This window comes from Eucalyptus grandis, chromosome 11 (assembly GCF_016545825.1).
Source record: "Eucalyptus grandis isolate ANBG69807.140 chromosome 11, ASM1654582v1, whole genome shotgun sequence".
Classification (NCBI taxonomy): Eukaryota; Viridiplantae; Streptophyta; class Magnoliopsida; order Myrtales; family Myrtaceae; genus Eucalyptus; species Eucalyptus grandis.
The window spans coordinates 16,514,865-16,577,746 of NC_052622.1; the positions used below are offsets into that span (position 1 = coordinate 16,514,865).

The 62,882-nt window shown below is 40.2% G+C and overlaps 4 protein-coding genes and 1 pseudogene across 4 annotated transcripts; 3 read left to right on the top strand and 2 right to left on the bottom strand.

The window, feature by feature from the left end:
- Positions 1-16,302: 16,302 nt before the first annotated feature.
- Positions 16,303-33,837, bottom strand: LOC120289786 (long-chain-fatty-acid--[acyl-carrier-protein] ligase AEE15, chloroplastic-like). The gene is made up of 10 exons (XM_039305135.1): positions 33,722-33,837; positions 33,533-33,611; positions 20,571-20,675; positions 19,768-19,923; positions 19,357-19,410; positions 19,215-19,302; positions 17,101-17,207; positions 16,626-16,706; positions 16,429-16,503; positions 16,303-16,320 (listed from the first exon to the last, which is right to left on the bottom strand). Exons 1-10 carry the CDS (start codon positions 33,835-33,837, stop codon positions 16,303-16,305), a joined length of 879 nt encoding a protein of 292 aa, XP_039161069.1.
- Positions 33,838-34,812: 975 nt separating this feature from the next.
- On the top strand, positions 34,813-38,969 carry LOC120289787 (annotated as a pseudogene).
- Positions 38,970-41,362: 2,393 nt separating this feature from the next.
- Positions 41,363-45,188, top strand: LOC104425098 (aspartate aminotransferase, mitochondrial). The gene is made up of 9 exons (XM_010037685.3): positions 41,363-41,701; positions 41,835-41,920; positions 42,615-42,821; positions 42,932-43,037; positions 43,221-43,325; positions 43,407-43,579; positions 43,927-44,086; positions 44,207-44,397; positions 44,867-45,188. The coding sequence occupies exons 1-9, from the start codon at positions 41,405-41,407 to the stop codon at positions 44,946-44,948; spliced, it is 1,407 nt and encodes a 468-aa protein (XP_010035987.2). The 5' UTR covers positions 41,363-41,404; the 3' UTR covers positions 44,949-45,188.
- Positions 45,189-46,368: 1,180 nt separating this feature from the next.
- Positions 46,369-49,526, top strand: LOC104425099 (prosaposin). The gene is made up of 6 exons (XM_010037686.2): positions 46,369-46,498; positions 47,152-47,245; positions 47,849-48,021; positions 48,186-48,383; positions 48,600-48,659; positions 48,974-49,526. Exons 2-6 carry the CDS (start codon positions 47,215-47,217, stop codon positions 49,136-49,138), a joined length of 627 nt encoding a protein of 208 aa, XP_010035988.2. The 5' UTR covers positions 46,369-46,498; positions 47,152-47,214; the 3' UTR covers positions 49,139-49,526.
- Positions 49,527-50,428: 902 nt separating this feature from the next.
- Positions 50,429-56,276, bottom strand: LOC104425100. Its single transcript, XM_010037687.3, has 3 exons — positions 54,607-56,276; positions 53,215-54,284; positions 50,429-51,116 (listed from the first exon to the last, which is right to left on the bottom strand). The coding sequence occupies exons 1-3, from the start codon at positions 56,098-56,100 to the stop codon at positions 50,987-50,989; spliced, it is 2,694 nt and encodes an 897-aa protein (XP_010035989.1). The 5' UTR covers positions 56,101-56,276; the 3' UTR covers positions 50,429-50,986.
- Positions 56,277-62,882: the final 6,606 nt, after the last annotated feature.

Consider the following 62,882-nt stretch of genomic DNA (forward strand, 5'->3'; position numbering starts at 1 on the left):
CCATCTACTTCCCCACAAAATCGCCAAGGAAAATCTGCGAAATTTTTATCCATTACACTCTTGGCGATTTCTCCAGCATAGCAGTATTAATGAATTGCAAATGATAGGATCAAAAGACTATCGGGTGGAAAGTTTTAGGAGGCAACTGCTTTACTGCCACCATCATCAAAATTAATGGTCGGTAGGTACATTATTATCATGAAATTCCCCAACATATCAATCTCAATACTTCTGCAATAACCAAGATTTACAAAACGACTGAATGTAGATAATGTCTTTTCTGGTGAAAACTTTTACAAAGCAACCCGCTCTAATTTACTCTCGGACATGTAATTACAAGCAGTTTCATTATTGTCGTGACAATGGCTGACTATAACTTCTCCAACCGACCTCAAAGCCAGTATATGGAAATGGCACATACAAAATCAATATCATCTTACTGTAGAACAACTCTAAATTATCCTCTCGTAGATTATGAATATCCAGAGGATCTTGAGATGTCCGAATTGTATTAGTTATGGAGAGGCTATAACCATTAAGGTGAATACTAACCGTCGGTAAATAGTTACATTTGTAATATGCTATATAAAGCTGTATTAAATTATTTGTAAAAGATTCATGATCATCAACACAAACACTTATGTGTCTTCTCAGTATTCGCATCTATTTTCCTTAGATTTAGTAGTTCTTATTGTTCCTGTTCAAAATTGCCATTGAATCCAAATTGCCAGTGGATCCGATTCAATAAAAACAAACATCATCTCGTGGTGAAAGGCATTTCGCTATTTGGGCCAATTCCCGGCGAAACAGAATCTAAGATGGAGAAGAACAAATCCTCTTTGGTGAAACTAAAGAAGGTGATTTTGAGAGGTGGTAGTGGAAGGATGGAAATGATCCATGCCGAGCGACCGAGTCTATGGGGCAGCACAACGATAGTAGTTCGTGCTTCTTCGCTTTGTATTGGCCATCTCTACTTCTTGTTCTAGTACCACGTGATATTTTTGTGAGACCAATACCAATTATTTTAAAAACTGAAGTTGTTAAATAGAGACATAGTTTAATATTTAAATATTTTTAATAAAGTTAACAATATTTTTTGTGGTGACACCGGAGAAAGAAGTCTGTACTATCCTTTTTGTGAAATAGGCAACGGTCAAAAAGGATGAAGTAGGTATCCGTTTAAGGACTTGGGATTTATGCGGCCCCTTGCGTCGACCCCCCACATGAGCAATGGCCACGGCCTAGACATTGGGTGTGGCACATTTGGGGGAATATTTATTTTATCACCGCAAATCTGAAAAGCGTTGGCAGTATCGGATATGGTGGATGCTACCCTTTTTTCCTGTTTACGAAAAATATCTTAACCTCACGATCTTCCTTATAACACATGCCAGTTCAAGTATGGCCCACATATCCCCTCATCTAAGTCCATCGTCAGTTGTGTTGCTCTCTCGTGTTCAACGCATTTGAGTAGATTGTCAAAATGCTTAGCAGGTTTTAACAGATTTCCCAGCCTCGATTATATTCTTTAAATGTGGCTTTCTCAGACAACCTCGGTCATGAGACACTTTTGTGTTTTGTTTTTCCATGTCTAATCTATGTTACATGCCGATCATCCAAGTTGTCCGTTCTATGTGTTTCCACACATAGATATTGAACATAAGCTAATGGAGGGTAGCTTTATCATGCATGTACTAGTTAAAATTTTTTGTAACACTAAAATTAGTTTAGCATAAATGCGGCACGTGTACTAGTTTGAGATTTTTATGATGATAAAATTAGTTTATGATAGATGTGACACTAGAGGATAATTACCAAAAAGTCATAAATAAGGATGAGTATCGGTCTAGGGTCAACCCCGGAACGACCTTGGATCGACCCAACCCTACTCGGTCCTAGTTCAGTTTCTAGGGAGACTTGGTTGGTCATTGGTCCTAGGATTCCTAAATCGCATTGTACGAGTTGGTCTTCGGTCCCGAGAGTTAATAATCAGTTCAATCCGCCCCAATCCCGACTCTATATATATATTATATATCTAATATATTATTTATAATTTTTATATAGAGAAAACCCTAAAATAAACGGCGTCAACACCATTAAATAGCTCATTAGTGAGGAGTTTTAAGTAATTTTACACTGTTATTTAATGACTTAGATTTTTAATTTCTTTTATAGCATCAATAGCCATCATTTATAAAGGAGAAAAATGTTTTTATTAAGGAGTCCTTACGGTGTCCAAAAGTGCATAAACAGCTCCTCACGGCATTCACATCTAGTTCTCTTCTGTCTTATTTGTCCTCTTAGTCTTCAATCTACCAAAAAAAAAAAAAATACAACTTGTCCACTCGCCACTCAACACTTGCCTTGCTCACTTTGGGTCACTCATGTCACTCACCACTCGATGCTTGCCTTGCTTGTTGCTCATTGCTTGACGCTCGACGCTCGCTGGTCGCCTTTCTTAGCTGACCTCGCTCGTCACCAAACTTATTGGGTCAGTCTAGTCCTTGATCGCCTTTTCAATGAGTAAAAAAAATGAAATAAAAAAACTTATCGGTTGATCTTCAGTTCAACCTATAATCGGATCGAACCCATTAAATTGATTAAGTTCTCGATCACCTTTAGAGAGTACAAAAATGAAATAAAAAAATTATCTGTTGGTTCTGAAACCTTAGAATTGGACCAAACCCATTGGGTTGGTCCGATTCTCGATCCTAAGCTCAATAGGGTTAATCTTCGGTCCCAAAATTGAGGACCGGACAAGTCTGGGTTGGTCCTATAGTTAGGGGTGAATTGTCCCAACTCAGACCATACTCACCCCTAGTCATAATGCCAATTAAATCATAAATTTTTCAATTTTGACAATTTAGTCTCAAAACTTTTGACGATTTATTAATGTAGTTTTCAGGCTAATTTTGATAAGAAATCATTGACGTGGACACCAAACATCCTCTATGTAGCACTAACATGGACACTCAACACACAATACGATACGACATGACATGCCGACATGTCATTTCTTAAAAAATAGAAAATACCGACATATTATGATATATTATATGTTAATATATTTTTATATATAAATGCACAGATAAATAAATAAAAATAAAAGGAGCGTAGAATTAATTTATACTAAAAACATTAATCCAACATTTGTTAATATCATTTATTATTTTAATTTGAAAATTTCAACTACATTCATTACAATAATCCATAAAACTTGGAGAAAAAACAAGTAATCCACATTTTACTATTAAATTTAGGGATATGTGCATTACAAGTCTTTAAACTTGTCGTGATAATGCAATTGATTCCTAAAACTTATCAAATTGGTGCAATTTAGTCTTTCGTTAACACTGTCAATTTCTTTAACGGAAATTGCTAAAGCAATATTTTAAAATTTATTTATTTATCCTGTGTGGCATTTTTTATTACTTTTTTCATAGAAAAAAATTAAAAGCTAAAATAATTTTTAAAAAACTAACAAAAAAATTGGCATGGTTGTGTTTGGGGACATTGCTACCGGCAGCGACAATAGCAATGACAATTGCATGCCCAACCACCATTGGAGGGGGTTCGCAAGGTCCCTAGCCTTAGGGGGACCCTCGCTGGCCTAAGCAAGGCTTAGATGAGGCTCGCCTAGATCTAGGCGACGCCTCAACTAGAGCCAGCAAGGCTCACCCAAATCTAGGCAACGCCGGCCCTCACTTATAGCCGGCAACCCTCACTAGCCTAAGCAAGGCTCAGACGAGGCTCGCCTAGATCTAGGCAACGCCTCAACTAGAGCTGGCAAGGCTTGCCCAAATCTAGGCAATGCTGGCCCTCACTTATAGCCGGTGACCCTCATTAGGCCTAAGTGAGGGCATGGCGTTGTCTAGGTGAGCCTCACCTAGGCCTTAGCCGAGGCATCACCCAAATTTGGGCAAGCCTCATTGGCCTTTTGCCTAGCCGCGATGGCCTCGCCGGCTAGCGAGGGTCACCCCCCTTTGTCACCTAGGGCCGGCAAGGTCATTAGCCCCTCCAATGGTGGCAACGGCAGCAACAGTGCCTAGCCACCATCCCTATCTCTTTTTTTTTTTTTTCATATATTTACATTTTGACTCTTTAAATATTGAAAATTTTTAAAATTAATCCGTGTGTGTTGAAATCGGGTGTCAGAGCGTGTCGGAGAGAGTTAATCATGTGTCGAATTTTTCGACACTTGTTAACCACATGTCAAAGAGAGTTGACCATGTATTGGATTTTTCAATACTCAAACACATGTCAAAGTGTCGGAAACGACAGGAAGGCTCTCGAGAGTGTGGGTGCTTCTTAAGCCATCCTACGTGGCACAATTGATTATGATGTAGACTGTTTATGTAATTTTCCAATTTTTTCTTAAATTTATATATATTTTTCTTTTTTCTTCAAAGTATTGGCAATTAGTGGCTTCAACTTCTCTAATGTCATCCCCGTATGGACTAAGACGAGTAATAGCATGGAGGTCGAGGAGAGTAATTGACATTGGTCTTGAATGGAAGAAAAAGCAATTTATTAATGGGGACCAAAATCTGATTAAAGCAAGGCTTAGATGAGGCTCGCCTAAATCTAGGCGACGCCTCGACTAGAGCTAGCAAGGCTCACCCAAATCTAGGCAACGCCGGTCCTCACTTATAGCCAGCAACCCTCACTAGCCTAAGCAAGGCTTAGACGAGGCTCGCCTAGATCTAGGCAACGCCTCAACTAGAGCTGGCAAGGCTTGCCCAAATCTAGGCAATGCTGGCCCTCACTTATAGCCGGCAACCCTCATTAGGCCTAAGTGAGGGCATGGCGTTGTCTAGGTGAGCCTCACCTAGGCCTTAGCCGAGGCATCACCCAAATTTGGGCAAGCCTCATTGGCCTTTGCCTAGCCAGCGATGGCCTCGCCTGGGCTAGCGAGGGTCACCCCCCCTTTGCCACCTAGGGCCGGCAAGGTCATTAGCCCCCTCCAATGGTGGCAACGGCAGCAACAGTGCCTAGCCACCATCCCTATCTCTCTTTTTTTTTTTTTTTTTTTCATATATTTACATTTTGACTCTTTAAGTATTGAAAATTTTTAAAATTAATCCGTGTGTGTTGAAATCGGGTGTCGGGCGTGTCGGAGAGAGTTAATCATGTGTCGAATTTTTTCGACACTTGTTAACCACGTGTCGAAGAGAGTTGACCATGTATTGGATTTTTCAATACTCAAATACATGTCAAAGTGTCGGAAACGACAGGAAGGCTCTCGAGAGTGTGGGTGCTTCTTAAGCCATCCTACGTGGCACAATTGATTATGATGTAGACTGTTTATGTAATTTTCCAATTTTTTTCTTAAATTTATATATATTTTTCTTTTTCTTCAAAGTATTGGCAATTAGTGGCTTCAACTTCTCTAATGTCATCCCCGTATGGACTAAGACGAGTAATAGCATGGAGGTCGAGGAGAGTAATTGACATTGGTCTTGAATGGAAGAAAAAGCAATTTATTAATGGGGACCAAAATCTGGTTAAAGCTACCGAAAAGACCCAGGCCACAATGAAAATTAGAACAGTAGAATTAAAGAGTTATATCAATTTCGACATCTTCCCAAATGAATTGAACCTATGATTTCAGTTTCATATACCATTGGTAATTCTGGGGTCAAAAAGGAGAAAGCCCTAAATCGATTGGATTTGATAGTCCACATACTCAATGATAAGAGGACTTATGAATGTGGGATTTTTTCTTTAATAAAACGAGGAAAACGACCATTTAAGAATGAAGGGATACTGTGATGCTATATGAAACAGGGACCCAAGATTGCTTGCTCAGAATCTTCTTTATCACTGAGGAGTTCAAGAAGATAGTTGTCATGGTGATCCTCCCCCTTGAGCTTGTCAAAACGGGACAAGTATGACGAAGATGAGAATGTAGGAGATTTGGGAGCCATGGAAATTCTGAATAAACAAAAATGAGGTTTGGCATTAGAACAAGAGAGAAGAAGAATATTTTGATTTAAGATTGAAGACGAAAGGCAGATAAGAGTAAAGAATAAAATTGGGATCTTGCCAATTATATATGTTGTGACCTTCCCAAGGTGAACCATCAAAATAAAAGCTAATAGGTTATTAAGCAAAAAATATAACGTAAACTCTATCAAGTCTATCAAAGTATATACGAAGCATATATAATTCATATAGGTGCTGCAAAATGTTATTTTTGAAGGCCCGCTTAGAGCCGACTGCCCCACATGAACTAGAGGATCGTTGAGTTGGTGGAGACACATCCAGCTCCATCAAAGCACCGAAAAGCGTGCGTGCTTCTTTACCTACTTATTAGCCCTGACTGCATTTCTGAAGGGTCCATCAGATTGGAGACACATTTTTACAGGATATATATATATATATATATATATATATATATATATATATATACACACCAATGTTGGTGCAAAATGTCAGCTATTGAAGGCCCACTTGAAATTTGACCCAAAAAAGGCCCACTTAGAAAGATTTCTGGATCTCAAACCCTTTTTATAATCCATTTTTTGCAATGCGGTTAATTCTCATCTCCTTTTTTTTTTTTTCCCGGCCCAAGTGTTTCTGGAAGGTGATTTGGCTGTGGTTGGCCCATTCAAGAGCTTCCGTTAATAAACTTCATTAACTCTTTTGGTCCGCTGAAAAGGCACGGGAGTGAAGGGAATTTTCTCATTTCCTTAGCAAATTTTTTTTAAGTGAAAAAGCAAAACTATTGGTCTGCCTTCCTTGACAGTATTTTAAAGAAAGATGAGGTATTGCAGGTTCTTTAATTGGAGGGAAGCAACATATTTTGCTAACACAGGCATGCCAACGAAAAATTAGCAGTCATCTGGCTGTCGTGAAGTTAAAAAGGGGGCCTGAACCTTGATCAAAGAAACTATAATTTAAGGTAGCCGCTCTTTTTCCACGCCCACAAAGAGCATGCAGTGGTCAAATGATTTTTTCCTTCCTTGCGTCGGCCCTGAAACTTTCCGACCTTAATCATGTTGCGTGACAAAACGTGATATTTCGCGTGACAAATGCGCTCTGTTCCTCGCAACAAACCTCGTTTTGTTTGTGCCTTCTAGTTTTTAGTCTTGTAGGTTATGAAGGGAAAGAAGGATACAAAGGGACACAAGCCCAATAACCCCTTTATTCAGCACCATCACGCAAGTCATGGAAAAATTATAAAAAAAGTCCTAAATCTCTTATAATTTTTTTCAGATTAGTCCTAAACTTTTTCGCCAATTAAATCCTAAATCTTTTGTAATTATATTAATTCAGCCAATCTAGCCAAATTTGGCCAGCCAGCATTGATGTGGACGTCCAGCAATGCCGGCAAACAATTTTTTTAATTAATTTTATTCTTCTCTTATCTTTTTCCTCTCTTTTTTTCTCTCTTTTATTTTCTTCCTCCTCCTTCTTCCTCTTGCTTTGGCGACTAGCCAAAGAGGAGGGCTTGGTCATTGGATTGACATGGCTGGCCAATGGCGAGCTTACCTCATCGTTGCTAGGTAGGCGAGCTCACCCAACCACTAGCAAGGGAGCCCTCATCGGATCTAGTGAGGGTGAGCCTCGGCAGGTGGATCAGCGAGCTTGACCTCACCGTTGCTAGGAAGAGCTCACCTTGCCATCGTCGGGTGAGATTGAGTTTGCCAATCCACTAGCGAGGGGAGGAAAAAAAATAAGGGAAAAAAGAAAAAATTAATTCCAAAATTCGAAAAAAAGTAAAATATTATTAAAAAATCTCTGCCAATGCCAATCGGCATCCACGTTAGTGCCAACTGGCCAAATTTGGTCACGTGGACTAAATTGATATAATTACAAAAGGTTTAGAATTATATTGAAAAAAAAAAAAGGTTTATGATTGATTTGAAAAATTGTAATAGGTTTAAAACTTTTTTTGGGATTTTTCCGCGAAATTATGCTTGTAAGTTGCAAGCAATGCATAATGCATGACTTCATTCAAGTGCAAAATGCATGGTGCATCGTCCCTTTTGAGCCTGCTAAGTTCTAAAACATGGCTATCTTTTTCTCAAGAGACTTGTTTGGTGCTTCAAACCACATTGCTCTCCTAATCCCTTGTAGAGTATTAGCATCACGAATTTTGATTTAAGAAAGATGAATTAGCTCCCAAGACAAAAGATACACAAAATTATCACAGTGCTCACCTCAGGCACCTCTATCTCAACACCATCTACTTCCACATGAACTCGCCAAGGAAAATCAGCAAAAGTTTTATCTATTATATTCTTTGCACCTTCTCTAGCACACAGCAGTATTCATGTACTGCAAATGATGGAGGATCAAAAGACTATCAGGTGAATAGTTTTAGGAGGCAACTACTTTACAGGGCATCATCAAAATTAATGGCCACTAGGTACCCTATTATCATGAAATTCCTCAAAATATCAATCTCAATATTTCTGCCATAACCTCCACAAAAAGACTGAACGAAGATAATATATTTTCTGATGAAAAATTTTACATAACTTAAGGCTTACTAATTACTCTCATACATGTAATCACAGACACTTCATTAATGTTGTGATTATGGCTGACGATAACTTACTCCAAACGACCTCAAAACTAGTATATGGGAATGGCAAATACAAACTCAACATAATCACCTGATAGTAGAACGACCTTTAATTCTCCTCTTGTAGATTATGAATGTCCAGAGCATCCTGATATGTCAGAATCACATTAGTTGTGTTGTGAGACCACCTACATTGGCCATAGTCCATTGTGCGTATAATGAATCTAGAGGATCATTGAGTTGTACTTATATATATATATGCCTTTGACAAAACACGGTGTGACTCATTATAATAGATGCCGGTGGGTAAGGTTTGAAAAATTAAGGAAATTTTTCGATAAAGATATGAAGTGGGATTGTTTTTTTTTCAAAAGAATATCTCAAGTGAATCTTATTTCAAATAAGAGTTTGAAGTAACCACTTAATCTTAAATAAAGGTTCGAGCAAACATGTGCATCTTACATTCCACTTTCCAAAACTATGATCTGGGGCGTTTTCGGGGTTCTTTCAATTCCTTCTTCTTCGTTCATTGTTCTTCCTTCCGCACCTGGGTCAAGCCACTTCCAGTGCGTGATCTCACTCGATACATGAAGTCACCAATGAGCCTTTATACCTGTATCATCGACGACCACTCCTCTGTCCAATGTTGGATCAACGTTGTGGATGTTCTCTCTCTTTTCACTTGGGCCCATTGACGCCGCCTCTCCGAGCTCTCAAGCATGGCCATGGCCGATCACACACACAACTGGTTAGGGGATACTCGGTCAAGGCATGACATTTTCTGTTCACTTTCTGAGAGTCGAGCATGATAAAAAAACAGTCTAATAGTACAATTTTGGATCAAGTACAAGAATGGGCTTTCCTTGAACACTCAACCCACAAAAGTACTTGATTGATTGCACAAGTTTGGAAGAATTCCTATGATTCTATTACTTAAATCCAAAGGATCCTTAGTCGCCCAAACCCTTTCCCACTTATAGTGATATTGAACAAACTTCTCACACATTTAGACACAGCCACCCTAAACAAAGGAGAACAGCTACATTTCCAGGTGCAAAGCTCACGGCAGAAAATCATCTGAAGCAAACAAAGAGTTTCACGTTACGAAATTCTGACAGTGTTGCAAAGTAAACAATAATGTCAACAAAACAAAGACAACTGGTAAAATTACCTGCAATTTCCGTCGGACTAAATTATGTTACAAATCATCGTTCATTGATATCAAACACTCTCCAATTACATATCATTCATCACCGCTGGAATCGAGCCTTAGGACACCGGCCCAGCTGCATCACACCAAGAACAGCCGCCTTTGTCGTCGTGGAAGCCACTCTGGCCTCCATCACCATTCGCTTAGTGGCTGGCAAATCTTGTCATCGTCACCGCCCCCGTCCCCTCCCCCAAATCGAGCTCGCTGGGCATAAACTCTAAGACCTGAGAGTGGATAAACTCGTCCTGTCAATCACATCTTACTTCGAGAATTATGCAATATGTGCAGACAAATATAGATCATCGTTCATTCCTAGTCGTCACATTTTAGGGCTCTAATTTGAGCGACTTAATTATGAGTTTCACTGACAATCAGGATGCTACTTTTCGCCCCTTCATCTCGGCCATTTATTTTGGGTAGGATCCTTCATGTTAATCTTAGCAATCGAATTTTTTTGAATGGCCTAGTCGATCCAATCCCTCCTTACTCAAGCTGCGTTGGGCAATCAATATAGAATTCGAGATATGATAAAATTTATCCTATTGAGTATTTGGTGTCTACTCATGATAGGATAAATAAAGATATAATGAAGATATAAACCGGATAAAATTATCGCATTGGGAGGTAGGATAAATGTGGATAGAATTTATAGCATCCATAATAAGAAAGTTATTTTTCTCAAATGACAGAATTTTAAATTAAAAAAATTAAAATGATATCTCAAAATAAATAATATTCGAATTCTAATATAAGAAATTCAAAATAAAAAATTAGCTATTTTAATTTAGTATTATTTTTATTTATATATTCGAATTTAATTGTATTTTATAAAATAATTTCAATATATATATAAATTTATACTTATTATATATTTTAGGTATTTTAGTATTTTAGGTATAGTTGTATAGTTTACTATTTAATTAAATTTTATTAGAGAACAATGGGAAGGAAAAAATTAATTAATAAGAGGGAAGAAAATAAAATAAAAAAGCAAATAAAATAAAGTAAGCAAGAGTGTCACGAGAGATAGTTATTTTCTCGATGATGGGAGGGAAAAATTTTAAAAATAAATTAATTAATAAAAAAGAGGAAAATAAAATAAAAATCAAATAAAACAAAGTAAGAGTGTTACCGGAGATTTTTACTATCTATGTTTGTAAAATTTTTGATTCATTTTTGCTAATGTGTCATTTATACCAAACAAAATAGTGATATGATGTGAATATATCCGACTTTATTATTACAATTACCAAATAATGTATATGATATATCAAAATCCCTAGATTTCATATCTGTCATATCCAATCTTATCATAATTAGAAATCCAATGATCAACCTAAAAAAAAAAAAAAAAAACCTAGTCTAGGGCTTTACTTCTCTTCCCAAAAACACTACTTGCCTTGCTATTGAGGTCTCTAGTCTCTCCCAGGCATTTATATTAGTAATTACAATATAATTACAAACGTGACAAAAATTTAAAAGTTGGGACCTCAATATACTGACAGATTTTCTTAGACGTGACCTCAAACTTCATTTTGTGATACATTTTGAAAATAATTAACCTATTCTAGGGCCATAAAAAGTTTAAAATTATCAAAAGAAGAAAGACAAACAAAACAACAAAGTTGGAACAATACTATGGAGCGATATGGGTAGAAATTCCGGAAAATTACTAAAAAATCATAAACCTACGTAATTGTGTCGATTTAGTCATAATTTTTAGCTAATTAAGTCCTAAATTTTTACAAATATGCAAATTCAGTCTTCAACCAAATTTAGCCTGCAGTACTAACTTGGATGTGAGGCGATGCCAGCGAGAACAAAATTTTAGTATTATTTTATTTTTCAATTTTTTTTATTAATTTTTTAATATTTTCTTTTTGTCCTTTTTTTCTCTTGTTTTCTTTTTCTCCCCTCCCTCCTTCTTGACGACCCAGCTCTAGCTAGTCGTCAAATTGAGGCAGCCCGACCAAGCGAGGCGGGCGAGCTCGCCTCGCCGTCGCGGGTGAGGGTTGCCTAGCCACCGGCAAGGCAAGTCCTCGACACTCGCCCTAGCCGGATCTTGGGGAGTGTGAGCTTGTCAATCCACTAGCGAGGCTCGCCCTCGCCCAGATCCGACAAGGGCTTGCATCGCCAATGATTTGGATCGCCCTCACCGAGATTCATCAAGGGCTTACCTCACCGATGGCTAGGTGACCCTTGTCTAGCGATGAGCGGAGTGAGCCCTTGTTGAATCTGAAAGTGAGGGTGAGGGTGCCAATCCACCGGCGAGGTCGCCCTCACCCGGTCGGCGAGTGCTTGCCTCACCAATGCTTGGGTGGCCCTCGCGGTGATGATGGGGCGAGCTCGCCCTCAGTCGAGCCTTGTTGACTACCTCAGTTCGGTAATCAACCCTCCCCCGGCATGTCACTTGGAAGAAAAGAGCAAAAAAAAAAAAAAAAGGAGAAAAGATTAAAAAATTAATAAATATTCAAAAAAAAATAAAATAATATTAAAATATTATCCATCTAAGTCTTTGGCCGACATCCACGTTAGCATTTGGCCGATCAAATTTGGTCGGAAGGTTTGAATTTGTACAGTGTAAAGGTTTAGAATTTAATTGGACAAAAAAAAAAAAGTTTATGACTGAATCGGTGTAATTACAATAGATTTATAACTTTTTGATAATTTTTCCATAGAAATTCCATCCCCACTCCCCCATGCTTCGTGGCAAAAATTATGCTTCAAGAAGCTATCGATGATTGGAGTTTAGGGTTTAGGATAGATTTTGGACTGATTTAGTGATGTACCGTGTTGTGGACACATTTTGAACTAGAGGTGATTTAGTCTCTTACTTAAGTAATTTTTGTCATCGGATGTAAATTGGGAGTTTTGAAAATAAAGAGGCGAGGTGAAATAGTTAAAAAAACGTCGGGTGAAGTTTTGATATTTTCCCAAATGGTATCTACAGAAACAGCGTTGAATAAATGATACATCTACCCAACAATGCGTTCTTTTGGTTAAAATGCACATGATTCTGTATTGAATCTGAAACCGCTTAGAAGATCTGATTTTCCGTTGGGAACAATATGTTCTAGAAAAATAACTCAGTTAAGATATCACTTTGATCATTTCAACTATGTTGTATTACATGATAATAAAAGTTTCACTAATAATGATGCCTCCAAATAGGAAGTTTTTATGCAATAAAGTTTTTTTTTTTTTTTTTTTGTACCTGAAGCTATCATCCATGATAATGGTAGAATATGAGTAATAGGCTTGTCCACGAGCCGGTCACAGAGTTCAGATCCGTCATATGAATTCGTTGCTTTACTGACTACAAAGAATAGCGCACTGAGCTTTACCAAAAAAAGAATAGCGTAATGAGACCACCGCCGGGTACCGTAATGGTTTTGGGCTATCTCCCTCACGAAGGGAGGGACGAATCACTCACGGTCACAGGGTCTTAAGTGGGACGTCGGGGTGGTGGGTCCTCCCGCTTACGTGTCCCCCAGATTTGCACTCGCCGATTTTGCCGGCTGAAGCAGGTTCTTGGGTCACCAAAAAAAAAAAAAAAAAAGAATAGCGCAATGACCGCAAACAAGAGCATAAAAGAAAATGCTGGGAAAAATTATCAAAACAATCCTAAATCTATTACAATTTTTCCGGTTCAGTCTTAAACTTTTTGTACTCGTGTTAATATAGTCCCATCCAACCAATTTTAGCTAATCGGCGCGGGGATGCTAGCGGGCATCATGCGTGGCCGACGCTAACGTGTTAATTTTTAATTGTTTTCCATTTTTAATTTTCTCTTTTTTCTTCTTTCTCTAGCGGATCTGGCAACCAGCCAGAGGCTAGGGTCAATGAGTTGACCTTGGCAGCAACTAGGGAGACTCGCCCTCTTCAAAATTGGTGAAGGCAAGCCTCAGGCCTCGGCCAACAGTAGCGAGGACTCATCGTCACAAGCGAGGATCATTAGGTGAGGGCGAGTGACGCTAGGCGAGTGGTGCTGGGCGAGGCTTGCCCAGCCCAGATCTAGCAAGGGTGAGGGCGAGCCTTGCTGTCCACTAGCCTTGGCCACCTCTGGCGAGGACTCGCTGTCATAGTCGAGGGTCACTGGGCAAGCAGCAAGGCAAGCCTTGGCCACCCCTGGTGAGGACTCACCATCACAGTCGAGGGTCACCATGTGAGCGGTACTGGGCCCTTGCTCGCAATAGCGATGTCGACCTCACCTAGCGACCCTTGCCAAGGGTGGCCGAGGCTCACCCTCAGTGCCGATGCTAGTAGGACGTCAATCTGAGCATCAACCGGGCGAAATTCTTTTTCCTTGGTTTATGAAAGGGAAGATAGAACCACCTCTAAAATTCAAAATCCTATCGTCTAGGGCATCGACCAGAAACAAAGCTGAATGAAGCGTAATGGGTCCCTCAGAGATTTGAGAAGTTGTCCATGATGGAGAAAAGAGGCTAAAAGCTTTGTGTCATGGTCAATGTTCTTAGAATCGGATAATAAGGTCATTCAATTGGAGAGTTCGCCCTTGACGATTTATGGTCAATGATCAGGTTCCGAGAGAGGTACTGTCCTTATTCCAGATGCTCTTCGAAAATTTGCCGCAAATTATGGCGAGCCCTATTCACAAAGACGATGCCTTGATTTGAGCAAAAATGAATGATCGAGTGTTCTCGAATCCTATATTATAGCTGATGCTATAAAGAAGTATTGCCATGACTGAATTCTCAATCGGGAAATGGCCTTTTTGTCAACAAGAAGTCTCAATTTGTTTGCCGTGGAATTTTCCATCACATGCATACATGTTCGCATTTGTTTTTGCAGCATTGAAGGGGGAAAGTGGAAAGGGTGGCCTTTGAAAGGCTAGTATGACGACTGTTTCCAGTTACCTTTGAGCATGTTTCGCACTTTTCATGAGAAGTGATTAGGGAAGACCTCTCTGATCGAGGGTCCTTTGGTTGGCACCTCTAGCGCACCCCGTCAATGGTAATTCAAATAAGAACTTTTTCCGCCTAAGTTTTCGAATACAAACATGGCAAGTACTTCAACAAAAACATCGTTTTCAAGAAAAAAATTATAATGTGGCCGAAAAGTATTTTACGGAGAAAGTTTAGTTTTCTCCACGAAATTACGCAGGCAGTTCTAGCGACCAATAAAAGCAGAAACCTTGCTAGTCAAATCCCATGTTACTCACTTCACAGTATCCACAGCCTTATATGAAACTGGACCACTTCCAGCTATTGGCCAATCTGCAAGTACTGAGGCAACACTTCTTTTATTTCAAATCTTTCAATCCAAAGAAGTTTACGTTTAGTCCATTCCAAAATGCGCGATGTCCCCGGACGTTAGGATGTTTACATGCGTCCGATGCAGAGAGTGGAAGAAAACGTACATAAAAAATCCGTGGGTCATTCTGACCAAAAGTTGCTTTAGAGTCAAGGTCGTCTGTGGTCAATTACATATCACAATCTGAATGAACTCGCTTTTACATATTATGACTTACATGAGCTCGCTTTATTCTCTTCCAGAGCGGCTTCTTTACTCACGAATTATAACTTACATGAGCTCGCGGAAAGAAGGAAGCGGATGTCCTTCATGTTCCTCTGTTAAACCTGTAAACTTTTCACATTCCATGCTGAATAGTCGATGGATGCAACACGGAATTGAGTGGATCTACTCAATTAAAACATGCATCAGCTGTATAGCTTCAAAATCTGATCTTTGTAAGCTCTACAATCCAGTCCCTCGAATTTTCATTGTTGGAGTCATTAGACCACCATCAATCTGCAATGAGAGAGGAAGTTCAGCTAAAATTCATGCCACAATGACAAAACGGCTTGAAAAGTTTTGGGAGCTCAACGAAATACCGTAAGCGGCTCATCCACAATGAGAATTGGCCCAATTTGGAATGTGCACTTGGAGGTCCTGCATAAACATATGTGCTGTCTAAATAATTCTTCTGAAAGATCCATACTGGTTAAGAAAGTAGATATGGTGCATGATTCATCCAAAGTTAGATACTGTCACTGAACCTTCCTCCACAATTGACAGACTAATGAGAACTGCGATTGCTCCCAGATGCAGGAGAAAGTAATATATTTTTAAATCATCAAAACCTACTCTATTCCAGCATAATAAAAATTAAGTGACCTATAATTCATATAGAACCATCAAACTGGCCCAACCAGCAACCAGAGCTATGTGCACTGTATGGATAGAATGCAAATCGTCGTGTGCATTGTATGGATAGAATACAAATCGTCAGGATAACTTAACATGACAATGTAAACGTGATACAAATAATAATGCCATGTTAACACCCCTTTTTCAAGAAAATAGACACATAGTAACTTTGTTGCATTGGAAAAAAATACAACGAACCTCCCTTTTCAGGGGATTTAGGAGGTTACTGCTGGAGGTTCTCTAGTGAATCAAGTCAATGCAAGAAGATAATTTCCAGCTGAAAGTCGGGTGCTATCAAAGAATATGAACCATATATATTTATAATAGGAAGAGCAGAGGACTCATTGAAAGTTGATGCACTTTAGGCAAGTCAGTAAAGTTCATGTGCTTAAAGCATGTCAGTAACCTACAACCAAATTCATAGAAATGAAGAAATCATTACCAGGTTCTCAATTCTTCATACAACAGACTTGACATTTTTTTCTTTACTAAGTTCCATGGCATTAGCATCTACAATTGACATCCTTTTAGCAACCAGCAGGGCCTCTTCTTTGTTTGGCACAATTATAGCTCCTAGACGCCGTTGATCCTGCATTTAACAGTCAATGTCATATAGCAAGTGGATAGCATAAGGAAACCAGAACTGAGTGTCACTGACATAGCAGAATTCAGAGGGAAAAAAACACTTTGGCATGAAGTTTCCTTGTTCACCTGTCCAATAACAACAATCTGTTGTATCAGGCTACTCCTCATTGCAGCCTCTTCAATCTCTGCCAGGTTCAACATTTTCACCTATATTCCAGAAATTCTTTGATTAGCACAGGACAAGTACCCAAAGCAGCATGTTTGTTGTTAGCCAATCAATTTGTAAGTCAAAACCGTGATAGGGCATTATGAAGAATTTAGACATTGTAGCAATCATCTTAAGAATCACAAGTTAAAAAGCCAATTTGTGTCAGACAGCCACAAATATAAACAATGTTTATAATCAACAGATAATTCATGTGACAGATGCAGCCTATTGTGCAAAGTACACGCTAGTACCCACGCATGTTCATGAAATTACCATCGATGTATTATGTACGAGTAAAAAGAACCCGCTGTACAATTTTAATTGCAGAACATATGATTGCACGATACCTGTTGAGGACAATGGTGTCCTTAGCACGCCTTCGAACAATCACACCTCCAGAGTGCGGCTTCGCCCCTGAAGAATGGTGAGTGCCATCCAACCAACATCACCTGTGTTGAACCAGCCGCTTGCATCAAGACCTGACTTGTAGCTGATGGATTCTGATCCAACATCAAGATAACAGACTTAGTTAAAATCATCCAATATAAAGATAGAAAAGCTGGTATAGTGGAGGCTTGTGCTTGAGTACCCTGTCACACCACCTTGAAGCTCCATTCGGCTACCACTTACAACATTGAATTAATCAAAATAAATTGACTGTATCACACTAACTCTACCAGTAATATAGAAAAAGTAATTCCATAGTTATATTGTAAAGAATAATGTACGAATTTAAGTAACTTGGATTGTTTAACATCAAAGCTGCTATAACCAAATCCTCCTCTTCAAAAGTCTACTTATTGTACAAAAATTAAGAGAATTCACTTTTCATCTCATAATCAAGTACTTATGGAATATTACGTGTACATGGTTAATTATACTAAGGATTATACATGTCATTCTAATTCATGTGCATGATTATGTCCTGCAGTAAATTTAGATTTGTTAACCACTCAGCAAAAAAGATTGGTAAACTAAGAAACAAATTTCGATTTTTCCTAAAATCCCTCACAGTAATTATCAAGGAAGCTAACAAATAAAAGTCTAGACCATGCATAAATGGCTAAACAAATTGACACTACATATGATTGTGCACGTGCACACATTATTAGTATGAAAACACTTACATAAATAAATAACTAACAGGACCGAAATGATCCCAAAGCTCACCACTCTAGCTTATGTGTTAGAAGATTATTTATGCTTGCAATTTGCTAAGTATATACACAACATGCCATGAAAATTATCTAAGTTATCAATGTTGATTGAAAAAAGATAATACAAAATTGTCTACTAGATAAACATCATGCTAAAGTGAAATTACTCAAAAGAAATTCTACAATTTTATAAACCAATATATTTGTTTAAGTAAATATGTTTGTCTTATGGTATTCTGCTAATTTCAATAAGGTATGACAATCAATACTTGGCATGAAAAATAAGGCAACGTGAATGACTCGTTTTAGAGAACTAACAAATCAGAGTTTGTAAATGGAACTATGACAGAACCTACCCTCATTGAGCAGCTGTGAATTTATCAAAACAAAGACGTCACCAGGTTCTCAATATAAAAACACTTTTATAAGGAAAATGCATATACTATGACCTATTTCTCCAAGAGATTAAAAAGGTAAATGACAAAACTCACTAAAAGCATAGCTCTTTGCTGAACTTGTATAGAGCAAGATTATACTCTCCATATAATTATGAGACTTATGGGACTTAGGCAAACATCACCAGGATTCTAGATGACCTACAGAATCATGGCAAATGGGAGTTCTTACCTTGTAATAACCCTTCATCATGGGACCCCTCAGTTTGACAATGCCCTTTGAGCCTGGGGAAGAAGCTCATCCGTTTCAGGATGCACAATTTTAAATTCTGTGTATCGAATAGGATGCCCAATTGAACCAAGAACCTTCAGAAATCAAATGGATACACAATTATATAATGTCTCTCTAGATGAACTCAAGATAAAAATAAGCAAAAAGCAGTAGCTACGGATCTTTGAGAGAGAGAGAGAGGCACTTGACCTAAGAAGGAAAACTCATCCAGCAACTAGAAAGCCAAAGTATCAGCAATGAGTATATAAGAGGGTGAAATATATAAAGCAAGATGTTCAACTCTAGGTAAAAGAATCCCTGAATAATCAGATCAAGTCATGGATGCTTTGATTGAATAATTGGATAATTTTATGGCGACGAGCGGTATGATCATACTATCAAGCCTTCTTTTATTTCCATTATATCTGTTTTTCCCAAGTTCCTTCTCTAAGTGTGGACAAAGATGAGATGCAAGCAGAAAAATGCACCATGCAAAGCAATTTCAGAAATCAAGTCACTAAAATTGACATAGGTAACTGAATTAACGGATAATGGCCATGCAACAGCAAACTTCACAGTTTTCAAATTTGTTCCCTTCTTGATAGCCCCACATTATTCTAACTAAACAGAAAGTATAGCTGTAAAATTGACTTTTAAGTAGCTTCGCTCTCACATTGCAGGTACGTCTTCGAGCAGCAGTAACGGGAGAACATTCTGTTAGACCATACCCGTTCTGTACAGTCACACCAATGGCCTGCAGCAGCCATCTCAACTGTTACAAGGAACACCAACGTTCTTACATGTCTTAAGTAAATAAGAGTCCAACCTCAAAGAATTTATCAATAAATGGAGGCAAGCTTCCACCTCCACTGATGCCAGCCTGCACTTTTTGAAGACAAAAGATTTTCTGTCACAAAATATAAATGCCTGTTGCTATTATAAGAAGAATAATATACTTTTTTATTGCTGAAGGACGAAAAGATAGCTTACTTAATAACAACGAAGAAGACAACATAAATCTAAATAATGACAATCATCTAGCAGTACAACAAATCTCGATTTAGCTAATCGCAAACAGAAAATTAAAGCTGCTTTTCCATCCTCACTTTCCAACCTTAATCAGCGTTCAGTTACCATACCTCTATGCAGTCTGCTAATAAAAATAAACTCAGTTCACAAAGGGTGTTTTCAATGACCACTGCTCTCAATGCCACATAGCAGATCAGAAGACAAGTACCTTTGATATTCCAATGGCTGAATGAATCTTACTGTAAACTATCTTCCTTGCTAACATGTGCAGTGGCCACAAAGGCGGCGAATATTCTTGCCAATAGACAATCCAACATTGAAACAAGATATGAGGTTCCTTCTGATCCCTCGTCAGATATTTTCCCTGTGGAAAAATACAGCTTATACAATAATTCAACTGTATCCTCTCAGTCCAAGTTTATAATGCGATCATTTAAATTGTGTTTCGTCAAATGGTAATCATTCAACTATATATGGACTAGAGTGGGTGCAGTTGCTTAAATATACAAACAATCAACCTTCCTTATTCAGGGAAAGGCTTCGTACAGAATGTTTACTTGTTTTGTACATATAGATCATGATACTTGCTTATGAAGTAAGCTGGTTAGCATATACTGTTAGTAGAAGAACTCTGAATTGCACCTAATGGCAGGTTGAGGCAGCACACTATTGACAAAAGGTTTCATCGGTATTGTAAAAACATAAGTCTGTAATGCTGAATGCCATGAAGATAAATAAATAACACTGACTCGCAAATAACTATGAAGAGTAAACCTACGTAGCAAAAGAGTAACAATTTCAGACACCATTCTTTGAAAAGAAAAATTTACACTAGAAGCTGTATACTTTGATGCTTAATGAGATCTTTATTTAAATAGCTTTAACAAAGACAAATAGATCCCAACCATGAAATGATCAATAACTTTTTTAAGTGTGGAACCTACAAATTACTATTATCTTGTCTTAGAATGATTTACATCGATACTCCGTAAGCTGTGATCAAGAATTAACCTCATATATCCTCTTGAAATCCATAAATGCCATACTGATCCTGATGAACGTGAGTGCTATAAACTTGCGAGCAGCAGGGCCTGTGGATAACTGTTTCTGAATCCACTTCAGCAACAAAACGAAATTAAAAATTACTCAAAGCAGCACGACTTCTTTTCACTAGTAAAAAGGAAACGTCAACTAAAGCAGATCGCATTCTGGTATAAGTTTTGCAGAATAATAAAATGCAATGAAATTGATCCTAGGGTCTGTTTGTTTAAAGAAAAACTGTTTCTAGAAAATCATTCTCCGACTTTCCAGTGTTGGGATGAAAACTAATCGATCTACGGATATCACTTTTCATTAACTGAAAGCAACAATCTTAGATTGGGGAAAATGACTTCTTTTTCTGGCAAGAAGAAATCACTTTTTTTCTAAATTGCCAAACAAATGAAAACTCAAAAATGATAAGCGTGGAAAATATTTTCCTTTATCATGAAGTTTTCAGTGAAACAAGCAATTTACAAAGGGCTGATTCAGGCAGGTCAACAATGTACACCAGCTTCTTGTGCTCTAGATGGCCAATAGGTTGAAGGAAAACACATAGAAGGAGTCCATGATTATATTGGTTGGCGAAAGCTCTCCATAGCTAGACTTTCATTGAAATATTATAAGGCTATACAGAATACTATATACTCACTCTTCTATGGAGTAACATTCCATAAAGTGTTACCAATAGCATGCCAAAAGACACCTCTATATTATGCAGCACTAGATAATTATATCAATGACTGGCAAAGGTACCTGTAGAGCGTCTCATATACTAAAGGGACGAGGAGATAAGATAATGTGGTTGGTATTGTTGCAAGTCCTCCTATAATGGCATACAATAAAAGATGAGATAAAATTCATATTCTGGAATGAAGACTGTAATTTATAAAATTAATGCCCTCAGCCACAGATTAAAAGTACATACAGTTTGGTGTCACTACCCAACACCAAATAGAATCAATTAGCAAAACAAAGAATCACAAAATATCTATTAAGCCATTCAGAAAGCTTATAAATTATGGAAGCAGAAACCTCTACAATCCGCCAGATCCTACCTTCAGGTTCCTCACAGTTTGTACACTTGCTCAACTCAGTGAGTAAAAATGAAGTATTCACAGGCACGTTCATAGGCATGCCATGGTGGAAGGATACTGAGGAAATCTATCCCCAGGTACAGCCGGTACAACATCCCACAAGTTCTTTATCTGAAAAACAATTAGCTTAAGTGGTGTACTGCTTCTCATTTTGCAGAAGCCATTGACAGGATTGAGAAAGGAGAAGTGTGTCTTTGAACCCAAAATAAAGGAGAAAATAACTTAGACATCATGATATTCTTCAGTAGGAAACATTGCTTAAAACTTTCAGCAACAGCAAACAAAACACATGCACCAGCTGGACAATCTAGTCAAGGAATCACATTTTCCATATAACAACGAGCACTCTTAGGTAATCAACAAAAACATTTGAGAGAAGAATTAGTTGCATTAGCATAGATGACCTGAATGAGAAAATTCATGACTAGGATTAAGTCTAGAAAAGAACAATCACATTCAGTTTCTGCATAAGCTAGAATTACTGAACACCAACTGTGGTCATGAGATAGGCCTTTTTCTTACAGGCTGTCGCTTTGTGTGCCACAATACAACTATTTACAGATATAGACATTCACTTACCCTGAATTTCTGATATTTTAAAGTCAAGAAAACTTTAGGAGATGGTGCATTGGAAATGCTAACAGAAATCTCATCAATCTGATCAGCCTCAGGCTAGAGGTGTACCTCATGTTCTGCGGTCATACTATTCTACACCATATTGAAAGGCAATGCAAGAAAATCTACTCAACTATGCGAAGTACCAGCAATATATCTCTAGCAATCCACTTATCGATTAGAGCAAAACCTACAGTGCACCATATGATATGTATACATATAAGATATTATTTCTTCTCACAAATGATAAGCAAGTCAAAGCACAGGTACTAATAAACATTCAAAAAGTACAAAATAATTCCAAAGAAAAAAACTGTGGCAGTTGGTAAACTTAACAATAGACTAGAATCAGGATCCAAGTAATTAAGTTACCAGTGCCGACTGCTAAAACAGAAAACCTTAAACCTCAAAGAAAAACATTCAAAACCTGATGTAAGAAATTTCGATGTGTTAGCATAACGCCTTTTGGATTCCCGGTGGTGCCACTTGTATACATAAGGTAGCAACATCATCAGAGCTGATGAGTTCATAGTCATCAGGATTCCCTGCAATTGGCTTACCTCGTCAACAGCTTCCTTAAAACATTTTCAAAGGAATCATAAACAAAGTTAAACTTAGAAGTTAGGCTATCTTGTGATGTTTAACTCTAATTAACTGATTATCCTTCATAGTTGAATAGCTTGTTGGAAGAGCCACGGAAAGCACAGCTATCTCTCTGTGCAATTAGTGTGTAGTACACAGGAAAATTTGAGATAGATAACTGACTAGTAGAGATTTTTGCCCTTGCTCACTAAGTACCACTAACCCTCGCTCAAACTCTCGCGTTGATTCTTTTATCCTAGATTTTAAAACATCATCCACCATTAATCATAACCTTCATCAACAGTCTTCTACTGAATAAATCAGTTGTTCACAGCCGACAAATCAAATGAAAAGATTTCTAGAGATGCAAGTTTGGTACTTGATAAGAAGGAATAATGTCACAAGTTCAAAGCTGAATGCTTCTAGTCTGCCTTTCAAACACAAGTCTCTAACAGATGGTACAACATCTAGTCGATTGCACTTGATTTATTTAGCGGTGATGTAACTAACTGGAATTACAGGAAGAGCCAAACAGAATGGGCACATTCTGATTCTGAAACATCTACTCCTTTTATATGTATATGTAACCATCTTCATCAAATGAATTGTCTCCCACAAGACCCAAAAAATGAATTGATGTAGCCAGAAAAAACTTGTGTGATAAACCAGAAGCACAGATTCCATATAAGACATAGCAGCAACTTACAGGTATCATTGGATGAAAGCAGAGATTTACGACTGTCTTGTCCCAAATGTATAATTTCATTGTAGCTAAAGACGGGTATCTCCTCAGTTCCTCTAATAGACAGGATGCTTTATCCCCATAGTAGAATAACAAATTTCATAGAGGCCTTATCACAGAATACTTCCACTTGGTCGATTGTATAATTCAGGGCTATCAACAGCAGGGCAACACTGTGATGGATTGAAAAAAAAAATCAATAGTGCTCCTTGATCACATCAAGTTTATAGAGAGCAGATCAAAAAGGCAAAAATCACATCTGAGTTGAAATCAGACACTTGTAACAATTCCCAAAACCTGAAAGTTGGTTTGGAAATTGTAGATATGGAATATGCCCATAATGGCTCAACTCTAAATGATGGTGTATGCTAGATATAGAATGAAATGAGGAGCAAAAAGTTTGCTACATGCTTATCCAGTTAAAAATTTGCATCATCTAAAACAAATGTTAGCTATGTCTAACTGCATCAATCACTACCCAGTAGGAACAGGACCTTGCCAGTACTTACAACATTGAAAAGTTATGGTCTTGAACTTAAAGATGAAGAAATAAGCACATATAACTAATGGAGGATCTGTTAAGTTGGCTGAGTATATATCGAGAGAAGTAACATTCATATAACAGGTTATTGGTGACTTTTATTTCAATGGAGGATATTCAATGACAAAATTATCTGGACCTTTCAGAATGCTGGTATATCTGCAATAGTTCTTCAACAGATGACCTTGATCCCTAACCCACATTAATAGCTCAGTGGCCATCATACCTATTAAAAATGTCATCACTAATGAGCTCAAATTTGAACATCAGTGAATAGAGAGAAAACATCATAATTAAATTTATCAGACAACTATACAAAAAGTCAAAATGCATCAGATGCCAATAAATCCTGTTAACATGCTGTGTGCACTCATGAAACCTTTTTTATGGGAGAAAGAAGACCATTATTTGACGGACTGACAAATGTGAGATACATGGAAGATCACTCAAGGCATCAAGCATCGACTCTGGCACAGCTCCTGCGGCTTCATAAGTGAATTCATAGTAAAACATGACAAAGTATACATGCAACACAGAAAAGAAATGGGAAAGCAAAGGACCGCTAGCTAAAAATCTATAGTTGCAAGCTTGCAACCCAAGAAAAAAGAAAACACACGCAGAGGAATAATTGTCCTTCAAATGCATATGAGTCCTAACTTAAAGAAGCTACCATACATGGCATCCACATCATCCATGTCTAGCCACAAGGCACTATGTTTGCATTACTATCAATGAAGAGACACCTTCATTTTAAATGATAGCAGAAGCATTTTCTCGGAAAGGTATTTGCTAATGAAGGGAATGCATTTAAGATTCAAATTCCTCACAAAATAAGAAGAAAAAGCTATATTCTTTGTCTCACAGTACCTAGGTTCCTACTCCCTTTAAAAACAGTAACTGGCCCTTCTTAAAAAAGCAATCTATTCTTGCTCTAGGAAGAGTTGGATTAAATTAAGTTCATATCAATTTACAAGTCTCCTTATGCAGATTAAAGTGCAAAAACTAAAAAAGCCAAACAAGAATGCTGAAAGATGGAAAGTCAGAGCTCCCAAAATATGTAAATACAAAAAATAAGTTGTCTGTGAGCAGAAACCTTTCTTTGATAGATGTCATGGAAACCAGAAAAGGTTGAGCTGTAACCAGAAAGCATGTATAACTAGAAAAGGGTGACCTGAGAATCATTTGGCAGTCCCACTAAAGAAATAAAATTTATATTGATTACTTTCAAACGTTAATGTAGCCTTCAATTCTTGTATTGACCTTATGATCAGGCCAAAGAGGCATTTATGAAGATAGTTAGTTCCATCTGATGGATGAACATCCTAAATTATGGTGATTTTCTGAAGAATTTTTGTTTTCACAATAAAATCAGAAGGCAAAAAATCAATCCCTTCCATTTTGGGTGCAGAAATAACAGCATTACACCACATCATGCCAAAATTCGGTGCTGTACACCAAGAAATATTCTACTGGACAAACCACAAGAGAAGTTTTAGGGAACAGGCTTTAGCTACTGACTAGAAACAAAGTGATTACTAAAGGATCACAGAATCAAAGACGTCCAAAAACATCAAACCATCAGTCTGAAAGAAATAGAATGATTTACAACTTAAATAAATGTTGAATATGAAGTAAGAGGAGCATTGAATGGATATATCTAAAACCTAAATATTCAGCCACCACACGAAACAATTTAAAAGAACAAGAAACAAATTTTCTCATTTACAAGTGAGGACTAAAGGAGCACTTCGCACATCAGTTATCACTTCTTCATTAGTTAAGCTCAATTCTGTATACATGAAAGAAAAAGGAACACCAAGGTCGGAGCCTCAAAATAATGTCACAGGCATACCAAAGAATTTGTAGATGAATCTAACTTGAAAAGGAAAAATTATTGCAGCTGAACTGAAGAATAAGCCCCAAAGTAATGTCACAGACATACTAAATTAATAGTCAATAAATCCTTTGAAAAAAAGAAAAAGGTATAACAGGCAATTGAAGGTCAGATTAAGTATATACTCAGAAATGAGTAGGCAGAAAAGACCTGGCTAAAGAAAGAAAAGACTAGGGAGGAAAGACTAAATGTAAGAGGCTGTTGACATAGTCCAACAATTCCTTCAACAAAGAGGTGGCGAAGGTTGCTATATCACATGCCTTGATCAGCAATACTGCCAGTGGTCTGAATTATCAGCATAGAGTGCTAGTTTTCATCTGGTTTGACTCCAATGACTCTCGGACCTTCGAGAGAAGTTCAAGATTTCTTGCTCCAGCTGCATCATGAAATAGAACCAATGACTTTTTCTCAGCCAGCAATAAGCAACACCATTGAGATGGTATTCACATCTAGGTTTTGATGTCACGAATAATAAAGGTGGAACAACTTGAATGATATAGAACATAATCAATAGCGCCACTTCACTGCACCACCACATTCATATAACACAGACAGGCTTTCCGCCTACTAATACAAATCACATTTGAGCATTCAATGCAGAATGAGATGAATGACCTTATCACAATTAGAATAAGCGAGTTTTCTGTTTATAGTCTGAAGTCTCTATTGTAAATTCTTATATCTATCGGACAAGTTCTGAAGTTAGCTTGCTTGACAAACAATTGAGCATAGAAGATGAAGATAAAAGGAACATGAGACAAATAACAGATACCAAAAATGTTGACAAAAATCACAAGGGTAAGCAAACTTTATCCCATTAAGAGGGGACGAATATAAGGATCTTTATGCCATTGAGGACTATTCAGTATCCAACTATCAAGTTTTAGGGAGATGAAGGTCAACGAAGAAAAAATCAAGACAAACCACAAAATACACGGTCTATCAACTTTGCAATTTCCCAGTATACAACCCTACAAAGTGTTGAGCAAATCCAGAAAGCGCATTTGAAAAGACTTAAAGAACTAATAAATGCAGTAGTACAATAAACCCCAAACAACTGAAGAAGAAAACAATGGCCGGAGCCAGGGGCAATGTTTCTAGAAAGGAAGATTTCAATACTCAGAAGCGTCGCTACTAGAGTTCAATTTCTCAGCAAACAACTTAATTGTTCCCCCTTTTCTTGTTACCTGATTATATGTAATGTTTGAAGGTGGGCCGTGATAAGGGATCGACCAGTGCAATTCTATCTCCATACTTCTCAGCACAGAACCTCCAAATGTCAGGAACAGCTGTCCACTCATCCAATGCCAATCCATCACCACTCGATAACAAAAGCGCCTTCCAGAATTGGTGAATACCGTCTCATCTGCTTTTCATCTGTCTAAACAGAAACCATAAACATGCAGAACATTGCATACTCTAATTCATTCACTCTCTTTCCAATGCTTGAAATATCATCTTCGAAAGCAAATACAATAACATAAAGTGACTGGATACCTTAAGCAAACAGAAAACTCTCCCGGACTCAACACTGACCATGCACTCAAACCCAATAAAGCATTTATACGTAATCCAATTAATTTATGGATCATGGGTATGGCAAATGTCGATGCGATCATCTAAGAAAATGTTACTCACGGGACCTACACCATTCCATCTGGTCCGAAGACAGAGAGCGCTAAGATGATAAAAACGGACAAATCGGCAAATCAGAAAGAGAGAGAGAGAGAGAGAGGCAAGTCAATGCAAGCAAAAGATCAAGTCAACCGGGGGGTACGGAATTACCTCGGCCCGGCACGAACACGCAGAGGACTACGATGACGAGACGGTCCCCGGTGGGCTGCGGGCAAATCCCCCTCTACCGAACGCCGGGTGGCAGCGAGATAAGGCGAATCGGAAGCCGCGACGGCGATCGAAAACGGCGGCGACGGGCTCGGCGTCGAAGCTTTCGCCATCGCCATCGCCGCCGCCGTCGTGGTCGTGGAGGAAGACGCGGTAGCCACTGAGGAGCTCAACATCGGGAGGCCAGCTTCGACGACGAAGCGATGTCAACGTACTGATGAGAGAGAGAGAGAGAGAGATTGTCGGAGCGTTGGGAGTTGGGATTGTCTAGAATGCAGTAGAGAGAGAGAGAGAGAGAGAGAGTGGCCGCACTAGTCCAAACCAACGGCCTGAAGGCCGCCGCACTATCGCGTGCTCGTTCGCCGTTCGCTCCGACCGGGTTGACGCTTGACAGTGAAACTTCTCCTCGTACGGTATACATATTGGGGACTGTTTAAGGAAGGCTCCCATTCATTTGCTCCTCCCTATGCGATGGTCTTCCTTTTGGTGTATTTTAAGTTCTTTAGTAAAGACCCAAAGCATATCTGCTAGAGAAGATTTATTTTTTCGCTTTTTAATTAGCATTATATCCGGTGGTATATCTTATCATATTTACTAGAGAAGATTGACTTTTTTCTTTTTAATTAACATTATTATATCCGATGGTACTTCTTATCATTAGTTAGGGATAACCGATGGATTTGGGAGCTTTTATATATTTAGGTATCTCTTATAATCAGTTGGGCTAACTCCTTATTTAAAAAAAAAAAAAAAACCAACTTCAAGTTAGTGTTAATTCTACTCGAACTTTTTTTGTCTTAAAAAAATATATGTGGTGTAGGTAGATTGCAATTGTGCCTCAAACTTTTTTTTTTTTTTTTGCCTAAAAAAACCACAAACTTTTAGTCTAGTCCCAAATTTGCCTCTAGATTTTTTTGTTTTGCAAAAAATCACAAATTTTATCTTTAGTCCCCAAATCTCTGCTCTCTTTAGCCTCGATCTAGAAATCATCGTTAGTCGTTTCTAAATTTCCTAATTTTCATATCTAAGGGTTTAGATTTGGAGATAATTTTCAACGTTGCATCGTTGATGTGAATTTTGTTATCACTTTGGAAAGGCCATGTCAAATAACTAATGCAGGTTTTTTGGGCAAAGGGTAAATGGGGTCAAATTTGACACTATACTTAAAAAGTTAATGTTCTTTTAATAAAGTTCGAACAAATTTGGAATTAGAATTAAAGTTGGTGATCTTTTTTTTTTTAACATAAAAAGGTTCAGGTAGATTTCAGTGGTTCGTGCGCGCCACGTCATGCGACGTGGCGCGCACGTTCCACTCAACTATCGACACTGTCGGGGACATTTGGAAAATGAAAGGACTCGCCGGCTTGGCTCGGCTCGGCTCGCGGCAGGAAAAGACGGGTCAATGGGTCAAGAAATTCGTAGCTCCCGCCCGAGGATTTCTCTCTCCTCAATTGAATTTTAAGGGGTTTTCTCTCTTGCTCTTAAGAGACGAGACGAACGAACCGACGACGAGACTTGTTCTCCATTCAGCCTCAAACTTCCCGGCTCAGCCTCCTCAAAAGCCTCGCCGGTCATGCGATGCAGCCACGTCGCGCACGCCCGAGCCTCACCGGTCATGCGTCGGCACGTCGCCTCCTCTAGAAGGCCTCCTTAGGTCATCTGCGTCGGCACGTCGCCTCCTCCGAGCCTCGCCGGTCGCCGTCGGGTCCAGGCCCCCTCCGCCTTTTGGCCCATTCCCACGGGAGGGGGCCTGGTTTTGCATCCAGTTAGACTCTGACAACTTCGGACCTCGATTCCCTCAGACCCAGAACTGGAGCTCGAGCCACCGCGGGATCACCCTCAGACTCTATGTCCTCGAGCTCGATGGTCGGGACCTGAGGGCCTCATGCTTCTTCTCCTTCTCCGCCTCCCAAAAGCATCGCCGGTCTGCTGCTGGCACATCGCCCCGAGAGCCCCGCCGATCGCGCTGGGTCCCGAGCCTCCTCTGCCTCCGCCTCCACCGTCGACTGTTTCCAACGCGGAGATGGAGCACAGAGTGACAGAAGGAGAAGAGAAGAAGGGACGAAACCACTCCCTCCCCCCCGTCCCCTAAACTCCTCTCGCCGTTTTCGACAGCTTCATCGATGCCTTCGAGGCCAACGGCGGCTTCGAGTCTCCGACGTCGGACAAGAAGCGCAGGAAGGAAAGAGGAGGAGCGGCCAAAGGCTCCGAATCCAAGCGGCCGAAGCTCCTGGAGCATCGAGGGGATGCGAAGAAGGAGAAGAAGAGGAAGGCGCAGGTTGTGCGAGGACGACGGGGAAAACAGCGGAACCCGGCTCCGAGGTTGGTCGACCACGAGGCGAAGGGGAAGAAGAAGAGAAGAAGAAAAGGCGGAGTTGAGCGACGGGATGGTGAGGTGGCTCGGAAGGCACGCGCTTTGTCGAATTCCCAGGGATCTCGGACGGCTTGAGGTTGATTGAAGGACAATGGGATCGATGCGCTTTTTCCCATTTTAGGCCATGAGTTTGACATCGTCCTCGATGGGACTGATTAGCCCATGCAAGGGTTGGCAAGGCTCACCTGCATTGGAGTTGAGAGCGCCAAAATCTAGCGATGCCGACCCCTCCCCTTGGGGTCGGCAATCATCGCCTCTTTGGTGAGGCCTTGCCAACCCTGTAAGGGGCCAGCAATCGTCACTAGGCTTGACCAAGGCCTCATTGGCCCCTCAACTAGGGCCAATGCGACTCACCCAAAATTGGGTGACACCAATCCCTATTTGCGGCCAACAAGCCCTTGCCCTTTTTCTCTTATTTTGTTTTGTAAATTTATTTTACCTTGTTTAGTTTTTAATTTTATTTAAATAAGATTTGAAGGAAAATGTAATTAAAAAATACCACTTATGAGAGAGAAATTAATTTAAAAGCATTAGAATTTGATTGCACCAATTTAATAAATTTTAGGATATAATTGCAGCTTTTAAAAGTATTAGAACTCAATTACATTTTCGAGACAATTTTAGGAATTGAAATTAGAGGTGTCAGAACTTTGAACTCATTTATATTGAGAAGTGTCATATATGGATTAGTTAAGTTTTAGTAAATGGATTATTAGTAGGTTTGCTTATATGGAAGTCTAATGATACATGAATTGTAAATGGGTTTGTCTTTAAACTTATTTACAACCCATTTAACTTATAATGGTTATTAATTGAGTTAACTCATTAATGAGATATCATCCTTTTGAGCAGTTTATATAGTTTTTATATTTTTAAAATTTCCATTTTTGATCATTTTTATTTTTAGAAAATTTCCATTTTTAATTTTTTAATTTTCTTTTCTTTTCTCTCTTTCTTTATATTTTTTCCACTATGAATTCGGGCAATCGACCCTTGTCGGCCACTAAACAAGGGCCGCAAAGCCTTAGCCGATGCGTCTTGCAAAGGCCGTGGGAAGGCCTCACCGCCAATCACGCTAGTGAGCCTTGAGTTCGCCGATCGAGCGAGGCTAATGCCTTGTCGGGCTCGGGCAGCTTGAGCTCGCCAACTCTAGTGAGGCCAAGCTCATCGGCCTCAACGTTCGCGAGACTCCGGCCCTCCCCAATTTGGCAAGCCTCAAGCTCGACCTTGTCAATTTGTGGCAAAGCTTGAGTTCACCTATCACCAACCACGAATCACGGCAATGGCCACCATGGCCAACAACCAAGAGAAAAGTGAGGAAAAAGAAATAAAAATACTTAAAAGGAAATGCACGGAAAATCAAATCAGATTTTTTATAATACGAAAAAAAAAATATTTCTAATTCAATTTCAAGTTTTAGCTATATATTGAAGAATATTATCATTTTCAAAAATACCACATTTTCATGACATAAATGAAGCCTCAATTTTAAAAAAATTATAAAATTTATCCATTAAAATTTATAATTGTATGGAAGTGTTTTTACAATATAATTTTAAAAAATCATAAGACATAAGTTTTTTTAAATTTGATTAATTATGAAAGTGCTTTACAATATGGGTCGGGTCAGGTTAGAATCAATAAATTTACATAATAAAAAGGCTAATGGGTTATTTGGTTCAAATCATTCATAATCTAAACCAAATCCAATCAGACTTACATATTTGACTAGTCTACTTGAAATGCACACGTCCCAAAAGAAAATAAGCTATAAGAGTGGGGAATTGCCCAGGCTGAAAAGAAAGCCACTGGACACATGGCAATCAATGAGCGGAAGAAACTACGGCTTATGTGGAAGTCCAGTACTATGCCATGTTTTCTCGTCCCTCGAGGAGAAAGGAACTGAACTTTGAAACGTTGACAGTTGAGATGGAAGGAAAAAGACGCCACTGCTCTCGTTTTCTAAAAAGGCTTCCTAAGAGGGATTTTTGCCGTATGAGACCCTTGCTTACTAGAAATGACATTATTTAGATAAATTACTTTGCCAACACATAAAATGATAATTGGATTCAATTGATGAGCCCCAGGTTCCTTTCAGTAAAGACTATAATCCATTGATATTATATATAGATTTCACAAAAATCTTACAATGTCATCAAACTATCACCACGCCACTGCCAATTTACTTAAACACACACCCTAATGTATGAAGGAGAATTGAAAGACACTTAGGGCGTGCATGGAAACACTCAAAAAAAAGTGTTTCGGCACACTTCAGTATCGAAAGTGTTCCCGGAACAAAGGAAGGTAAACGCGTTTGGTTGCGTTTCATTCGTTTTTTGTTTTGTTCTCGGAACGAAATAGAAACAGAAAAAGAAACAAAAAAAAAAAGTTGTTTCTCCTGAAAGAAACACACTTGAAGGAACAAAAGAACAAAAATCACTCTTCTCTCTTCTTCTTCTCTTTCTTCTTTTTTCTTTTTTTTTTCTTCTCGTTTCATTTTTTGGCCGGTCCGGCTCCGGCCATGGCCGGCGACCGGCCGGCGATCGGCCATCGAGGCTTGGCCTCGCCAGATCCGGCGAGGCCGGCGACGCCGGGCTCGCCGGGGGCCGGCGACGCCGGCCTCGCTGATCCGGGCGAGCCCGAGCTCGCCCGGCCCAAGGCGAGGCCGAGCTCGCCCAACCACGGCTGGGGCCGCCGTGGGCCAGGCGAGCTCGCTGTGGCCGGGCGAGGCTACCCCCTCGGGCCGGTCAAAGCCTCGGCGACCGGGGTCAAGAAAAGAAAAATAAAAAAATGTTTAAAAAATTAAAAGAAACAAAAAAAAATAATAAAATTTACCAAACGTGTTTCGTTCATTTTTTATTCCCGACCAAACGTTACCAAACGTGTTCTTTTTGTTCAAAAACTGTTCCCGGAATGTAAACACTTTTTTTTTGTTTCTCAGTGAAAAAAAAAAAATGTAAACAAATCCATGCGCACCCTTAATTTTTAATAAGATGTTATGAGAATAAGAAGCAAAGGAGAGAAACATAATAAGAAGAACATGAGTTGCCAAAACCTGGTAAGATGGCTAAACCTTATATGATCACTAAACCTGGTAAGATGGCTAAGGCCTCCCATCATGACCATTGCATTAGCAAAGTTGCTCCAGAACAAATCCAAATTGTTGAGGTATACGGTCACTTGATGGTCCATCAAATCCCCACTAAACAAGCGTTGGTCTAAGTGGAGTAGGCCTTTTGGCTCACCAAGTTGCGCAAGTAGCTGTTGTCGAAGGATGTAAGGCTCATGACTTCAGGATGGGAGAGGTTTTTGTCGCCTCCTGAGCTAAGGCAATCAGCCTTTAAAGATGTGATGAACAATGAGTTTATGTTGCTTTAGTTGTAGAGCCGGGATCGGAATGTAGTGTGCCTGGCCTTGCCTATGGTGTGGGATACCAAGAGTGCCACCATTTCTTTGGCAATGAATCCTTGTTGGAGAAAGAGGTGATGGGGTAGTTGAGATCAAGAATTGGAGATGGGAGGTCGATATTAGCGGCGCTTGGGCTCGCCATGGTCAATCTCTTCTTTTCTAGTCATGACCTCACCTCAAATTTGATAAAGGTTTGTAGGCCTCACGCCGGTTGGCCAAAGTCACCGCCGTCGTGCCTAGGCCCGGTGATCCCGACTAACCCTCCACCGTTGCCGGCCCTTGCCAGTGATGGTGGTGAGGCAGTGAGGGCTGTGCAAGCCCTCACCAAACGATGCACCTACTTTAAAAAAAAAAAAATGGTTATTTTAATTAATATATACATTAAAATTTGATTTTTGGGGCAAAACGACGTTGTTTTGCATCTTCATTACTAAGTCAACATTTCAGCATGCCACATGGACCACTCATATCAGATTTCAAGCCACTTTCGTCGGACTTAATACTTATATATCACAATTTTCAAAAAAAGGCAGTTAAGCATACATTTTGAAGTTTTGACACTTAGATATTCACTTATGTTAAGTTTTAACACTTATTCTGTACTTTAATTGACACAAACATGCAAATGAGCAAAAGGAAGCACATTATCAAGGCTGTATAGGAAGCAATGGCTGAATGACTATTTGGATGGGAAAGAGAGAGAGACAAGGGAAAGATCGCGCAAATGTGTATTGTGTCTTGGTTTGGATTCTTCGTGAACTTCAGCATGCGGTATTTATAGGAGAATTACACTACTTTTGGACACGCTGCATGGGAAAAAAGAAAACAAGATAATTTAATATTAAAAAGAAAATAATTAGAACGTATGTAATTTCTAGCTTGAAGCAAAGGACATCCTTGAGATCGGGGAAGCCATGCTGGTAATTAATTATATCTAAGTCAAAACAATTGGTATCGGGCTGTTATACACGAAAAAGTGCCTAGTATAGTTGACATATACGTGCAATATATGTGCCATGTATGTGCAATATACGTGCAATCTTGAAAGATAAGGATAATTAACATAAATATCATCGAGACATTGTTAATATAACCATACAATTATTTTAACCTAGTAATGGTGCAAGGGGAGCCACACATTTGCTTGATCGCATCGACCTCTACCTCGACACAATTGTCCGAGGAGAACTACTACACAGCAAAGTGCCCGAAGGCACTTGAGACCGTGAGATCCAACGTGAAGGCGGCGATGGCCAAGGAGGCTCGCATGGGAGCATCCTTGCTCCGACTTCACTTTCACAACTGCTTCGTCAATGTAAGTGTCTTTCACTTTCTAGCTCTATTCAACCCGTCTTCTTTTTTTCATCTAATATTAACGAAAGTTATTTTTAATTTGTTTTAGAGGGATGTGATGCATCCATTCTACTAGACGATACAGCGAACTTCATCGGGAGAAGACGGCCCTTCCCAATGCAAACTCCGTGAGAAGATTCGACTTGATCGACACCATCAAGTTGGAAGTAGAGAAGTTATGCCCCGGTGTTGTCTCGTGCGCCACATCTTAGCCATTGCCGCTAGGGACTCCGTGTCACGGTAAGTGCCACCCTTGAAATTTTTTGAAACATCCACAGAGGCTATTATTTTTCCTGAACTTATTTGGATTCAATTTTTGATGTGTAGTTGGGTGGGACTGAGTTGGCAAGTTTAGCTCGGAAGAAGGATTCGACCATGGCGAACGGAAGTGCTGCTAATACCAACCTTCCATCTCCAAAGCTAAATCTCAGCGACCTCATCACCGCTTTCACCAACAAAGGATTCACTGCCCAAGAAATGGTGGCACTCTCAGGATCTCACACCATAGGCGAGGCTAGGTGCACGACATTCCGAGACTAGCTCTACATCGAGAGTAACATGAACTCGTCATTTGCCGCTCCTTCGAAAGCCAATTGCCCCAGCTCGAGAGGCGACAACAACCTTTCCCCTTCCACTTCCTTTGACAATGGCTACTCGAACTTGGTGAGCAAAAGGGCTTACTCCACTCGGAACCAGCAATTGTTCAGTGGAGGTTCAAGAATGCTCAAATGACTGCCTACAGCAAGAACTTTGGCTCATTTTAGAAAGATTTTGCCAAGGCTGTGGTCAAGATGGGTGGCCTTAGCCCTCTCACCAACTATCCCAGCTTAATTTTCGAAAATTAATTAATTAATTACAAAAATTATTAGATAAATGCCATAAATCTAATTTAGGCCCATAATGCCTAATTGGACGTCAAATGCACTTAAAATTTCCAAGATTCGTTCAATAAATAGTAGAGCATGTCTACTAGCTAACTACACTAACCAATTGCCTAACATGCATTGATAAAGCACTAATTTAATTACTCTACTCTAATATATCCACCTAATTGCATTTAATTAAATATAAACAACCCCTAAGCATCATTAGCCTACTAAGTGAGGATTAGTGAGCAAAACTCACTTGATTAATGAGCGGGTCGGTATGAAATTTCGGGAATGTGATGGAGACCGACTATCCTCAAGGCAGGCCAAGCAACCAAGGCTCAGGATCACCTCAAAACGGGCTTGGAAGCTTGCTGGAAACCCACTTTTCTGTTCTCTATTTGCTGCTAGTTGAGAGTCAATCTGAGGCCGGTTGAGGTGAGCAAGGGCTGATGATGCTGCAGCAAGGTTGAGCGGCCAACGGTGGGGCTCGGCGGGGCTTGGACAACGATGGACAGTCTCCAATTGGGCTGAGGACAGCCATGGGACACATGGGCAGAGGCAGACGGGGACGGCTGGGCGCAGTGGCACGCGAGCGGACGGCGGAGTGCATGGGCGGCGAACGGCGACGGTGGCGGCGTGCAAGCAACTCCTGCTGTCTCCGGCAGTATTGTTGGCTTCCTTGGTTGCTGTGGGCGTCGAACAGTAATGGAGAGAGAGAGGAAGGCTGTCGCACAACCAAGGGAGAGAGAGAGGAAGGAGTGAGGAACATGCTTGGCTTTAGCAGGGTCTCCTTGGCCAATTCTTCTAATGCTTTGTCCCTTTGACTCTTCCTTCGCCTAGTGTTGTCCCTTGGCCCTCCTTCAGCCAACAAGGCCTCCATATAGAAACTTATGGCGGTCCAAATGTTGAGGGTGGTGGAGGCATATGAAATTCCAAGCAAAAAGGCTTCAATTGGACACCCATTCGTGCTTAATTCAATCTAATTCGGCCTCAACAAATCCCGTCATCGAGTCAATACTCAATCTAGTATTTTTCCTCACCCATTGAACCATCTTGCATCCCAATTTCATGATAAAAAACGGTCCCGCCTTTTTTCCGAACAAAAACGGCCCTAGAACGACTTTTTCCCAAAAAGTCTCGGGTTACAGAAAAACCTTCTGAGATTGAGTCGACGTTCCTAGAATTTATTGTGACATGACAGAATGTTCAATTTTCGAAATTAGACTCAATTTCGTAGTTAATTTCACTCAAGCGCGTTTTTAACGTGACTTAAGCTATCGGATAATTTTCAGAAATTTTTAGTGCAAATGACCCGTGATCGATTTTTTTCGAGCCACAATAAACCCACTCGACACATTGGCTACTCTCGGTTGTCGTGAAAATCTCGAGGATTCAAATACGAACACAGGGTACCAAAACGACAGAAGAATCAGTCTAGGGCTGCTCAACGAGAATTTTCTAATTTAATGGAGTCACCCATGATTAGCCACATATCTTAGTCGAGTTGACATATCTCTGTTCTCAAATCAACTTTTAACTGTGTCGTAATGGCCTCTAAGGATGAGCACGATCTTGAAGCCGATTCCTGGTCAAATTCTCAATCCATCGCATTAAAATTCTTTAACGGCTTCCCTGGATAGTCTAATTATCTCAAAAGTGATCAGTTCTCGAGAACACCCTATAGGCGTGTCGATGAAATGTCTGATTTATTCAATAAAAAATAGAAATGAAAATTTGGGATGTCACAATGATCCTATCATAATTTGTCCATAGTTCTCCTATAAATACCACCGGTCGAAGCTCATGAACAATCCAAACCAACGCATGACACTCATCTAAAGAGCTCTCCCTTGTCTCCCTCTCTTTCCCATCTAACTAGCCCCTTCAGTAATGTCCCCCAATACGCCCCAGAAACTATGCTATCACAATTTGGATAGGACCATATATGATTCCACTCAAATTCGATCCGATCCACTCATTTGACAAATGCAGGGGAAAATTGTTCGGGCTATAACAGGAGCCACTAGACACGTGACGATCAATGAGCGAAGAAAACTACAACTTACGTGGAAGTCCAAGACTACACCATGTTTTTCTCGCCAATGGAACCGAACTTTTGAAACATTGACCATTGAGATGCGGGAAAAAGATGCCACCGCTCTCATTTTCTGAAAAGGCTTCCTGAGAAAGCCAGGGAGACAGAGCCCACTGGAACCGAACCGAGCAAAAAAGGAGGAAGAAGAAGGCCAACAAGCTTGGTCTCGCCCGCCCATGGAAGCGCAACTCCTGATGCCTTGTCCCCTACATTTATACTCCCCAGGCATGCTCAAAGTTCCCGACTTGACCGCCACCACCACCACCACCACCACCCATCATCGAAGCAACTCCACCGTCGTTTTGCCAAATCTCTCATCAAAAGAGCTAATACGTGCAATGTATGTGCCATGTACGTGCAAGATACGTGCAATCTTGAAAGATAAGGATAATTAATGTAAATATCATCAAGACATAATTAGTATAACCATACAGTTATTTTAACCTAGTAACAGCTGTCACACATTTCACTTTAGATGGAAAGGGGACCCAATAAAACCTAGAAACTGTGCTTCCTCTTTTTCGTTCGCTTGATCGCATCGACGTCCGCCTCGACACAATTGTTCAAGGAGAATTACTATGCAGTAAAGTGCCCGATGGCGCTCGAGACTATGAGATCCGCCGTGAAATCAGCGGTAGCCAACGAGGCGTGCATGAAAGCATCCTTGCTCTGTCTTCACTTTCATGACTGCTTTGTCAATGTAAGTCTCTCCCCTCGCAACGTCACAAGTCCTACATCCTTTGACAACGGCTAATTCTGGAAGAGCCAAAAGGGCCTACTCCACCTGACCAACAATTGCTCGAGGGAGGTTCAACAGACGATCATGTGACCGACTACAGCGACAATTTGGGTTTATTCTAAAACGATTTTGCTGCTGCCATGGACAAGACAGGATTCCTTAGCCCTCTCACCGGGTCTAGCAGTCAGATAAGGATGAATTGCAGGGAGGTCAATTGATTGTAAGCCTAGCGACTCGTGTTCATTCTATGATGTTTTCTCTCCTTCGCTACTTATTGAGAGTTAAGTGTCTTCTAATTCTCCTTTGGGTGTGTGTTTTAAGTAAATTGCCAGAGACGTAATGATAGTTCGATGAAGTTGTAAGGTTGACTGACATCTATATATTGCATTAATGGATTACGTTCTAAGAACTTGGGCCTCATCAATTGAATCCGATTATCATATCCTGTGTGCAAAGTTTACCGCGATCTAATCCTAGACTTTATTGTTTTCTTTCTAATTGTGGTATTTAGGACATGTAGACGAAGGAGTCACGTCCCATGCATCTTCATTCGCAAACATAAGTCAAGCCGATTCGTACTCCATGAAAATTTAATCTAACATTCAGCAAAAAAATTGATGAAATTCAGCAACAAAAGCAACTTGATTCATTTGATATATGATCAGTTAAAAATGTCGTGTGGTGTTCTCCACGAACGCAAAATTTGCTATCAAATGTCGCATCGTATTGTTAAAGTAGTTTTTTGCATGCTCGAGGGTGTGCAAGAATATATGAATCGTTAGGTATAAGTTTCGAGTGGAGCCCACTAGGAGCTAAAGCTCATGGAAATTGAAGTCTAGATTGGTTAGAACGTTGCGTCTTATGAAGCTTTCGCATTGTTTCTTTTAAATTTACCAAATTCGATTTTGGTGGTGGGCAATGCGTGATGCCATGTGCGGTCGCACGGTGGGGAGGCTGCCACCAAGAGAAGAGACAGAGAAAAAAAGAGATATGTGCATCACAAGTCCTAAAACTCACCCATTGTTTGAGGCTTTTAAAAAGTAATTGAGCCCTAGCCTTTTTTCCAATATTGTTTTTCTAATTTATTTTACATTTTTTAGTTTTTAATACTATTTAAATAAAATTTAAAGGAGAAAGGTTATCAAAAAATGCCACATAGGAGAGAGAAATTAATTTTTAAATTCCACATCAGCAACTTTTTTCTTAGACAAATTGACAATGTTAACAAAGGAACCCAATTGCACCAATTTAACATGTTTTAGAATATAATCACATCTTTTAAAAGTATTAAAACTCAATTGCATTTTCGCGACAATTTTAGAGGTATCAAAATTTTGAACCCATTTATAATAAGATGGGTCTAATGCGGGTTAGTCAAGTTTTAAATAAATGGATTATTAATAGGTTTGGGTTGTATGTAAGTCTAATAAATGGGTTTGTCTTTGAATCCATTTACAACTCATTTAACTTATAAAGATTATTAGTTGAGTCAACCCATTAATGAGGTATCATCCTTTTGAGCAGTTTATATAATTTTTTTTCTTCAAAATTTCAATTTTTCATTTTTTCTTTTTTTCTCTATCTTTCTTTCTCTCTTTTTTCCCTACAAATTCCAGCAACTGCTAGCAAGCAAGCCTTAAGCTTGCTAATTAGGCAAGGCCAATGCCTCACAGGCCTTGGGCGAGCTGAAACTCGCCAAATCTAGTGAGGTCGAGTTCACCAACCTTGGTGCTAGCAAGACTCCAACCTCCTTGATTTGGCAAGCCTCAAGCTTGTGATTAATTGAGGCTGAGGCTCAAGTCTCGTTGGTCATGGCAAGGCTTGAGCTCGCCTGTTGCCTATCACAACAATCGTGGTTGACGATCAAGAGGAGGAGGACAGAAAAAAGGAAAAATAATAAGTAAAAATAAATTAAAATTCTATTTTTTAAAAATTAAAAATAAAAATGCTTAAAAGGAGTATACAGAAAATCAAATTAGATTTTCTATACTAAGAAAAAAATGTTTCTAATTCATTAATCCTCAATCAAATAATAAAAATACTATCATTTTCAAAAATACCACATTTTTTTTGCGAAATAAATGGAGCCTCAATTTTAAAAAAATATATTCATTAAATTTGTAATTGTATGGAAATGTTTTAACAATATAATTTTTTTTTTAAAATCATAAGAAACAACATTTTCTAAATTTGATTAAACATGGAAGTGTTTTTACAATATGAGTCGGGGTTGGCTCGATTAAGTATAGCTCAATAAATTTACATTGCAAATAAATTAGTTACTGAGTCAATTTGGATATGACCATATATAATCCCACTCAAATCTGATATGATCCATTCATTTGACAAATGCACAAAATAAGTTTTATTTTGTAAGAGGAGGAAATTGTCCGGGCTGTAACAGGAGCCACTTGACACATGGCGATGAACGAGCGGAGGAAACTACGGCTTACGTGGAAGTCCAGGACTATGTTTTTCTTGCCAAGGGAACCGAACTTTTCAAACGTTGACCGTCGAGATGCGGGAAAAAGACGCGGCCGCTCTCGTTCTCCGAAAGTGCTTCCTGAGAAAACCGGGGAGACAGAGCCCACCGGAACCGAACCGAGCAAAACAGGAGGAAGAAGAAGCCCAACAAGCTCGCTCTCGCCCGCCCATGGAAGCGCCGCTCCTGATGCTTCCTCCCCTGCATTTATACTCCCCAGGCGCGCTCAAAACTCCCGACATGACCTCTGCCACCACCGCCCATCATCGAAGCAACTCCACCGTCGTATCGCCGAATCTCTCAGCAGAAGAGCTGATACAACATGTCGAGGGCTCTCCGGGACGCGGTCGCCAGAAGACGCGTGTGCCAGTGGTGGATCACGTGAGGCCTGCGCCCAAGGACCCGATCGCCAGCGTCGGCGAGGCCTTCCAAGCCGATGCGAGCCCGAACAAGATCAACCTCGGAGTGGTACGCCGCGATTCCTCCCTTGTCTACCCTTTGCTGTCTTCTGTCCGGCTCGGTCGTCAAAATGATTGCTTGGCGGCGATATTATTCGGTGATAGCGTGCGTTTTTTATGGACGGGTTTGTTGGAGAATGCAGGGAGCTTACAGGGATGAAGAAGGCAAGCCCGTCGTGCTTCGGTGCGTGAGGAATGCGGAGGCTAAAGTTGCGGGTAGCGAATTCCTGTGAGTTGTAAATTTATCCCTTATTCTCGGTGACTGTCCGCGCTCTGTTTTCTTGTTCTTGATTCAGTTGATTGTCAAGTGACAAGAAGATATTAGGTGTTTGAGTTGGGAATGAATTGATTGATCAAAAGATGTGCTTCTACTTCCGCTTTAGAAATTGTGGTCATTGTAATGACTATATCAATGTTATTCAGCACTTCTGTATTCTGCATATAGTAACAGTTTGTTATAACATTTCCTTAACGAGCTCATATATCCTTGTCTAATGTGCTATGAAATTGTTTAAAACCATTGGCTGTGGGTTTTTTGCATTGTTGCTGGGAACTTTGCAGTAGAAGATTGTAAATTGGATAATAAGCTGCTTTAGGAGAAGGTAGACTGTTATAACAACATGAGGGTTACCTGGCTAAGCTGGGAAGATTACATAGTAAATAGACGTGCCATAGGTTTCCTTGAGTTTAGCAGTGGATTAATATCTTCGACCTGAATTTGCACTGATTGATTGCTAGTTAAAGTTGGCACCTATTTACAGAGGAACAAACATTGGCATTTAGGATGAGATTTTATCTCATATTGATTCTAATGGGGAATGTTGTTTACCTAGCTGGCCAGAAATGTGAAACGTAATTTTATCCATGCAGCTCTGTGTCTTAATCCTGAATATTTGCATCTCATTATCTGAGATCCTTGTCAGGGAGTCAATTTCTACTTTGGCTAATTCCAGACTGGTTGAGGAGAGCATAAAATTGGTCTATGGAAAAGATACAGATGTCATAGGAGAAGGAAGATTAGCTGGCATTCAAACTCTCTCGGGAACTGGTGCTTGTCGCCTCTTTGCAGAGTTCCAAAGGCGCTTCTATCCAAGATCAAAAGTTTATTTTCCTGATCCAACTTGGTCGAAGTGAGGATGGTTTAAGACTTTTAAACTCGTCTGTGCATTCTTGATACAACTGAATATTGGCTTTTTCATTATCATGAGTATTCATAATTGTTTTTTGACATTCAAAACAGCCACCATAGCATTTGGAAGGATGCTGAAGTTCCTCAGGGCACCTTCTCTTACTACAACCCTAAGTCGAAGGGCCTGAATTTTCCAGCACTCATAGATGATATCAAGGTAAGAACTGTACCCTTTTGATGATAATAAAAATAACGTCTCATATACCCCCATGATAAAATGATTAAGTTACAAAGATGTGCTCTATCATACTGCCTCATAAATTTCCTTCCTTGACTGTAACTATCCGGACATTTTATACAAGTGCAACTGCTATGCTGATTGTGTTTTTTCTACCAGTAGAATGCCCCAGAAAGTTCCTTTTTCTTATTCCATCCTTGCGCTCATAATCCAACCGGCGTTGATCCAACTGAGGAAGAGTGGAGAGAAATATCATATCACTTAAAGGTGATCGTTACCTATGTACCATCATGGCTATGCGAGAATTTGGTGATTCTTACACTGACCGTAAACATCAATTGTTGTCAGGTGAAGAATCATTTCCCATTCTTTGACATGGCTTATCAAGGTTTTTCAAGTGGCGATCTAGACAGGGATGCACGAGCAATCCGTACTTTTCTTCAAGATGGACATTTAATTGGTTGTGCTCAATCCTTTGCGAAGAACATGGGACTTTATGGACATCGAGTTGGTTGTCTCAGGTACAGATATATCTTGCACACTTAAGTGGGGTTTTCTCCTGCAGTGCTTCAGGAATAAAAATGACAGATGGATCATTGAAAGAGACCTTTCGTGGCCCAGCAAGTCCCTGCAAAGTTACAAGGCAGGGAGAGTTTAGGGAAGAGCAGAACATTAGTGAAGAGAATTATACGAAGACTATTGTGCTTATAAAGACTAAAATATTTTTTAAAAATAATCCTCCTGCAATGCACATACACCTGCTATTCTAATGGTCGGATGTGGTGATGCAGATAGGCAACATCTAGCCATTGTTACAATGCTAATCTACACGGTTCTTCATCTTTCCTTTCCTCTTTAACTTTTTCAGCATTCTTTGCACCGACACAATGCAAGCACTTGCAGTAAAAAGCCAACTGCAGCAGATTGCACGGGCAATGTACGGGAGCCCTCCTATTCATGGTGTATTGCTGGTCTCAACAATCTTAGGAGATCCAGACACTAAGGCACTTTGGGTCGAGGAGTTGAGGGTAGCTTCCTATTCTTCTTCTGCAATCGTTTCTCATTCATCAGTTTTCCCATTTCATTTTGTCGTCATATTGTTAGACGAGCTGTTCTGAAGTCTCTTATCATTGCCTGTATTTTGTAAGGCAATGGTAAATCGCATTTGTAAAATGCGGGAAGCTCTACAGGAAAGCCTCGAGAAATTGGGATCTCCTCTCAATTGGGAACATATAACGAACCAGGTTGGCATGTTTTGCTTTTCTGGCTTAACTCCTCAACAGATAGAGCAGCTACAGAGGGAGTACCACATATACATGACTGCTGATGGCCGCATCAGGTAGTTACTTTGCTCTGGTCTGGATTTGAGGTAGCCACCTCCTAATAACTCAGGAGTGCTCATTACCTTATCTTGTTTATAAAGAATTAATTTACTTGTCCCCCCAGAAGAGGAATTCTTCACTGAGTCAGTTCATGTAGCACTTCTACATTTCCTGAAAGATCTGTGCAGTCTTTAAGATTTCTTTGTTCATCTTCTCTTAAAGCCTGCCTTCACAAATGGCAGAGTAAGTTGAAAATTGTCTTTTATTGACCAAAAGAGAGTTTTCTTTTTGTGGCTATATCCGTCTGCATCTAATCAGCGGAGCACAGCTTTCCTGAAATGGATCACTATTGGCTTTTAAATAGCTTAAGCTGCAATCTGCATACCTGCTGATTGACTGGCTTCGCCTTTTCCCAGTTCTTTATTAGGTGAAGTGTTGTGTTTCTCGCATTTGTTTGATGAGTTATGTTGGACCCTGTTTGAACAGCATGGCAGGAGTTACAATGAGCAACATGGACTATTTGGCAAATGCAATACACGAAGTCACCAAATCTGGCCAAGAATCTTAGGTTTTTATCAGGCATCAGGCTTTTAGCTGCTTGTCCTTGCTACTGCCTGATGTTGTTGGACATCATAGTTTTCTTCAATGCACATTGTTGTAGAATTTTATAGGAATTCTACTATGTAGCATGCTGTACTTAAGATGTACAGTGGCACTTCTCGGTGCTTTATTTGTGTATAGGCTCGTATGATATGAACCTGTAAGCTGTAATCATCTTTCTATGGACAGTATCATTGATTGTGATCAATCACTTGAATTATGCATCGAATAGCACTGCATCAATCTGAGATCAGTGTGAAGTTTGGCACAGTGAGATAACTCGGTGTCGACTCCGAGTCTTGGGTTGGAGACATGGAAGAGCCGACGTAATTAATTGACAGAATTGCACCCTTTTAACTTTGGTCCCCAAAACGGAAACATCAAACCAGTCCTTTTCTTCTCCCCATCAGCATCAATTTCACCTTACTATTCGCAAATCAAGTTTAGTTTCTGTCGTTTTCCATCTATTGAGCTAACAGCTTGATTTAAAGGCTTATATACACCTTCTTTTTCCCCATAATGGATTATATCTATGACAGCAACTCCAGATATATGTTATTTGAGTCTCTCTTCAGGTTCTGGTTTGTCCGTGCTTGCAGAAGATACGTAATAATTAATTGAGACGGCTAACTGAGATAAGCTTAATCAACAAAAAAAAGAAAACGAGATAAGCTTAATCAATAAAAAAAGAAAACGAGATTTCGTGAATATAAAAGCTTATGACGAGACTAGTCGGTGTAGCTTTCTAACATGGAACTGCCCTTAATTTCTTATTAACATTATTTTTTTGCCTATTTTCAATGGGGCAAGTAGAATACGTACGAAACACTATAAGGTATCTATTTTCAATTTAAGCGGGAATATCCGCTGATAAATTCTTGTTGATCCTGTAATTTCATCTTGCCAACTTTGTACATCGACTTTAATTTGTCGGATCTCGCATCAAATATACGTGATTCAAGACTTTCAATCACGTCGACGTGTGCATACATAATCTGGCATCCCGACTAAAGATGTTTGCGCCATTCATCTGAATTTTACGGCGAGATTGACCATTCGGGCTACATCCGGAGTTATTCATAATCCATACAAGAAGTTCAATTGTCTATACAGAGTCGGAAAAAAAAAAATCAGCTTTGAGGAATCCAGGTTTAGATTCAGATCAAGAGCTACGTAGCCAGGTTGGTGATACCTTCGAAATTAGAAAAATTGAGACAAATTACGATGTAGAGAATGTCCGAAAGAGTCAGTGCTCAGAAGGGTGGTGGGTGGGGATTATTCGAAAAGCGGCAGACTTCCAACCGACTTCCAACTACCCTTCCTCGCAGTTGCTCAATCCGACAGTCCAACCCCGACCCAGCATTGCCCGAAAGGACGAAAGGAAGAAGATTTGATAAAAATGGTGCAGAACGGACGGTTGACTGGCTCCGGCTTTGGCTTTGGCTTTGGCTTGACTTTCGCTTTCTTCATGATCCATTCCCCTTGATCGCCGACCACCTCTCGTCGCCGTCGCTCAAGGTACTCCCTCCCTCTCTCTCTCTCTCTCTCTCTCTCTCTCGCGCCGGCGACGACTCATTTACTGTTCCTTCGCATAGTACAATGTTTCTTGAGCGTGTTTATGTTGCCTCATGTCTAATTTAAGCAGTACATGATCTTTCATTCTTAATGTCAACCTGGAACTCAACACCCAGTAGCTATCCTCTGACACATGCTAGTGCCCTTCGCGGTGAATTCAAAAGCCCCAGTTCTCACTTTGGTGTTGTCCATGAGCTGCAATTAAGCAACTTTTATAGGGTATTGAGCGTTTTAGCTGCTTTTCCTCTGGAGTCGAGGCGGTGTTTATCACCAATTGATTTCGCATACACCCAAGAAGGCTTAACATGGTGTGATAGAGGGAATCGATCATTATTACGAACATGTTCAGCTCGATGGTTGAGTGCATGCCCGCGTCGCTCCTATCCAAGAAAAGGGGCAACTTACGTGCTGATAGAATAGCAGATGTTGAGGAAGCCAATTGGCTGTAGAATTCACGTGCAGGCTTGAATTCTACTCCTCGTGTTTTGCATTACATGATATGCTTTCTCGACATGTTATCTGATTGAGGCAAGGATTTCTGTCAGCATATGTTGGATGTGGATACTTAAATCCGTACAATTGATGTTATGTCCCAGGTATCATGGGTGTGAAGATAGGATTCCTGTTTCTTCTTGTTTTGAGTGGTCTTGCAGCCCTCGATGCTAGGCAACTACCGCAGCAATCTTGAAGGTACTCATTCAGCTTGCTTTTGATTTACCTTCATTTATTTTTGCTTGGTTTCTGGATCTTCCCCACAAGCGATAGGGACATTTGCTTCCCTGTGCTGAGCAAGGAGTTTCAGGAAATGCTTGTAATGAACAATTATTTCTGTCTGATATTAATATCAGAATATCATTTGCTATCTTTGACTGAAACTATATCAAGGTATTATTGGCATGTCATGGGCTGATAAAATTCTAGAAATAATGGCACAACTTGTTATGAGATGACATGAGCAAAACAGGTGCTACATGTGGATTACTGAGTCATGTTGATCACACCAGCTGCCGCTGAAAGGGTGGACGCACATTGTTCTCTTACGAATTTTCAAGAGCTATAATGTGATAGCTCGTGCAGCTTGTATATTTTGATGAACATTAGTTTGTGTCAGCTGACAAGGAAGCAACCTTAAAACACATGTGACTGATGCCAAGTCATTGTTAACATTCTTGCATTGTATGACAAGTTAAATGGCAAATATGTCCGAATGAATATTTGTTCCAAGTTTCATAGCAAATGTCTCACATGTTGATACATTAGCAACTGAATGATGCTTTTAAATTTTGTGGTCAGCTATCCAGTACCACATGCTGGAAAAGGGAAGTTCAACGAATGGATATATGTGCGAGTGGTGCGAGGAGTACGCCGAATTGGCACTCAAATATCTGGCTGAGAATAAAACTCAATCTGAAATAGTTGAACTTCTTCACTTGACCTGCTCCCAAGTTCCGGTTTTCAAGGCAGAGGTCTCTCTCTCTCTCTCTCTCTCTCTCTCTCTCTCTCTCTCTCTCTCTCTCTCTCTCTCTCTAACCAGTTGAAATTGTGGATTCCTATTACTGCCAGTTGTTACATTGCTTTAACCGCTTCTATGGCATCATGATTTCTATATGATTGTCATTCTCATCTGCAGTGCGTTGTTCTAGTGGATTACTATGCTCCAATCTTCTTCCTAGAGCTTTCTACAATTCAACCTGAAGAGCTCTGCAAGGATATCTCCGCCTGCAAATTAGCGGCAAGAGTTTCTCCAAAGCTTAAGGAAGATAGCTGTGAATTTTGCCATGATGCTGTTTCACAAGTCTTGGATAAGTTGAAAGACCCTGATACACAGGTTGGTACTTCTTGCATTATGGTAGTTTGTACGTATTGAGCAATCGTTGACAGCAGAAAGCCATTGTGTTCTTTTACTTGTCCCTGGTAAGGGACTACATCTATCGCTTAGCCACCTTCAGGCCCAAGGAAACAAGATAGAAACTTTCCTCCTTTTTACACTCCATGATTCTTGCCACTGAAATGACAACTAATACGATTCTCATGTTGACCTCAGATGGACATAATTGAACTACTCCTGAAGGCTTGTGATTCCCTTCAGAGCTACGAGGACAAGGTAAATCTGCTTTTCTTAAAGGCGAACGTGCACTCACACACACATTCGTGTATGGAAATGTTAGATACGCACAATATACTGCCCTTGGCCACGTCTGTTTCTTTTAATCCATGCTAGCATAGATTGGCTTTTCAACAAACCTTCCTAGGAGTTTCTTGAACGTCGAGAACTGAGTTCTTTGCGATGGAAGCCGTCTAGTTCAAGTCAAAAACATGAAATATTTGCTCTCGCATCAAAGCTCTTGTATCTAGTTCTCTCTCCCTTACTCTGAGGCGGCAGCACCTTAAGATCGACTTACTGTTCACTTTTTGCAGTGTAAGAAGATGGTCTTTGAGTACGGGCCACTAATTCTTGGCAACATGGAACAAATTCTGGAGGGAGCTGATGTTTGCAGTTTGTTGCATTTGTGCACCGCCACCGAAATCAAAAGTGAAGAATCAGTACCCACCAAGGAGATGCCGTTACTATCCGACTCTTGAAGCATCGTCATGCAGGATGCATAGTTCATTTATGTCCTAAAATGTCTGTTTCACTCGCCATCGATACGTACGATCACAACCCTACACTAGTGTCATTACTCGTGACCGGATAGAGCTGGAAATGAAACCCTAAAAGGACCGATGCATGCCAGATGGACATTGGAACGTGTTGTCTGGTGGCGTTGGTTAATGGTTGCTGCGATCACTAGTGCTGTAACACCTAGCATCGTCGAAGTTCTACTTTTGTTTACTTACTATGTTTGTCATACAATAGCCGTATCTGTCGGACAAAAGAACCTCGATGGAACTACTTACATTATGGTTAGCCATTGCTGCTATGTGTGCGCGTTTGTTTGTATATATATAGTGGTCAGTTTGTGTTCCCTTATCCCCTTTTTCTTTTTTAATGGCTGATGGCTGAATTCTCGCTACGCTGCCCAAATTTGGGGAGCAGCGGAAAGTATAACAGCAAAGGAAAGTTCAGCACCAAAAGAAAGCGATAAATATCAGAGAGCATTGGACCGTGCACCCACACAAGAACGGAGTCTGAGCTGTTGCTGAACGAAAAAGTTGGGAACCGACAGTTTATTCAGCGGATAACCCATTGAAAGAGATCATATTCTTCAGCAGGTCATCTAGATCCAGGATCATTCTATATAAAGAATGACAAAAAAAAAAAAAAATATGGATCCATCTGAGAAGTCCAGCATTCAAAATTCTGGCTGCTGCACCTGGTTTAATTGAAAATCTCTGCAGAAGTACAATTTCCCCCTGCAGCAGGAATAAAACGAGAAGGCTTTTCCCTTGCACCAAAGGATATAAAAATGGTAAAAAGAGGAAGGCACTGCTACATTCCCCTTCGAAAAGATACCACCAAGTATCGTGATTGGCGCCATCGACTCTTTCAATTTGCACAATTTAACCATCGTGGGGGCAAACGCAAAATTAATCCTAGGGCACTACGGAGTTTCGTTAGGCAAACACGAGTGCAATCAGCAAGGACTATATCCTCTTTTTGCCTTTCGGACAATTGAGTGAACCCCCCGGGCCAGGAAGTAGTTCTCATGCTGTGAGTTTAGGGTGCAGGCGCAACCGTATTGGCAATCTAACTATCAAGAATCATTGTCGTCCAAAAAGCCCTTTGAACTAGCTGCCCCATTTATCTTTCGCAGACTGGATCTACTTGAGGACTCATTCGGACATATACTCAATTCACCGAAATTGCTTTCCAGCAAAAATAAGTTGGCTTTGGACTCATTCGGACATATATCTATTATCGTGGGTCCCCACTTTTGCACTGAAGCACCAAAAATACATGCCTTACGGTAGAACCACCAAATACATCTCAAATTATATGACAATAGGCCTCCCAACATCCCCCCACAGGCAACGCTCCAGCTGAAAAAAAAGAACAGAGATTCGACGGCCATATCTTATGGCTGATAAGCCTATGGCCGATAACCACTTGCTATAGCCATAGGTCACAGAAGCAAAATGTAGCGGACTGACCACATGCTCAAGACACTGCCTGGCCCTACAGTCCAGATGCCAGGAAATGTCAAATAAATCATAGGACAGGGTGAGCTGAACGAAATTCTTTCTCATGGGATGAAGTACCACAACAGAGGAGTAACCGGCGGTATAGCAATGAACTAAATCATTGGTTACCTGAGGGGCAAGGGCATGCATTTTGACCTGTATTGCTATTTGATGTTAATCTAAGTATATATCAATCCCCCTTGTAAAGAAAAGGAAGATACAATGCGTCCAATATCTGAACTCTCTCCCCAAAAAAGGAGGCTGCTTGCCTCTGTAAGAACAGGCATATATAAATCCCTCAAATTCTGTTCATTCCGTCTTTTCAATCAAGTCACCAGGGTGACTATACATGTTTGGGGGGAAAAGCCCCCCAATATGGGGCCCAGAGACTGACGGATTACCAATGCCTTCTCCTGATCCTTGTGCTGCCCATTCCTTACTGCAAAAGTAAATAAATCAAACATAAGATCATTAGAAAACTCTAAAGATGTTTTAAAAAAAAAAAGTCATTTAGGATATGAGAACGGCAGGGAACTTGGATGTTCTATTTGTCAGGTTTAATGCAGGCACATTGCCTATATCATTAATAAACTCTGTCGACTCGGTGACCACCGAGAGCACCATCAACCTTTTGATCAAATGAAATGGTTGACATGAAGCCAGTAATGAGATAATAAACCGAAATCATCAACCAAAAAGGTAATCATATCAGATAATGATCTGCTTCTTCAGCAAGACCTACCTCACTCCCACATACATCCTACAATACACCAGGATGGAGAAACACCCCAGGACAAAAAATGCACAAGGACATGAATGAGTTTCTTACTAAGATCCATTATCCAAGCCATTGGAGGGGGTTCAGCTTGATCTGGTTGGTCAGGTGGCTCATATCATATCAAGGTAACTGAACAATTTGCTAACTATCAATGGCAGATGAAGGAAGTATTTAGTTCAGCTAGATAAGTCTAAATATAACATTACCCTCAAATAAATCTTCAGCTTATTGCTGTAACCTGTAGAAATAAACTCCTCCCCCATCAAATGGATTAATTACAGATAAGAAAATTCTCTCTTCGATGGAAAAGAGATGTGCCTAAGAGGGCCAAAGGGGTTGAGACAAGTACAAAGAGGGGAATCTAAAATAATTAGCATCAATTCCTCATGGTGGAAAAACCTATTTAAGAAATAATGGAAAGTTTCCACGAGTATCTGATCCCATGCCCCAAGATCAAGTTACTAAACACAGATAGAGAAAAAACTGTCAATCTCAGACTTAGCAGGAATAGCTCATAAATCTATGCTTTCCAAAAATGACCGAATGACAGAGAAAACCAAAAATGATATTATCCCTGGAAGGAAACAATACTACGAATAAATCCTCCATGAATGACCGACCTGAACCCCCAATTAGTCCCTGGCACTTTGTTGGTCAAATAGTAAGACTTACTTAACCTAATAATGATGCAGCAAAAGACAGCTGACTGCCTCTGAGAGCTTCCACAGAGGTTACTTGTACTCAACAAAGAAATTTTCCTCTTTTGGAGCTTATTGACAATCAGAATGAAGAAGGAGGAGTCACAAGGAGGTGCTCAATGCTTCCAGATAATTTTCCCTCCAAAGCTTACTCAGACAACTACATTGAACTTGCTAATCCAACATTATCAGCAAGATGACACTGAACAGCTAATTCTCTGAAGAGATTTGAAGTTAAGATTTTGGTCCCCCAAAGAACCATATCAAAATCCTAATCGTCACATCTCCCAAACGGTATGTTTGGAGCTACTCAGCCTGCTAGTGTTCTGGGCCTTTTGGCTTTTGAGAGCATCCTACTTTCCAGTCAATCCATGCAACTAAATAGCAAATTATGGGCTAAATTTGGCTGAACTCAAGGACATAGGGCACACAAAGTCTGTAAAAGATCGAGGTAAATCTGGAGTTCTCCAAGTCACGGGAAGCTGTCGCAGGAAGCATCTCTCTACTGCAATTAAAAAAAAAAAAAAAAAAATAGAGAGGAAAGGAAGGTGATTTCACAAGAAAAACTAAGAAAGTTGCTGCTTTTCTCATAATGCTGCATAGAGATGCAAAGAACGTGATCTGAATGACTGAAAGAAGCTGTCAGGAAAAATTATCCACTTACATGGAGTGTAGCTAGCAAAGTTACCGTAGGCAACTTACTCAAGTTAGACTTAAAAAAAAAAAACCGGGTGCCACATTATCACAGGGTAGTCCAAATGCTAATGAGATCAATACACAGGTTAAAATACTTAACACACTGGCAAATGTTAGGTCCCAGAAACTACACTCTTCCAAAGAGTCGCCACAACTATCTGCCCATGCAAATAAAGATAAGGTTGCAGTCAATTGTGTACATAGACATTTACATCTCTTACAAACTTCTCTAGCTGATAGTAACATTCCTATTTATATAACCTAACCATCAACGAAACATAGAACCAAAGTTATTGTCTTTGTCTTAACTCTGTATCTAATGAAAGAATGCTTCCGGACATATATAAGGATTTCCATGCACTCACTTGGACCAACAATTGGCTGGAGATGGCTCAAATGGATGAGTCAAAGCAGATCTAGAAGGGCTTCCAAAATACATTTGATTTGGAATAGACTCTCCCTGAGGAGCAAGAGGAAGTTGATTTTCACCATCTGACAGAGGTGGAATGAAAGCTTTTTGGACCCATGGATCTTGATTATTTAAGCCCGCCAAAGGGCTTAAAGTTCCACCACTTCGTCCACAACCGACAAAATCTTTCTGTGGAGTGTGAATACTTGGTAGGACGGGATCCTCCTTTGAAAAGAGTGAGACTGAACTATTCTGTGACAAAGGGCGAAGAATATCTTCCTTAGATGATCTGCTCCGCTCAGAATTCAAAAGCCAGCTTGCCGGGGCACCTATTAAACTTAAACCATCTTGAGCAAGAGGAGAAGTATCCCACATTTGCCAGGCTCTCTTATCATCGCTTGCATCTCCCACATTAAAATTGCTCGTGTCTGGGGCCTTCGGAGTACGAGCAAAACGATTAGCATTGTTATGCCTGTCCTCAGTACCTCGTAACCGCGAGATTGGAGACTCGATAGGTGATGGCTTGGTGAATTCAGATGCAGTGACAACATTCTTTCTAACATGAGGCATTTCTGATCCCAAGTCTGTAAAAAAGCCAGACCCCAGATCCAACTGAAAATTATCAAGTGATTCAGAAACAGGCCCCAGTAATGACGCCGGGTCTGGAACATAAGATGGGTCTTCAAAAAGCTCCGGCTCTTCTTGAAAAAATTCATGAGATCCTTCTCCAGCTCGAGAAAAGATGGGTTTGATGACAGGTGAAAAGCCTAAACTACCGCTGGGTGTCCCATTTCGATAAGCAGGTCGAGTAAATGGTGATGGAAGCCCAAAGTTGAGGGGATTATCAAATAACTGAGTTGTTGGTGGCTGACCAGGTGCCAATGGGCTTTGACCTTCTTCGTGGAACTTGGGACTCGGTTTGCTTATAACATAAGTATTGGCTGAAGGATGAACAGATGATGAGCGAGTAAATAATTGTTGCCACGTTTTCTTCGGTGCAGATGCCGTTTGTGTATCAGAGAGTACCTGTCAGTGAACATCAAAGCATTTTACTGACAACATTTCAGCAATACATACATATGCTGCACAAGCATCATGACACCACAGATCATGTCACTAAATGAGCCGTAATTGCATAAGACCAGCTCTTTGCTCAAGAATAAATTAAGTTCAACAAAGGACACAAGTAATATGCAAATGAAAAAATTGCAAAAGAAGAATAGCAGACAAGATTTGTTTGCTCAACAATAGTTCAGAAGTATGTTCACATGCCGATTACTTGCTCAGAATTATGGATATATGGTTACAGCAAAGACAGGACAAAACTACACAAGAAGAGACGACTTACGGGAGAGTTACTGCTCTTATCTTCCAAATTCATAACTGATTTGCCACCTATTCGCTCAGGTGGACCATAATCTCTCTTATAAGAAGTATGGACATGATTTACAGCACCAATAGGTTTGTTTTCTTTAGAGGTTGCAGCAGGAGTATTTGCAGCCCTTCCAAAGAAACTACCCCCACCGAACGCTTTAGAAGAAGATAAGAAAGTACCCCTCATTCGGTCCAAGTATCTAGCTCCCGCACCGCCCCTATTAGCACTATTTGCAGAGACACCCTTTAAACCACGCCCCATATCAGTACCCTGACCCTTTACACTTTCTGTTGCAGATTTTTGAGGTTGACGATCGGGTAAACTCTTCTTGTCGGAGTCCTGCTTTCTCTCACTTTCCTTGCTTACTCTTCTTTCCAGTTCTTCCGCATCAGAGTTGCTCTTACTTGAGCCCCTGTCCCTATCTTTCTTTCTTTCCTGACGCTTTTTCTCTGCCTCCCTCCTCCTATCTCTTTCCTTGTTGGGTGATGATCCTTTTCCATTATCTTTCTCAGCCTCGGTTTTCTCATCCCTAAGTTTTCTTCGCTCCTCGACTAACCGTGCAACCTCCTCACGCTGTTTCCTCTCTTCCTCCTCCAAAAGTTCCCTCTCCAACCTAGCTTGCCTCTTCTCCTCAGCTTTTCTGCGTGCCTTCTCACTTCTGCTCTCATAAGAATTCCCACCATCCCTCTTAGCCAACATACCCCTATGCTCAGCATCCAAAGCAGCATCCTCCCTCAATGAACTACTTCTAAAAATCTTTCTCCAAAGCCACCTAATGCTCAAGAAAAAAGATGTCAGCAGCTTACAGGAAAAAATAGCAATTCCTGAATACGAATTCTCTGCCAAACAATGGTCATCTCCCCCAAAAACCCCATTTCCAGTTCTTCTCCACGCACCAGATTTTGTTGGAAAAGACCCACCCGCCCAGTTCCCATTTTCTAGCCAATCGTGACCACACATCCATCCACTGTCAGCCCACGCCTTCCCATTCAATAGCTTCCCACCCTTTCCGACCAAATCCTTAATAATCCCAGAGTTTGAAATACCCATGCCAGGCGGCACAGGCAAGTCCAGAACCGGTCTCTTTGAAATATGCCCACAATAAGAACACATAAACTTACCTCCACCTGGATTTTGATCTTTATATGGGGTCAAACAGTTACGACACCTCCGGGTCGCAGTCTTCCTAAGCTTCTGCAGCTCAATGGCTTCGTTCTTTTTCCTCTCCCTAAGCTTGGCATTCCTATGCGCCTGCCAAGCCGACAGCTTGGGCGTCAAAATCTCATACCAAAAGAGGGTAACCAACAGCACAAACACGCAAACCAGCCTCGGCGACGTAATCTCAAAACGAAAAGCGGGCGGCAACAGCTGAGAGAGAGCCCATAGACCTATCAGTGGAATCACCAACCAAGGCAGCATAGTGGCGACCCGGCGTGACCACTCCTGAATCACACACAGTATACACATTATCCACTAACTGACGCCTATCTTCCCCCGTGATCGTCGAACACAGCGAAATTCACCCAAACCCTAGAACAACCAACCCAGCACCCCACCTCTATCTCCAAAGCGCACAACCCTAAATTCCTCCGCCCGAATCGTACACGAAACGCCGAACAAGGCAGAGCAAAAATTCCTCCCCACCACCCAGCACCGACCCCCAGCCCACCTCGAATCCCCCCAACACCGCCAAATTAAACCCGCTCCCCCTTCGATTACCGCGCTACGTTCCCCCGATGCCACTGAACTCGAGAACGGATCCCCCTCCCCCTAGGGATTCCGCAAAGGCTCCTCGTCGTAATGGAGCTGCAGACAGCAAGGGCACGGAGCTTTTCCTTCCTCCTTCCCCCTCTTTTCCTCTTCCTCTCAATCGAACGAATTGGGGATTCGAAGACTTACAGGTCGGCCGCCCATTCCAGGGAATGCGAAACACGACCGGCGCGAAGCTCGCTGTCGCCGGAGACGTTCGACGGAAGGAGGCTCCTTCGGGTCGCGAATCGGAACAATCGCCCGCCGATCCGGTTCGGAGCTTTTTTTTTTTTTTTCCTTCTTCCTTCTTGCTAGCGAAGAAAGGAACTGTGAAGAAGAATTACAGAAATCGTGAGACGATAAGAAGAAGTCGCCCAAAGAAAATGACGATAAGCCCATTTTTCGGCTTATATAAGGAGGAGCCGAACCGGGGCAGCCCGGACCGGTGCTCGGGTTTCGGACCGGCCGGTTTGACCATTCCGTCGTATGAAATTAATAGGATTGTCGAAAGTGCGTTTGTTTGACCGGAAGAATTTTTCACACATTAATTTTCCTGACTTTCATGCATTCAATTGGCTGAAAATGATTATTTACGGAAATCATTTACCATCAAAAATATATATACATTTAAAATTAGGAAAATGAATTTCTAAATTTTAAAAAAAGATAGCTTATCAAAAAAAAATTACTAGCTTTTATTTGTTCGATGGTTTTAGAAAATCAATATCATAAAGAAAGTTATTTTCTTTCAATTTAAACTCTTTATCTTCAATTTATGAAAACCGTTGTAGTCTTTCGTCATTCAGACATCAAAAAGTACGGAAATGATTTCTCGAAAATGATTTTCCTTTCAAATATGCGGACCTTAATTAGATGCTTTTGAGGAGGGAAAGGGAGAAGGGTCCTTGACGTGGGATCGCATGCGTGTGGCCTTTATTCTATGTTGAGGCACTTAAGGCAAAATGTCCATTTCGTGTGTCGCGCAGGCTAATCGGATGAGATTTGGAACAAGTACGATGATTGCGTTGCTGAATTTGGCGGTGCGAAAGGACTTGCGAAAAGAGTCATTCGTTCCTTTTTTGTGGTGATGAGTGGACTTCTGCCGAGGTTGTGCGGTGCTGGGGAAAACGAGGAAATCGTGGGTTGGGTTTCGATTCTTGGGCGACACTGGCAAGAATCTTGGACGGTGTCGTGTCCGGCTCCTGGGCTTTGGTTCCCCTCGCCCGACTCGCGGGAGGACGTATGCCGGTCGACCGACTGCAGAGCATCATCAAGATTAGGATCGAGGCCTCTTACATAGGGAGACCAAGGGCGTTAATTTTCTGGACCTTCGTCAGAAACCTGTTCGTGCCGTAGCAAAACAATAACCCAATGTCGTTCACATGTTCCAGAACTTGTCTTATTCGTCCATAGGTGTGAGGATGGTCCGGAGGAATTTGAGAACATCAATGCTTCACATCCTTTCTTCTATAATTAATTCTCGTGCCCTTTCATTTCCTACTTTTTTCAAGAAGACAGCTAATGAAAAAAAGAAAACGAGAAATTTATCTAACGTGCTTTCAAACCCATCAATGACGGAATCATTAGAATATCCAGTCCATTTCATGGTTCTCTCGTCCGCGATTCCACGTGGATTTCATCTTTGGATTTCAAAGCCATACAATGAGATTAGTCTTAAGTTCTAGTTCGTAACGAATTTATGACACATTAGTGTACATGATCGTAAGCCTGATAGATTGATTGTCCAGCAAGTGAGAGATGATCGGGCTTAGCAACGAATGGAAGTAGGCCAGATTAGGCCCAGAACCAAAGACCGCATCGAATCTTTATATGAATCTAGGACCATGGGACTTCACTGTCCTTTAAAGTTAAAGTAATTAATTGGATTTTGGCGAGAAAACCAATAAGCAACATGTCGCGTTGAAAATCGAATCGAAAGGGTTGTAATTCACAGCACAACATGACATATATGTGTCCCATGCTTATCTCTTAGTCCCAGTCATTCAACGCACGTTAAGCACGTTTTCATACATAGGAAAGTGGTAGAGATAATTAAAGCAAGGTCATTTTCATCTTGGTTTGTTATTCATGCCTGAAACTAGTTTAGGATAGGAGTGTGCACGGAACTGAACCGACCTTGAAATCGAACCAGAGCTCTGAGCAGCTCACGGTTCCGAAAAAATGTTCCTTCTTCTTTAAACTTTGTTCATAGCAAGCGGAACCAAAATATGAAATCAAAGTATACATTCTTTTCCTCCAAATTTAACAGACCGAGACCATCATTCTCATTAGAATTGCCTTTCCTCCTTTATGACTTAAGAAGAACCTTTTTCCGGTCCCATCGTTAAAGATCTTGTCCATTCGTGCATTGCAAAAGCTCGAAATTGATTGCGTAGACCGGAAGATATTTTATGAAAGATTGGAAATTAAGACAATCACAATTCATTACATGTGAAGTTGTCGGCCATTGGAATATTGCCCACCTCACAATATGGAAATTATAAGGGACAAATTTAGGGGTAAAATCTTTCGATAAGGAGAGTTATCGAAAAAATCAATATTTATTAACAACATAAACTTCAGATCTCCTGTTGCTTTCTTAGATTTCGACCTGAATTAGAAAAGTCATAGCACACAAAGAACTTTAAAAGAGAAGAAACTTCGACTCTTCTACTGCTTTCATAAAGTTTCGATGTGAACTTGAGAGTTAAGGCGGGGAATGAACTTTTGACTACGTTACTGCTTTCGTGAGGTTTTGATGTAAGAGCTATGGAAGAGTCGGGAAGCTTCAACATGAAGTAAATGAGGAGAATGAGAGAGTAAGATTTTTTGAAAACTTTTATACCATGTAGATAATAAATCCTACCTGCATCGATCCCACCCCTCACATGGATTATTTTCATCCAAATTATGTCTATTTTATATCTTGCCTTATCATGTCTTGGATAGCAACCAAACACGAGATATATGAATATTATCATTTCCCAACTTTTATCTTTGATTATTAGATGTGGCCTAAATATCATCACACATTAGATCGGTCAATTGAGTTCCCCAATCAAATCTGACAATACAAGTTCGTAGACAAACTCAACTACTAATAGGAATTAGATCTAATCCGAATCTACTAATAGGAATTAGATCTAATCCGAATCCCTATGCTTCTGGAGGATGCAAACTAGCCATAATATCGAATTTACCACACATGGAGATTGAAATATCAAAGCTCGCAACTACTCCGATTACTTCTAATCCGATGGATTTTTTATTTGATGGGCCAAATTAAGCCTATCTGCCCATGTTAGGCCAAACTCAGCCCATAAAAAGAATGGCCTATTAGAGGAAATGACAGTTATTTTCTAAGTGAAAATAACTGCAATATATAAAAATAGAAAGTAAATGAAAAATTGCTATCCGTAGCATTTCAAAGAAAAAAAAAATATGCTTTCCCATCTTCTTCCATTTGAAACGGTTTATTCCCTCTTGAAGAACAGAACTCCAGGGCTTTAAACAATTCCTCTAAGACTGCAACGGTACTTAATCTGTGGCAAGCAGGGTATGTACGTCTCCGTGATATGCCTTCGATCAATTTTACATGTTTCCCAGGCACATTTCCACGTTCGTTTTTAATATTTGATCGTTCGAGTATCTGTTCGATATTTAGGAATATGTTTTCTACAAGTCCAAACTTGTGAAATCGGATCACAACTACTCCAATTGGTCTCAAATTTCTCAACTAGATTTAAAGGAACAAGAAAAAGTGTTTACACTTGATAAATTACTTTATTTGATTATTTGTACTTTGTCCTTGTACTTTTTTTTTTGAACAGGCCGTCCTTGAACTTTATCTACTCAGACTTGTACTTGAATGAAAATATCACTAGTGTTTTCCGAACAAAAATAAAAATCTTTGAATGTGTCAATATATTATATCAATGAGCATAGCTCCTAAGTCACGAATTGTTCTTTGCAAGACAAAGCGTGGCCCTATCCAACGACGACTATACTTTTCTTGGATTACAGACAAGGAGAACTGGTTCAAAAGAAGAAATCAAAAACTCGGGGAAAACATCAAAGAAACCCAGTCTAAGTTGTCATCATTACTTTCCAACTTCCATATTTTATTTTTGTTTTAAATTGCGGGTTTGTTCTCTCACGCTACTTCGTCTTGAGTGAGAATCAATGACAGCTCACTCTTGATCGCCTACCATCGCCTATGCTCGCCGCTAAAAGGAGCCGGTGACGGTTTTGTGTAGCCTGTTGCCAAGTTCGCTAGGTGAGCTGTCCCTAAAAATGTACATTAGGGACGACATGGCTATCCTTTGAATCCAGAGAATTGCTTGATCTTCATATTATTTCCGAGAGAGACTGCAGCAGTCGTCCCTAAGAATGCACATTGAGGACGTACAGAGTTCGCCCTACCTATGGAATGAACTTTTTCATTTGGGTCGATCTATCCTGTTAAGGTGACTAAAGTATCTTCGCTTGCAAAAAGATAGAGAAAAGCTTAAATATATTAGTCTCAAACAGTCCATACACCCAAATCGTCACCCCGAGTTTGCCATCGTCCTCTCCCGCTGAACGCCACCGTCCTCCTATCATCGAACCGCTGCTACCCCGCCTAATCCAACCCCCCTTCTTTTTGAGTGGAAGAGATAGGATGGAGAGGGTTGGTTGGACTTTGTTACTAATATGGTGGATAAATAAATGGTGGGACGGTTCCTGGTGAGACAAAAGCATTAGGTCAGCCATTCTTTTATAGTTGTTCATAAAAATAGTATGGTAAATCACATCTTTACACAAGATCGTATCACACCCAATTTAGCTCGAGTGTCCGATCCCTTGAGGCTCAAGCGAGAAATACAAAACACTTTGGCACAATAAATGATTTTGCCCTACCATGGCCTCATCAAGAGAGCAGTATCAACTTCTGACTAGTTTATACATGGGAGGTCAACCCCACCTTTAAAGCCCCTCAAAATATTCTCTCCTAAAACTCTTAACACAAACATCATAATGCCACTCCTAAGAAACAATTGTGTCATCCCTTGTGCATTACTCACCATATGCCCAAGTACCGTAAGCTCCACTCACCGGGATATGAGAGTACAGGAGATTTCGATCCATGACACAAACCAGCGAGGTAGAGGAAAGGGAATTGTAAATTATTCATCATCTCCTATTACTTTCATGAAACTTCGACGTGAACTAGAGAGTAAGGAGGAGAATTAACTTTGGTTGCAACCAAACACAGGATTTGTGAATATTATCCTTTTTCCCACTTTTATCTTGGCCACTAGATGTAGCCTAAACGTTATGATGCATTAGGTCAAGTAATTGAGTTCACCAATGAAATCTAACAATACAAAGTTCGTAGAAAGACTTGACTACTAATAGGAATTTGATTCTATCTAAATCTTTGTGCTTCTGGAGGATGTAAACTAGCTATGATATCGAATTTATCACACATGGAGATTGAAAGATCAAAGCTCACAACTATACCGATTAGTCCAAATTTGTGAAATAGAATCACAACTATCGAAATTTCTCAACTAGATTGAAAGAAACAAAAAAAAGTGCTTACACTTGATAAATTAATTTCATTGATTATTTGTGCTTTGTCATTGGATCGTGTGCGTATTTTAATTCTCAATACATTAATAAAAAATCAATCTATATAAATCTTTGAATGCGTCAATAGATTATATCAATAAGCATAGCTCCTAAGTCACGAATTGTTCTTTGCGAGACAAAGCGTGGCACCATCCAACAGCGACTATACTTTTTTGGATTACAAACAAGGACTACTTCAAAAGAAGAATTCAAAACCTGGGGAAAATATCAACAAAGAAAATATTCTAAGTTTTCATTAATAGGAAAAATCTCAACTAGAGAGGGATGGAGAGGGTTGGTTGGACTTAGTTACTATTATGATGGATAAAGGTGGGTTCCGAAAAGGATCATGCAAATGTCACTAGCCAATCGACAAATTCTTGGCTGTGAAATATCTCGTATGGCACTTGATGAGCTAAGAACATCATATTAGCCTTCCTTCTATAGTTGTTTGTAAAATTAGCATAGCGAATTGTATTCTCACATAAGATCGTACCATGTCCAATTTAACTCGAACATCTAGTCCCTTAAGCGAGATAAATAGAACACTTCAACACAATAACTGATTACGATCCACCATAGTCTCATCAAGAGAGTAGCATCAGCTCCTGACTAGCTTATGTCTTCAGAGCTCTTTAGAGTTATAAGCGTTATATCCTAATACTCCTAGCACATACGTTATGATGTCACTCCAACAAATTAGTTGTATCATCTCTTGTGCATTGCTCACTCTTCGCCCTGATGCCATATATTCCACTCAAGAGGATATGAGAGCACGGGAGAATTCAGTCCGTGACACGAGCCTACGAGGCGGAGGAAAAGGAATTGCAAATCATTCATCATCTCAGCTGGCGTCTTCTCAATAATGGAGGTGGTTATGACCGGCC

What these genes read in the sequence shown, in the direction of transcription:
- LOC120289786 (XM_039305135.1), bottom strand. Translation starts at nt 33,837, where the DNA reads ATGGCGAGCCCAAGCGCCGCTAATATCGACCTCCCATCTCCAATTCTT. An exon ending in TTATTGATAAATTCTTTGAG is followed by an intron (nt 19,303 to 19,356) that starts GTTGGACTCTTA and finishes TCCTTGTAACAG; the next exon opens with TTGAGATGGCTGCTGCAGGC. An exon ending in AGATTGTTGTTATTGGACAG is followed by an intron (nt 16,504 to 16,625) that starts GTGAACAAGGAA and finishes TGTTAAATGCAG; the next exon opens with GATCAACGGCGTCTAGGAGC.
- LOC104425098 (XM_010037685.3), top strand. Translation starts at nt 41,405, where the DNA reads ATGGAAGCGCCGCTCCTGATGCTTCCTCCCCTGCATTTATACTCCCCA. An exon ending in ACAAGATCAACCTCGGAGTG is followed by an intron (nt 41,702 to 41,834) that starts GTACGCCGCGAT and finishes TGGAGAATGCAG; the next exon opens with GGAGCTTACAGGGATGAAGA. An exon ending in GTTGCGGGTAGCGAATTCCT is followed by an intron (nt 41,921 to 42,614) that starts GTGAGTTGTAAA and finishes GATCCTTGTCAG; the next exon opens with GGAGTCAATTTCTACTTTGG.
- LOC104425099 (XM_010037686.2), top strand. Translation starts at nt 47,215, where the DNA reads ATGCTAGGCAACTACCGCAGCAATCTTGAAG. An exon ending in TGAAAGACCCTGATACACAG is followed by an intron (nt 48,384 to 48,599) that starts GTTGGTACTTCT and finishes TGTTGACCTCAG; the next exon opens with ATGGACATAATTGAACTACT. An exon ending in TTCAGAGCTACGAGGACAAG is followed by an intron (nt 48,660 to 48,973) that starts GTAAATCTGCTT and finishes CACTTTTTGCAG; the next exon opens with TGTAAGAAGATGGTCTTTGA.
- LOC104425100 (XM_010037687.3), bottom strand. Translation starts at nt 56,100, where the DNA reads ATGTGTATACTGTGTGTGATTCAGGAGTGGTCACGCCGGGTCGCCACT. An exon ending in ATAAGAGCAGTAACTCTCCC is followed by an intron (nt 54,285 to 54,606) that starts GTAAGTCGTCTC and finishes GTTCACTGACAG; the next exon opens with GTACTCTCTGATACACAAAC. An exon ending in CCAGCCAATTGTTGGTCCAA is followed by an intron (nt 51,117 to 53,214) that starts GTGAGTGCATGG and finishes TTACTTTTGCAG; the next exon opens with TAAGGAATGGGCAGCACAAG.